General features: G+C 35.4%; 8 protein-coding genes and 1 long non-coding RNA gene across 9 annotated transcripts; 4 read left to right on the plus strand and 5 right to left on the minus strand.

Annotated features, from left to right (window-relative positions):
• Positions 1-8120: 8120 nt before the first annotated feature.
• Positions 8121-12657, minus strand: LOC120339824 (ADP-ribosylhydrolase ARH3-like). The gene is made up of 3 exons (XM_078116035.1): positions 12444-12657; positions 10637-11404; positions 8121-9979 (listed from the first exon to the last, which is right to left on the minus strand). Exons 1-3 carry the CDS (start codon positions 12495-12497, stop codon positions 9641-9643), a joined length of 1161 nt encoding a protein of 386 aa, XP_077972161.1. The 5' UTR covers positions 12498-12657; the 3' UTR covers positions 8121-9640.
• A 1241-nt stretch (positions 12658-13898) lies between these two features.
• On the minus strand, positions 13899-17801 carry LOC120339825 (ADP-ribosylhydrolase ARH3-like). The gene is made up of 2 exons (XM_039408028.2): positions 16877-17801; positions 13899-16507 (listed from the first exon to the last, which is right to left on the minus strand). Exons 1-2 carry the CDS (start codon positions 17603-17605, stop codon positions 16178-16180), a joined length of 1059 nt encoding a protein of 352 aa, XP_039263962.2. The 5' UTR covers positions 17606-17801; the 3' UTR covers positions 13899-16177.
• A 912-nt stretch (positions 17802-18713) lies between these two features.
• Positions 18714-22066, minus strand: LOC120339823 (uncharacterized). Its single transcript, XM_039408026.2, has one exon. It carries the CDS (start codon positions 22024-22026, stop codon positions 19777-19779), a length of 2250 nt encoding a protein of 749 aa, XP_039263960.2. The 5' UTR covers positions 22027-22066; the 3' UTR covers positions 18714-19776.
• Positions 22067-25572: 3506 nt separating this feature from the next.
• On the plus strand, positions 25573-26904 carry LOC120339828 (uncharacterized). Its single transcript, XM_039408030.2, has one exon. The coding sequence runs from the start codon at positions 25657-25659 to the stop codon at positions 26314-26316; it is 660 nt and encodes a 219-aa protein (XP_039263964.2). The 5' UTR covers positions 25573-25656; the 3' UTR covers positions 26317-26904.
• Positions 26905-30980: 4076 nt separating this feature from the next.
• On the plus strand, positions 30981-35010 carry LOC144427378 (uncharacterized). Its single transcript, XR_013477939.1, has 4 exons — positions 30981-31521; positions 32145-32266; positions 32724-32884; positions 33861-35010. It is a non-coding gene; the product is annotated as an uncharacterized LOC144427378 (long non-coding RNA).
• Positions 35011-36041: 1031 nt separating this feature from the next.
• Positions 36042-43891, plus strand: LOC120339953 (putative tubulin polyglutamylase ttll-15). The gene has a single exon (XM_078116433.1). It carries the CDS (start codon positions 36495-36497, stop codon positions 38004-38006), a length of 1512 nt encoding a protein of 503 aa, XP_077972559.1. The 5' UTR covers positions 36042-36494; the 3' UTR covers positions 38007-43891.
• Positions 43831-50542, plus strand: LOC120339952 (striatin-interacting protein 1 homolog). The gene is made up of 5 exons (XM_039408198.2): positions 43831-45919; positions 46295-46413; positions 46977-47141; positions 47934-48029; positions 48713-50542. The coding sequence occupies exons 1-5, from the start codon at positions 43930-43932 to the stop codon at positions 48932-48934; spliced, it is 2592 nt and encodes an 863-aa protein (XP_039264132.2). The 5' UTR covers positions 43831-43929; the 3' UTR covers positions 48935-50542.
• Positions 50543-52678: 2136 nt separating this feature from the next.
• On the minus strand, positions 52679-56420 carry LOC120338692 (coiled-coil domain-containing protein 74A-like). Its single transcript, XM_039406603.2, has one exon. The coding sequence runs from the start codon at positions 56288-56290 to the stop codon at positions 55253-55255; it is 1038 nt and encodes a 345-aa protein (XP_039262537.2). The 5' UTR covers positions 56291-56420; the 3' UTR covers positions 52679-55252.
• Positions 56421-58317: 1897 nt separating this feature from the next.
• Positions 58318-60091, minus strand: LOC120338693 (COMM domain-containing protein 2-like). Its single transcript, XM_078115928.1, has one exon. It carries the CDS (start codon positions 58915-58917, stop codon positions 58318-58320), a length of 600 nt encoding a protein of 199 aa, XP_077972054.1. The 5' UTR covers positions 58918-60091.
• Between the last annotated feature and the right edge of the window lie 3930 nt (positions 60092-64021).

Here is a 64021-nt window from a genome sequence, read left to right on the forward strand (position 1 = left end):
CTTACTGATTAAAACGCATATTGATCGCTTATAACAACGATGTCGCCGCCAGTCGCCTTCAAAAACTATTTATCCTTTTTGGTATACACTTGAACAACATAATATGTGTTAGCGCTATATTTTTGAGTCTTCGATTCGCGTAAAAATGAAACATGCTCTGAATCAACCCAGGTGGAATTTATTAATCTTTTAAATCGAGTTTATTATGTGCAATCTTTTTTCTAAAAAGGACGCATGGGAAACATGAAAAATTTTTACATGCACTACTAAATTGCAAGCAGATGTACCACATTATATTGACGAGTGGCATCTACCATTTGCGCACGCGACATAGTAAGAAGTATATGGAATTATGTAGAAGCATTGTAGTCAAAAGCTTTTTGTTTTTTTATATAGACATGTAAGAATTACGAAATAGCCGCCTAGAATAAACGGTAGGTGATGGGCTGAAAATGCAGTTCACAACCAAGGTGCACATTGACTTTGATCTTGGTGTCGCAGACTTATGCTGGCCATTTATGGTCCTTCGCGACTTCTAGTCAATTGCAATGAAATCCGTTACTGTAAAGCATAAATATTTTTTTCCTATTTTAATTTGTATTGTGATTTCTTGCACGACGAAATAAACTTATTGTCCATTGACCCACGTTTATATTTGTATTATGGACCCCCAAAAAGAGAAAAAATATATTTTTGAAATGATTCAACAGCTACCTGCGGAACCATTAGGCAAAAAATATGAGCTACGAGCCTACTGCGTATGTTTGTGAGCGCACGTTGCTGTATCATGGTCAAAATCGTGTTTTTTTTTTCATTTTTTTCATGACGTCACGGACTCAGCAGATTCGATTCGAGTCCTTGTTCCTTACCTATTACTCGTATTCGTCGAATCTCTGTGATGCCGGACTCGTCCCATACCTAGTAGTAAGTGAGTAAACAGGGTGGAGTACTGGAGTAGTAATTTAAATTGAAGACATTGAAAAAAACATGATGTGCCCAATCACCAACCAACGCTCACACTCAAAAAGCAAATTCACAAACAAAAAAAATACGGGATATTGAGATTTAGGTTACTTTTGAAAGGTATTTCTCACAATGAATAAAAATGAACTCATTCTTATCACCACAAGGGTGTTTGAACGCTTGAGTGGCTTTCAGTAAAATCATCATATTTTGGGACTCTCAAACAACGCTTTTCTTGTGTTTATGGTAAATTCATTTATACGGCCGTATTCATATACATAGAATGGCCAAGTCAAGATTATTTTATCCAACTAGTGAAAAACAATCACATACAATATTCAAAAAAGGGGTAATCGTACAATTTTTCTATGGACGGGGAATCAAGCGGAGATTCTCCGTCTCGAATGGGATTTACCGTATAGATAGATAGATAGTTTATTCGAAGACTCCATAATGAACACAAAATATAAAACGAGAATTCTGGAGATCGGTAGCCTATATGATGCATTCAGACAAATTTATAATTAGCCACAAGTGACATCATATATGACACTGAAGCAATTAAATTATTAAAACAAGTCATTTTAAACAGTCTCGTATTGGTCGTGAATATTTGGCGCAACTGAAAATTCTTTACGGTACCTAAAAAAGCTGGCTCTTTTAGTGAGCGGTCATGCACTGGCGGAGGCGCAGTTCTCACCACTTCATGGCAGCTCCTGCCACGAGCGTACCACGCCGTCTCCTGCCATGGTTTTATGGCGCTATTACCGGTATATTTACAAAGTCATGTACACTATTTTAGTTTATTTTCATGCGTGATTATATCTACCTAAACCTAACCCCAAATCCACCCAAACTGTATCCATCAGAAAAACGTTCCAACTTACCCAATATTTATCACCATCAGGGGCAGCCCTGCTGTTGCATTCGACATGCCGTGGTTACGGCAGCAAAATTGGTGATATTCGATTTGCTGCTTGCTGCCGTTACGACGGCAGCTCGCTGATGGTTTGTGGCAGCTAAAAAGTCAGTCGCCGTGGGTTTGGTCATAGTGGCCATGGTTTGAAAATCCCGCCATGGTCTTGCGGCAGTTCTTGACGCCACAAAATACTTGAAACTGCACTTGCACTGGTGAGTCGGCGTAAAGTTGTACGCCATATGGTTAAGCTACCGTAAAAGCGCCTAACTTCGGACAAAATTACTATATTTTCGTCAATAACTCGGCCATTTATTGTCCAAACGGTGCCAAAATTGCTCGGTGAAACATTCGTGCGGTAATTTACATTCCCTGCAAATTTCGGTTCAATTGGACTATTTTTACTATTGAAATAATCGATATTTCTTGCCATCTGACCGTTATCCTTTACTGCCCTAACTTCGGACAGTCATTTTCTTCACTGCGTAACCGCGACGCACAGAGAGAAAGAGGCTTCCGATGCGGATGACGTAACCACGTCGTTGCGTGAAGATAAGACGCTCGATCGTCGTCGTAACGTAACATTGACGTCACGACGAAAATGCATTATTTGAAACTTCCGTCGTCCTATGTTCACATCTTTCGTTCGTTATTTTCGATACTTCAGATGAGTATAATAACACGTTAGTCATTTTAATCAGGAAATGCATACGTAAATATATCTGATGCAAACCGTTTCAATCCACAATGAAGTATTTTAACGGGCTTCTATCGAAGTCTTTGAAGTATTAATATTCTCGACGGATAGTTTTTTTTTATTCTGCGCGGTTATCTTTATAAATGATAATTTATATCGAAACACACGACACGGTAAATCCGATTGTAAAGTTTAATTGAAAATTCAACTTAATCTTGTAAACATGTAGGTCCCGTTTATTTGTTGGAGATTAAATTTATTTTTAATTTCGAGTGAATAAAATTCACCCAGGCAAATAATGGTTAAGTCAGTGCACTGTGCCATATGGACGTTGGAATTATCATAGTTTTATTTATTCGATTTTTAACGTCATCGATTAAGTGTGACATGTATCTTCAGTGGTAGCGACGCTCTGCGCCGTTGAATGCCGGGCAGTCAATTTTCGGCAAAATTTCCGTTTTTTTACCAAAATAATATGCAACATTAAAAAAGATGGGAATAGATGTAGATATAACAGCGCAACCTATAATAAATAAAATTAGCAATATACGGCGCGTTTTAGCCAAGATATGACTGTTCAAAAATTTTGTCCGAAGTTAGGAACTGTCCGAAGTTAGGCGCTTTTACGGTATCGTACTGGTATCGTTTTCCTCTTTTCCGAATGTGTAGACTAACTGCTATGGTACACACATTTGAAAAATAGCATCAATCACATTTTTTTGCTCTGAATGCCTGCTGTACCAGTACCGGTACGAGCAGAACTGGTGAATCAAGTTGGGCATTTTGTTGGAGCGTGCTAAATGTTGTCTATTTTTCGTTTTATTATGAATACTATTAGTGCTTATGCTGATAACATTTTCCTGAAAATGCCTAGCAATGAGATTGTCAAGAATATTTCGTCAACGGTCTTACCTAAATCAAAGCTACACTGCCATCCTGAGAAATTTTACGAATGTGAAATATGTGGGGAACATTTTAATCGTGCATCAAGTCTTGGAATACATATGAAATCACATGAATGTCATATTTGTGGAATGTCATTTGGACTTTATCGCACTCTCAAAATTCATCTTACAGTTCACACAGCTAAAAAAACACATAAATGTGAAATATGTAGGAAGCGTTTTATAAGGAAGGTTGCTCTGAAAACTCACATGCAAAAGCATATAAAACGAAAGCAAAAGAGACAGAAGAAAGTTAGAGAAGTATCAGTGGAAATGAATACAGTATCCAGTGGAGTACTTCCTACAAACCAAAGTTCCCGGACACTTGAGACTCGCAATGATAACAAACCTTATCAATGCAACATTTGCAAGTTTTCTTTTGATTACTTTGTTGATCTTAAGACACATTGTGTAATAAACGGTCATTTACTTTGTAAAGAAATGTTTACTATGGCCAGTTCTTCAAGAAATGATGTTTCAAGCAGTAAACATGGAAATCCATCTGTTGGCATTCCACCAGTCAACGCAGCTGAAAACTCTAGTAAAATGCTTCCACAAAAAATTGTTAAAAAAGAGGACAAGTTAAATTTTGAAAATCCTTTTTTATTTATGACTCCTGAAGAAAACAATTTGGAAAATTTTATAAAACCGCTAATTGGTAAAGTGAGACGCTATGCCTGTCTGATTTGTGGAAAAACAGCGAAACGAATGTCAACTATGAAAATGCACATTATGGTACACTCGCATAAAAAACCACACAAATGTGATATTTGTGGAAAATCATTTGGACTTATTCAGAACCTTAATCGACATACGCTGACTCATTCAAATCAAGAGGAACTCAGATGTGATGTATGCAAAAAAGATTTCACACAAAGAAAAGACTTAACAGATCATATAAGGGAATATCATCGGTTTAGCGGCCATATTAATAAACCTGGCGATACACAGCAATTTGAAACAAAACAAGCTGATGAGTCATCGAATTTCAAAGTTGCACCGAAACAAAATCCTGTCATAATCAAAGAAGAAATACCTGAATTTACAGAACTAAACGAAGCCAGCGGTCTTGAGTTAACATGCAATGGAAAGCCATATGAATGTGATGTATGTGGGGAGACATTTACTTTGGCAGCATCACTGCATCTACACACTTTACTCCATAACAATAACCATATATACATTTGCCGTGTGTGTGGTAAAACATTTTTGCAAATGTGTGATCTCAAACAACATTCTATATTGCATCATTCCAATAGAAAATCATAGCAGGGCTCTGGAGTGGAAAGATTTACAACCGACTCAAGGTTGGAAAAAATTCTCTTGACCTCAGATAAAAAATGTCTCGACTTCAACTCCAGTATGAAAAAGTAGGGCTTTAAATGGTTGACCGATTTTAGATAGTTAACGGTTGTAGGGCTGGGAATGGTTGACGATTACGATTTATTTAACAGTTAACTGACATCTCAGATACAAATCATCTTTATAATGTACAATTTCTTCAAAAGTGATAGCAACATCGCAAAGTTATCTCCTGCGGCGTTTCATTCAAAAGAATATCACTAACCGCATTGGTAAGGAGCCAAAATATGTGAAAAATAATTGAAGTACCGAGATTGCTGATTATGGAAATTTGACAATGATAAATTCCCAACTAGTTTTTGGTCGAAATATACAGTTCACGATTTTATTGCAAAATCGCATATTCAATGTCATCCAACAAGTGCGCAGTTGATGCTGTTTTTTTTGTGATATCTTAGAGTAGAATTTGCACGTTGAACACTGAAAATTTGTCACATAAATGACATTTAAAAACGGATTCTGGTTTTACTAAGATACTTTCATATGTCCGAAGCACGCTGCATATCTCTTGCAGCAGAACGATGATGAAACTATCTCCATTCGTGAATAATTTTGAGCGATGCTGCGATGAGATCACTCGAAATTGCTTGTAACCATTGTGACGTAACAAGCTATAATCATTACGTCAAACGAACATCACGCTGCAGTTAACCGGTAAATTTTACCCGGATAACGGTTGAAGTGTTTTCCCTGAAATTCCCAGCACTATGAAAGAGTCATTGACCTTGACTAAAGCTGTGCATTCAGAGAAAAAAAAATTTAATCACAATGACTTTAAAATAGGTAAGCAGTAGGGCTGGGAATTACAGGGAAAACACTTTAACCGTTAACCGGGTAAAATTATCCGGTCAACCGCAGCATGACATTTCACATGATAATTTTACCTTGCTTCGCCACAAAGGTTACAAAGCAATTTCGCGTGACCTTATCTCGGTATTGCACAAACGATCGCTCTGCTGCTGCTGAGATATGCAGCGCGGTAGCCGGTAGGACATACGGGAGTATTTTAGTAAAACTCGATTCCGTTATTGAATGTCATTTATGTGACAAATTTTCAGTGTTTGATGTGCAAATTCTACTTTGAGATATATAAAGGAAAGCAGCATCAACTACGCACTTATATATTTCGACCGAAAACTGATTCATAATTAACTATCGTCAATTTTTTATATTCAGTTTTCTTGGTACTTCAATTGTTTTTCACGTTTATTAGGTACGTACAGTTAGTGATGTTCTTTTGAATTAAACGCCACAGAAGATAAATTTGCGATGATGTAATCATTTTTGAAAGAATTTTACATTATGAGGATGATTTGTACCTGAGATGTCAGGTAAAGGTTAAAATAAATCTTAACCGTTAACCATTCCCAGCCCTAGTAAGCAGTCTTTAATAGTCTGTTAAGAAAACTGCTTTTTTGACTTCCGATAATCACCAATGAATTGTTCTATTCAATCAAATCTAAGTGTAAAAATGTCAAGTCATTTAAAGTAACTGGTAACTATGATGTCCAAGGAATTTTGCTTTTATCCGCTTTACTTGAGAACATAGATAATCAAAAATACTGTTTTTTTATAGTAGTTTCCATTCAAATACGAAGTAAAATATTGTATGTTTTATAGACTTGGATATAAGATTTGAAATATTTCTTATGCGAGTATTGGACAACCGACTGGTTGTGACTTGTGGTTACATTAATTTTTATGAGGGGGTTTTGAAGTATTACTGTGAACTGTGCCCTAAATAAGCAGCCACTGATAGCCCGAAATTCGGGTTGGGTCGAGCTTTTCCATCGCTGAATTTTTTTTAAAATAAATATATGTTTATAAAAAATCAGGTTTGCTTCGAGCTCGGGCCTGCAAATCCAGTTAACTAGTCGGGCTCAAGTCAGGTTTAATACATATGGGCCCGGGTCGGGCCAGAATTTTTGGACCCGATCTTACCTCTAATTCTGGGTGAGGCAATACGCTTGGGGTTGGAATCAAGATTTTTACCCTGTGATGCCAACATGTATCGATTTTTTCTTAGAATGATTTACTGTTCAAATATTTTCTTTAACTTTATTCAATAGTGATATAGTGTAAGATGAGTTGACACATTTACAAGTGTAAGCGTTTACTGTATTGCTTCTAAGTTTGCCAAGTTTACTCAGAATTTTTTCCAACTACCGAGGGCACTCATACAATGTGATTTGATTAAAACTACTTCCAAGGCTTTTCTTACTCTGAAATGAGATTAAAATAAATCCAACTTTGTTTATCACGCATAGTCAAATGGCTAGATTGCTAACAAGGAAGTGCAGCACGCTGATATGCCACCAGCTGTACACTGATACAGAAACCTATAGCATTATAACAATTTGGCTATGCTTATGCGTGATATACGAGTTTGGATTTTTTAATCTCATTTCAGAGTAGGAAAAGCTTTTAGGAAGTTTTAATAACATGGTATGCATGGCCTTGGTAGTATGTCGTTTGGAACGTATCCTGGAGGACCTAGAGTGAACATAACTTTTGAATACAATCATAAACAACAGAAGTTGTCAAGTGTTAAATTTTTTTCGTGGCAAGTTCAGTTTCATTGGTCACGCGGTAAGTTTATTTTGTGATCGAGATGCCAGATGTTCAAAAAAGACTTGTAACACTACAAAATACTACCAGGGAAATCCCCAAATGTGTTCTTCCCATACGATGTCAGTAAAGGGGTTTTATTTTTTGTTACGCCTATTCACACCTTTGGCTTCAAATAGGGCCCTGTACAGGCATCCGCTGATGTCTAATGATATTTTAGTTTGTCATTGCTTATCCAAGTCTTTGCATTGTACCCCATGGTGCAATATGGGACTTATTTAGTGACTGAGGAGTCAAACTGTTTGACTGTTAACTCCACATGGCCAGAAGCATCTTCCAACAAATGAAACCTTTCATTCGCAGGTTCAATGAACGATTCAATGTAAATTTACTATCAATTCCGCTGAAACAGGTTTAGATTTCAACCACATGTTGATAGACCTGAGGAAGTGAAACTTTTTTCAATGGACTGCTATGAACATTTATTGCACTAAATTTTTGTCAAAGATATAACTTTAAAGAATTGAAGTAAACTCATTATTACATGGCTGTCCAACCAGGCTTGGTGTCGGAACAAGATGTTGTTGAGATCTACCATATACCTGTTTTACTATCAGTACAACCTACACAAGCCCACTGTACTGCATCGATTCTCAAATACATCAGCATGTCTGACAAAATCATACCAAATATTTATGCATAGAGTCAAAAAAAAAACTACATATATAAAAATATGACTGACCGATTCACAAAAAATTAGCATAGCTAAGAGATACACGACAATGAAAGACAACAATTTATATATACTCCGTGATTTATACTTGGTCAACATTGACAAATGAGCAGGTTGTTCCCAAAGTTAATTGACCAAGGGCCAAAATTAGAAGCGGAAGTATATTCGCGGGCTGGGAGAGGGATGCGTCCACAAGTGCACTCAGTCGCCCTGATAGAATTTAATTAAATAGGCACTAAAATGATGCAAGATTGATTTTAGATACACCCAGTGTCACACTTTGTTAAGTAATAAAATTAATAATCATAATATTTGGGTGATAGAATACCCAAGCATTCCTTTTAACATGGAATTTGCAACTGCCTTAATATATATGAATGAAATACCAAAACAATAAGATGTGATAATGACATAACAATAGGCGGTATAGAACACAAAAAGGTAGAAACATGAAGTGTTGAACTATTTCACTTAGGTTTGGCAACATGCGAGTCCGTGGAGAACCATTGGTCTTAAGTCATTGCTATATAACATATATATATTTTGCGTCTCAAATTGACAAAAATGGCTGTGCTTCACCAATAATATATAAGCTTATAAATTTCAATAAAAGCCCTTTACTTATATGCCAGAGATCAATTCACATTAAATTGAACATTTCACAATCTGATTTACCGCAAATTGTGGGTGGTATAGGTAAATGAGTTTGAAACATTCAATTTAAATTGTGTTTCCTGATATAAATAAAACAGAAAAAACCTCATGAAGTCCCAATTTAATTTGTCCCAAAGTAGGTCCTGATTATAGACCTCTTTACGAATCTAGGTCTCGGTGATAGAGTGAACTTTAAATGGCTTCCCCTCATAGGGCATGGCATGTTAAGGTTTATGTCTAAATCACTATTTGGAGGGCCACTTGGTCTGCCATATTTCACAGCACGTTTGATTTTCACCAATCGTATTATTTTGCGATAATGTGCCTCAAGTGGAAATGAAATGGTACATATTGAGACGCAAGCCATCAATTCTCTGCTCTCATATCATACATGACTTGGATAAAATAAATAGTTAAATTTCTTTGTAAAAAAGGGTTAAAACATAAAACTAAAAAACATAATATACTGCTTGGTATATAAACATAGGGCTCAGGGCAGGTCAAATTGAAAAATTAATATTCCGAATACATTAATACTACAATAATACTTTTTAAAATATTGAATGTATATTACAAATTAGGTCAACAGGGAATAAATTGAAGTCAATTTTTAATTAAAGACCTAATCTAAAATTGCAGGAAAGTCGATAATCAGTTTGATTGATTCGCTATTTTTACAGTATTCAGTAATAGAAGCATTTATGGTTATACTGTTGGACTTCAATTGCTGAAAACAATACTTTTGAGGAAATGTTGCATCTGCTCGTTAACAAAAATTTCTGTGATTGAACCTATAAAAAGTCTCACACAGCCTCTTTATTGTTTTTGTGTAACTTGTACAAGCCATCAGCTAATTTCAGAGCTCTGTCCGACCCTTCGCAGGCTTCAATCCACTCAGGTGGAATCATCTCAATTCCGTAATACGCTCCAGCGATCGCCCCGGCCATTGATGCAACAGTGTCAGAATCCAAACTTATTGCCGCAGCGTAGATAACAGCCCGTACAAGTCCGTTAAATTTTGATAATTCTGGAATGTTTTTTTCATTCAGGGTGTAAAGGAAACAAAAAATAGCAGCAGGTACGGCTTCATGTGCAGTGACATCTGTTTTGATACCCCCATTAATAACATCTTCCGCTTTCACCTTAATGAAAAAAAAAACTTCATTGCTACTTTCAGATATCATTATATATAGCTAAAAACTTGTGTTTGACAAAATGAGGCATGGTGTGGCTTAGTAGTCAAATTCTCAATTTATCATTATTATACACCTAATGACAACTCAATTATTGTGTGCATTTCAGATATTCTTTCTTTGATTTATTATTCATCTGACTCAAGATTTACCATAAACACAATACTATTAACTTGGCGCTCCAGAAGTGTGTGTACCAATATGGAGGTAACTAATTTCGTTTGCCTGCTTTACATCAAGTTGTGTGAAGGGACTGAAACCTATGGACAGGGGGCATATTCACTTGGCTAACACAAACAGTCTCCAAACTCGTAATAGAACTGAAATGAGAAAAAAAATAATAAAAAATTATGGCCTAAGGTACACATACTACGGGAGTACCGTTAACTCAGTATGCGCATAATTTCCAGGAACCTCTAAATACGTACACATGGTGTGGCTGGTCTCTCCCCTGCAAATCCTTTAATTTAGAATAATGCCAATTAACACAATGTGAAGAGAATTCCCCCTTTTAAATCGATAGCAATGATAGAACAGTAGAAGGCAAAACAACATAACTTAAGTTCAAGCATTTCATAATAATCAACAAAGATCTCTAGCAATTACCTCAGTTTTTTGTTCGATCAGCTTTATGACAATTTTCATTTTTTCATCGTAAACATCCAATTCTTCTTTCGTAGTTGTCACGTTTTCCAAATCAGTCATCAATTCTCTGGCGAACGCGACAGAATCACGAATACCTTCGGTTGTCATAGCTTTCTCGATAGCTAAAGCTTGCAAAATTGCTCCATTTATTCCCTTCGGGTTTGTGTGAGTCAACTTTGACTGATGTGAGGCTAATTCTGCAATTTTGACTTTGTCTTTATGATGAAACAATGGCACTGGTGATACTCTCATTGCCGAACCATTGCCATAGGAACCAGATCCGTTAAATTGTTCTTTTGCTGGATTAAAGGGGTTGCGATAATCATTTACTTTAGTCGACCGAAAAATAAAGCCAACATTAGCCCCATAATACCTTTGTGATGGCGCAGCAAAATAGGTTTCTCCGAAGTTTCTAGCGACATCGCGTGGAACGAATTCTTTACACTTGACGAGTGATTCACCAAGGTCGAAGGTCATGCAAGTGTCATCAGTATAGAAAACAAATCCCTTTTCTCCATCTTTTTGTGATCTTACTTCGTTTATTAAAGTTTCATAATATTTGACAACAGGTTTATTAGGCATTGGACCCCAAAAGTACTCAAATTTTGCACCAAGACAATCCCCAAACACAGCACCTACGATGGCTCCTTGAAATTTTGAGGCAAGTGACACTCCTTGAGAAGATGCCATTTCAGAATCGTTATTAGAATAGATGTCTAGGATTATAATCTGAAATTGGTCAAATAAATTATTTTAAAAATTATATCAGAAGGCAATTTGAGTTAATTAGTCTGAGAATGTATATATATGCACTAAAATGAAATGATTTGAAATAGATCAAAGATTGATGTTTGAAAATAAAATAAGTTCTTGTAATTGTAAACAGTTCCTCCATGAAAATCTAAACAGTGGTTTCAAACCGTTTGGAACACATTCCTTCCATGGCCTATTTTGGGCTCCCTAATTTCCCCTGTGAGAATAAAAAGTCTACTTGCATTTATTATTCAATCTTTAACCGAACATTTGCTTGCGATAAGAGTAACTCGCACTCTTAACTTTTGTAGCCTACAGGTATGTATTTTGATGTGATGTCACTTCTGCATAAACAAAAGCTTGGCATATCAAAATACTATAATGAAGCCGCCCAAGTACTAACAGCTTACAAGATTTATTTAGCCTGCTTCAAAAGTGCCACATGCAGAGTCCATAACTCAATAATCTTTATGGGTCTATACCTATTTACTAGACTTACAGGAAATTAATCATTAGCGTCTCATTAAGTAAACTTCATTCGTGGAAGAAAAGTAATTTCTGCACATTCTCATACAATGTATGGCGTAGTGATATACACGAATCATGTCAAGCAAGAGAGAAAAGTCTGTATTGCTCTATGTACAATGAATGTTTGCTGAAAACACTGTGAATCATGGTTCTGTAAACAACATTTTCTTAGTTCGCCATATGATAAGGCCAGTGGTTCTCAAACGGTGGGCCACGCCTGACAAGGGGGGCGTGGACAATTTTTTGTGAGATTTGATCTTGCCCACCTTTTTTGGATATTTACATTTCTTTACATTCCATCCACATAATTTCACCGTGTTTTTTCAAATTAAACACACTTTCGCCTGGTTCAGGCCATCTTATCAGCTTCCCTTTCCCACAGGATAAATGAAATATAAATATAACTTCAAATTCTATTGTCGCTTCAAGCAAACTTCAAGAGAAAAAATCCTACAGTGGATTATTCAGGACAGATTGCTGTTCGTACCTCAGATGGGTTCCTACATTGAAGATGGAAAATTGCCACCAGTAGAACAATCATCAGTTCAGTTTGTGTGTAATAACTCCCATCTCCAATGCTAATAGTAATTCATGCACAAATCCCAGCAATGTCTTGAAAATTATGATGCTGTCAGTTTCTTATGACCTTTTGCCGTCGGTTCGCCACCGACGCCTAATTTCACAAATCTATTAATTAAATTATATCTGTTAATAAAGAAAATAAGATGAATTTAAACAAAGTACCATGAATTCGAAAAGAACGACGCCTATTTTTACAACTGCAATTGCTAGAATGATTGTTCGCAAATGTAGATCTTAACTGCAAATATAAGTGTATGCATTCAAAATTGACAAAAATAGACATTTTTGCATTCCAGCTTTGAGTTTTTTTTATTAGATAGTAAATCCAATTAACTTTTTCAAAACTCACAAAATCCCATCATGTAATATATACTGTAAATGCATGCAGAGAATAAAAAAAATATAGTGCCGGTAGGTAAGTGATATAATGAGTGACACTGATATATAAAAAAATAACAGAGATTCAGAAAAAAGATTCGAACACCTAAGAGGTAAACAACAATAAAATAAAACATAAGTCATACAATTGGTATTTGTGCCTGGTTAACATTGACAAATGCGCTGGTTCAAACACAAGAGGTCTAAGCCAATCCCTGCACATATCCTCTGTTTTTACGATACTCTTATAGTGTGCGAGCCATCGGACACCGGAACGAAGTATGTTCACCAGGTTAGAGTTAGGCCATAATTTTATTCCAATTTTCTATATTTTTGTTCTATTACGAGTTCGGGGACTAGCCAAGTGACAACCATAGTATTTGTACCTGAAATTATGGCCTAACCTGGTACATATACTACGTTCCGGTGTCCGCCATCTTGGTTCACATACTACGGGAGCACTGTTTTTACAACTACAATTGCTAAAATGATTGTTTGCAAATGTAGATATAAACTGCAAATATAAAAGCATGCATTAAAAATTGACAAAAATAGCGGTGAATCCATCTTCCCCACTAATATAAACGTACAAATTTTATTAAAAATAATTCAATTTAAAACAGGAATTATAATTATAGGAAAATTTAGAAAAGTAGAGGTAAAAGTAGAGGTAAAAGTAAGTGCTTTTCTCAGGTAATTGCTTTGATGAAAACTATAGTTGAAGCATAGGACAGCAAATAAACAAACTTTCATAACATCTGGGATGAAAACCCAATCTTTTGAATCAAAGAGCTTCACATGCACTATGTTTTATTAATTGCAATTCATTCATTTATGTTGTATTCAAAACCTTGATGAAGGAAAGACAAAATGAGTAGTTCATGAATAAGGTCAAATATTGAAAACAAAGTCAAATTCAAAAGTAAGACACAAATATGGATAGCAAAGAAGCCGCAACTATAGACATTTTTTGAAATGTAGGTCTTGCAGAAATACAAATATTTTAAGAACAAATTTAATAATTGAACACCTTAGTGTGATTTATGATAAGTCAGGTGTAAGGGGAATGATTGTATTGTCTTCTCCTTAGGGGTCTATCTACAACAGGCTAAGAATTGGGATGGATATGCTCCCAATCATAGTTTGAATGGCCTCCTCTGTGGATGGCTATTGAGGCTGCCATACAAACAGTAAGTAAGGAATAGGAATGATTAGGGCTGGGAATTTCAGGGGAAACAAAATTGACCGGTTAACCGCAGCTTATGTTTGACGTAATAATCTATAATTTCAGCTTGTTACGTCACACAGGGTCAAAGCAATTTCGTGTGATTTTATCCCGGTATCGCTCAAAAATATTCACGAATGAAGATAGTTTCATGATCACTCAAGAGATATGCAACGCTGTTCGGACATATGGAAACATTTTACTAAAACCCGAATCCGTTATTAAATGTCATTCATCATTTATGTCATAAATTCCACATGCGAATTCTACTCTGAGATATCATAAAGGAAAACAGATTCTGAATTTATCATTGTCAAATGTTCATAATTAGCAATCTTGGTACTTCAATTATTTTTCACATTCATTGGGTCCTTACCAATACAATTAGGGATATTCTTTTGAATTAAACGCTACAGAATTTTAACTTGCGATGAGTCGATGACGTAATCATTTTTGAAAAAATTGTGTACCTGAGATGTCAGTTAACGGTTAAAATAAATCGTAACCGTTAACCATCTAAAATCAGTTGACCGATTAACCAGTTAACCATTCCCAGCCCTAGGAATGATATATGATTTCGATTGACATTTGAAGGGCCTCCCCATAGAGGACAAATTGGGTTGCAATATAAACAGCAGGTTAGGGGTAGGAATGGATATATGGTTTCAATCGTCATATTAATGGCCTCCTCTGAGGACAGTTATTGTGATGCTATATAAAAGGCAGGTCCGATTTAAAAAAATGATATTGTTTTCGATAAGGTGTCATGGTCAAGTTTATCTTTTCTAATCAGCAAAATAATAAGCGATACAATTGAAAAATATTGAAAACATAATTTTGCTGGGGAAGGGAAGCTGCGGAGAACAATAAGCTATAATTTGTACAGACTCATAATACTGCAATAAATTAAAAAATTCAATGAACGATGAAAAAGTTCAAGTGAGTAATAAACTTGGTCACTTGGAACATGACGAAATGCCACATATTGTCACATTTGGGACCCGGAAATGATAAGTCGATCTGACAGACTCGTTTTATTGAGAATATTCAACACGTGAAATAGAAAAATGCGACACATCAAATGCAAGAAAAACAACACAGTAATGATGACGACGACAAGATAGCGATAATCATCACGATGCCGATATACAATTGAACGAGCCCGAACTAAACTAAAACTTAGACCACGCGGACTGCCGACACATATATAATACAAAATTCATTAACTAGAACAATAGCCTGGAGCAATCTAGTTTTAATTTAGAGTAATAGGAATAAAATTCAACTGGTTAGGAATAGAAAATTGAGCAAGATTGGCATAAAATATGGTAAAAAGTTTTGTATAAAGAACACCAACACATGTTAAAAATATGACAAAAATATAGGTAACATCAGAATTACTATTATTTTGGTCTGGGTTATTAAAGTCCAAAAATAAAATATTAAGTTCAGATTGACACAAGTCATGGATTCCATGCTTTTGTAGCATATATGATTTGAATAGTACATAATAAAAAAGTACAAAGATAGTACAAAGTAAAAAGGATGAATTTAAAAGCTCCCAAATTACTTCTACTAAGTATACGAGTTTAAGACACAGGGATACTCAAAACGGTAAAATCTACTTTCAAATATATTCTAAAATAATACTGTTGAATGTCGAATATATATTATAGAATGGGCCATGCTTGAAAACTAACAAATTCAAGTTAATATATATTCAATTAAACAATTCAGGAGTCCTGCTGCAACAACGACCTTGTTGTAAACTGCTTGTCTGAGAAAGTCTGATTTTGGTCAGACAAACGTTACAGAAATACATTTGTGTTAGTGTGCAGCAGGACTCTTGAATTGCATATTATGGTATTTTTATTCCTGCTACAGCATCCTTGCATTATACACATACGATGCACTAGCGCAGAGGCATTGAGGAAGGATTGGGAGTCAGTCTCACTTAACCTCTACTGATAGTTATATTCAATTATTCTGAAATGCAGGAAAGATAAGATAAAAAGTGATTTGATTGGTTTCATGACCTATTTTTTGTCTTTGTGTATCTTGTTCAAGCCATCAGCTAATTTCAGAGCTCTTTCAGACCCTTCACAGGCTTCAACCCACTCAGACGGAATCATCTCAATTCCGTAATATGCTCCAGCGATCGCCCCAGTCATTGACCCTATGGTGTCAGAATCCTCACTTATTGCCACAGCGTAGATAACAGCCCGTACAAATCCGTTAAATTTGGATAATTCTGGAATGTTTTTTTCATTGAGGGTGTAAAGGAAACAAAAAATTGCAGCAGGTACAGCTTCATGTGCAGTGACGTCTGTCAATATATCTGCATCCATAACGTCTTCTGCTTTCACCTAAATGAAGAAAAAATAGGTTTGGACTTTGGAGCTAATTCCAGATAATAGTATAAATACTTAACTTAACAAAACGAGTCATGACGTGGCATTATTGAAATGCTCAAATGCATATTAGTAGTAGGGCCAAGAATAGTTTTTGTAAATAAATATCTACTATATATCACGGCAAATCATTTTAGCTAAGTCACATTTTTTGGGTGTTGAGTAAATCATATTTTTTGGGTGTTGAGTAAATCATATTTTTTGTCCGTAAAATATGGTACATGCCAGGCTAACAAATCTAAAAACAAACAGGTCGGTAATGCGGGGAGATGAAAAAAAGTCAAACTGTGAAAAACATGACATGATGTACTTTGATTGCAATACCTCAGTTTTCTGTTTTAGCAGTTTCACAACAATTTTAATTTTTTCATCGTAAACATCCAATTCCTTTTTCGTTTTTGTCAATTTTTTTAAATCTGTCATCAATTTTTTGGCAAACGCGACAGGATCATGAATATTTTCCGATTTCATCGCTTTCTCGATCGCTAACGCTTGCAAAATCGCTCCGTTTATTCCCTTTGGGTTTGTGTGAGTCAACTTCGACTGACTTGAGGCTAATTCTGCAATTTTAACTTTGTCTTTATGATGAAACAATGGAACTGGTGATACTCTCATCGCCGATCCATTTCCATAAGAGCCCTCTCCGTCAAATTGTTCTTTTGCTGGATCGAAGGGGTTGCGGTAATCATTTTCTTTTGTCGACTTGAAAATAGAGACGACATTTCCGCCATAAAATCTTTGTGGTGACGAAGCAAAGTAGGTTTCTCCAAAGTTTTTAGCGACATTTTGTGGAACAAATTCTTTACACTCGACAAGTGATTCACCAAGGTCAAAGGTCATACAGGTGTCATCAGTATACAAAACAAACCCCTTTTTCTCATCCTTCTGTGAGTTTACTCTGTCTATTACGCTTTCGTAATATCTAACGACCCGTTCAGTTGGCGTTATACACCAACTTTCCTCAAATCTTGCACCAAGGCAATCCCCAAACAGAGCACCAAGTATGGTTCCCTGAAATTTTGAAACGAGTGACACTCCTTGAGATGACGCCATTTTTAGATGGATATTAAAATAAATGTCTGTGATTAAACACTGAAATCATGTAAAGAAATAATATAAAATATACCAGGAAAAGCGGAATGAAGATTAGTTTAGTTTAAAAAGAACGCAGTGTATGAATTAACGTTGATGCAGTTGTATAGAACAATTTAAAAAGCATCGAAAATTAATTGCACTGATGCGAATCATATTGCCATTAAGCTGTGTTATCGGCTTTCGTCTCCCCCGGGATGAATAAGGGTACCTGCTATGGGTACCTTTTAAATTCGTTTCTTATCTGTTTCATGGAGAGAAAGTAAAATACGCCTTACTGAATTGCAATCAACAATTACGGATACTTATTTAGCATTATCAGTGCCAATTAAAAAAATGATTGTCCCGAAAGCAATAGTGTTTATGTGCAACGTTCTAAATTACCGGTGCATAGTCTTATCTTACAAAATGTTTAGTTTACGGCCAATATACGCGAACAACAGCATCACTTTAGGTATTTATTTAGGAGCTATGTTAAAGTATTGAACTCAGGAATTGGACCTGAGTCCTGCCCAAATACTCGGATTCGGCCGAGCCGAACCTTTTTGGATTAGTCGCATCACTAATGAGACATCTTTGCTGGCAGGCACAAATATAACAGCAACATGAATAATGCATACTGACAAAAGATAACATACTCAAATTACTGTGCGCTGGAAGAGGCAGAAGTGAGCGTTTAGTTCAAACCCAAGTTTTAATAAGCAATACCCACATTATTACATCCAATGCACAAACCAATAAGCCATTGAACCTGCCCTCCATATGTAACATTCCTTAGAAAATAATTTTAACTTTTCGTAAAGATCTTTGAATCACAAAACAATGTCCTAATGAGAGATTCAAGCAAACAGACGAGATCTAAGATGAACACAAACATTTTGGGATAGATTGATGTTCGTGCTTCTGACAGGTCGCTTTGAATGTGAAAATCCATCTGTTCAGTTGGTGTGTAATATTTCCCAATGCTGATCCTAACCAGTGTTATGCTATAATTATCAAACTGCTTTCTCTTGTGTCATTTTACTGGCAGCTCACAAGCAACACCTATTCTTCTAGATCTAATAATAAATCTGAAAGGAAAATAGATGAATTTAAACAGAGGATCACAAATTTGATAAATTAAACTTGTTACTGTTGGTTTGGCAATGATAAAATGGCAGTTTTATCAAGCACATAAAAATGTAAATACAGAATGTTGGAAAAATAGAAAATACAAAAAAAATTGAGCCGATTTTGGAGTTTATATTATGACATATAGCAGGAGTGTTTCACAATAAACAACAAAATTTTGATGTTTTTCCCCAAGAAGTTGAAATTTACTTTTATTTCAATTTTCCTATAGGAATAGATGAATATGAACAGATTCATATAGACTTGCACTGTATTAGGCAAGTGCAGTTTCAAGTATTTTGTGGCGTCTAGAGCTGCCGCAAAACCATGGCGGGATTTCCAAACCATGGCCGCTATGACCAAACTCACGGCTATTGACCAATAGCAGGCTGCCCCTCGTGACGGCAGCAAATCGAATACCACCAATTTTGCTGCCGTAACCAAGGCATGTTGGCTGTAATAGCAGGGCTGCCCCTGATGGTGATAAATATTGGGTAAGTTGAAACGCTTTTCCTATGAAAACAGTTTTGATGTGTTTGGGGTTAGGTCTAGGTTTAAGTAGATATAATTCCGCATGATAAACCGGAATATTGTACATGACTTTGTAAATATACCGGTAATAGCACAATAAACCCATGGCAAGAGACACCGCGGTACTTTCGTGGCAGGAGCTGCCATGAAGTGGTAAAAACTGCGCCTCGTATTAGGTCCCACATCAACTGGCATGTAATACAATAGCATAATATCTCCTGAACTCTTTATATTTCAGTGATTGCCAATAAATTTGCTCATACACGAGTCTTTTACTTCTGAGTACGAGTGACTTTGCTCTGAACTTAAATTTTAATAAGAAACAGTTCTATTTTCCATCGCACATCGGTTTGGCGCCAAGCAGAGATAACACAGTAGTAATGCAAAAGTTCTTCATTTTTGAGTGAGTGCACATGAGTTTGCTATATAAATTCTCATAAAATAAACGAACCCCTTTGTCCAACTCGCTTTACTAGAACCGTGATAAATAGTTAAAGCTCAATGCTTGTGATAAAACTTTCAGTAGAAGAAGTCGCAGTCTTAAAAATTTTGATGTTCATAAAATGACACATAGAAATTATAGTCGCTCTGCAATTTTGCATTCCAGCTTTGAGTTTTTCTCGTTGTTGAGTGTTTTGTGACGCTTTCACAGCCTCTGCCTCTGGGACAGTAAATCCTATTAACTTTCTCAAAACTTCGTTTGAAAATTCTGCATCTAATGTGTCCGTCCCATCACAGATTCTTGCTTTTAATCCCCAGCCTATAAAAGCATCAGATCTTAGCTTTGATAATAGAGTTACGACGATGCATTTTGAACGAACATTGATTTCTTTTCGGCCTTGATATTTTGATAAAAACACTTTCGCTTGACACAGATAATCCATTTGATTAGTTTCTGGACACTCTGGATCCTTTTTTACGACGGAATTTAATGTATACGATGGCTTCACTTGTGGTATAGTTGAAGCTTGAATATGGTGAGACTTTGGTTTTAACTTTGTCTCATTTCTGGAGTTTAAAACAGGAATATCATCATCAAATATTTCCATATTATCATCTGACATTAATAATGTTGAGGCCTCATCTCTATTTGTATGTGTTGATAACTTTTTTGGCGAGATGAATTCTGTGTGCTGTGATGGCCTATATTCTTGCTTATATGAGATATTTGTTTTACTAGGCTGAGGAAAGTTTCCTGAGGCACCACGCTGCATTGAATTTGGATCAGATTTAGTTGGTTTCTGAAACAAACTAGGACCTGGCATTGCTTGTTTCTGATGGAGTGTTTCAGACTCTTTTTTTATTATGACAGAATTTGATAACTTACTTACTTCAGTATTTTTGCTGCCAAAATTGGATGAATTTATTGCTTGTTTTTCAAGTGAACTGCAACCCGGCATCGCTTGTTTCTGATATAGCATTTTTGACTCTTTCTTTATTATGGCAGAATTTGATAGCTTAGGTACTTTAGGATTGTTGATGCCAATGTTGGTTGAATTTGTAGCTTGTTGTTCATTTGTATTATTAACCAAATGCTTATCCAAGTCTGCATCTGCCAGTAAGTCATCAATACCCTCCTCATCGTCAGAAATTGTGATAATATCAAATTTTTTACCACCAGTATTCTTGATAGTAGAAGTTGATGACGTCGCGCAATCTTTTTGATTGCATGATCCAGTATCTTCAAAATGGGTTGAAACTAAGCTTGAAAGTACGGCATCGTCCATAGAATCATCAAAATCTGCATCGGCCATGATTTGATCCAACTCAGCATCATCGAAATCTACATCAACATTTCTTGAACTAGATTGGGCTTGATTCTCGAAACTACTAAGAACTCTTCGCTGATTGGTTTTTGTATTTATTGTTCTGTTTTGAATATAATTTCCATGACCACTTTGGTTGGAATTTGCAACATTTGTTCGATTTCGAGCGTTTTCATTTCTTGAATTCGGCTGATTTCGGCTTTGATTTTCAGAGCCTACAAGGCTTCTTTGTCCCGGATTCGCAACATTAATTGTCCGATTCTGTGGTGATTCATTTCTTGTGTTTGCCTGACTATTTTGACTTACAGTATCCGATATGTTAGTTTGAGCAGTAGGGTTTGTTGGAATAGGCCTGTTCAATCCTCTACAAAGCATAGCTTCATAGTTACACGATTGAAACATATCCTCCACTTCTCCTCCTAATATATCAATATTACTTTGTTTCAGCATCATAACTCCACGTCTACAAATAACAGGTCCTCGTATAGTAATTTTCGTACCAGGGGTTATTTTTTCATTTATTTTTGGTATTTGGGTATATTCCATACCAGATATTTCCTGTACGCCATCAGTAATGCTCATCATTAGCATTCGTGATGGCTTTGCTTCCCATGGCTTTTGTGTCGCTTGTGTTTCCGCACACACAAACATATTAGAGTTCTCTTTATTTTGTCTTTGTAATAACTGTGAGTATTTTGGCTGTGAAACATCTAATACATTGTCAATTTGGACACAATAAATCCCTTTTAAAGTATAAGCATCATTTGTGATTTCGGAAGGAAGGCATCCTTCTCCAAAGTCTCTCAAATCAGTCAAAAGCCATTGCTCGTAAACTAAATTTCTGATTGTCGTAGGATCAGTAGGGTTCGGATTCTCAGATCTCAACCATTCCAAACATGCTGAAACCCAGTCATTGGGAACTGAAATATGCTTTGACTTCAACCAGGCAGAAATAGCGTTTGTTGAAGTTGACATGACGCAGGTAAATGCAGTCTATATATATTTTAGTTTTATTGATACTGCAAATATTGAATATGTTTTGAGATTTCAAACATGAATTGTAATTCAGCTATCAAAAGAGTGAATCGCATTCAAAAAATCAAATGTTTTAGGGAAAAAAATTTCATTTTTCATTTAAATCTGTAAATGCAGCATTACTAATGCTATTTACTAATTTCGGTATTTAACATTACTTTAATGCTTACGAATTTGTCAAAAAGTATCTAAAATGTACAAAAGTCAGATTACGAAATGTAGGCTACTTATATTATGTTTCAAAACACAGAAATATGGAGTACACAACACAACAACTCATACAATATATAGTATTGTAAAGTATATATGGGCCTAGTAATCTTTATGTGCCATCTCTTAAAACAATGTTATTTTGAAGATATTGAACAATATTTAGTGTTCATATGACAGTATGAAGCATCTGTTATTTCGGTATTTAGTATTTATATAGCTAAATGGACTACGGTATTTTTCTTTAAAACATCTAGTTGTCCCCAAAACCAAAGGAAATTAGGTAAAATTAGCAGATACTTTTTGCATATCAACAAGACTCTATATTTCTTTATTGGGGCCTCGTGTAGTTTCGTACCTAATGTACTTCTAGTGTGCGTTTTTTGATAAGTCAATCCTAACCCCCATCTGACTACGCCATCCAAAAATTACGTCACTACAACATCACAATCACGTCATAGAGCTTGCCAAATATACATACAATCGCCCGAAATGGCATTGGCGCCGACGATAAAGAACTGACTAACATTATCGATCTCTCTCCTATTGGAATCATTGCGACGAGAAAGCGAGAGATATAACTGTTCGATTTCGGGTGCTAGTTTGCGCGTCTTGGATGGCAGTTCGTATAGTTTGAAGGGCTCTATTACGACACTGCGAGTCTGTGACGTCGTGTTGACATAATTTTTGGATGGTGTAGTCAGGTGGGGGTTAGGAATAAATTGTCATGCTACGCCCACTAGAAGTATGTTACAAAACTACATGAGACCCCTTTATTGCTCTGATATTTTTATTTCACATTCAGTCTGTCTAGTGATTTTCCTACACCACCCCTCCACCTAATTTTTAAGTGTGACAGCACATTTCAGTTTCTTCTAACATAAATATAATTAGAGGGTCTACCTTTAATAAATTTTCTTTAATAAAAAGAAAGTGACCCGCTATGACTCACCGTACGAGTGCTGGAGTGCGAACAGGAGAATGGGTCAGCCAAACACATTTTATCCCTAAATTGGGCATACAAAACATGACAATTGCCTTAAGTTAAAACTTTGACAGCTATACGAAAAATTACCGGTAAGGGCAGATGTAGAAATTCCTGACGTAACCTAAATTTACCGGTGACCGTACATTTGAACCCACGTACATTTGAACCCATGTGTATATCCACGGGTTCAATCTATATGCAGGTGCTAAAACCCATGGGTTAGGGTTAGTATGGGTTTAACTATCCGTGAAACAAAAAAAATTCCATAGGTGCAATAGCATACAGGTGCAATTGTCATGGGTTCAAATGTACGTGGGTTCAAATGTAATGGAACCAAATTTACCTGAAAAGAGTCGTAATTTTCTTGCAGTCATCGTTTTATAAACATTTCAAGACTGGGAGAACAACAATCAAAAATACATGGTAGAGTAGCGCCACCTAGCGAATGTTAGTTAGGTACATTGGACTTTTCTTTTATTTGAGCACATGTCCTTGGTTGCTAAATCTTATATAAGAGTAATAAACATTTGAATATGAACTAAAATTTATTTAGAACAACACGAATACTATATGAACAGGTATCGTTACTAGCGTGTAATCGACAATAGAATTTTTAATTCATGCCGCGGGAAAATAAAAATGGCATGTACAAAATACAAATGCAGCTATGTGAAATACAAAGAGTCAGCGGACGGCTCATCTTACGGGTATGCTGTTTTGGTCGAGAGACTTCTTTAAAAGACTGAAAGCTCGGCTCGTTTAGGTGTGTTTCTTACTTTCCATGACATAAATGAAAGTATTTAGGAGAAGAGTTTTAAAGGCTGCAGGAATAGGAAATTCCGCACAGATGCTTGATCTTTTATTCTAATTCCAATAGCCTACCGGTACCGTACGCTGGGGACTGCTCAATTACCGGTACCGGTAAGTGATTTCACGTTTTCCACTCAATTACCCGTAGTGTTGAACCAAATATATTACCGCCAATTCCATTTAATGGTATAGACTACCGGTACCGGTATAACTGTATAAGGAACAAGACTCTGAATTCGGTACGGTCAGGTACGGTACCGGTACCAAGTTCTGAAGTTAGGTTACGCGCTGACGAGAATGTCATGTCATTCTTGAAGCAATCACGGGCGCAATCTCACTCACTTTTCTCTCGTTCGCGGTTTCATGTTTTTTTCTGAGGCGATCGACGACGGTGATCTGCTCTTTGGTCGGTGATCACTGGATTACCGCGCAGCTCTGGAGCGTCAGAAATAGGCAGTTACTGGGCTAACTGGAAAGTTCCTCCATTCTCAACTTTCCTGTTTCTCAGCTTAAGCAAATTGTACTAGGATAGACTAAACCCTAGATTTTTGATTCAATCCAGAAAAGCTAATATTTCAGTTAAAACTGTTTTGGACTGTCTTTCTCGATTGCTGCAAATATCCCATGGTTTAAGGACTTGCATCCACTTACTTTGCAGCTTTTATTATTTGTTTTATTATCTGAACAGCTGAATTTCACCTTTTTTGTGTCTTTGCCTTAATAATTTATGACTAATTAGGATAGGTTTTACATGTTTATCCCAGGGGAGAGCAAAGTCAATAAGATGGCTTAATCATATGGCGAACCACAGCCTTTCGTCCTCTTACCATTCCATGTCGGGTATGGGATTAGTCAGCCAGTTTATTGCTTTTCGAATGCATGGACTTGATCTCTGACTGACTTAATCTCTGTATTTGCATTGTTCAAAATTGCTGTTTTATTTAACATTGAAATTAGCTTCAAGTTTGTTTGAATCATTCTTGGCATTCTTTTTATATCCAATAATTTGACTTGTTATGAAAAGCCTCGTATACTGGTAGATGTGTAAATTTTTATAGTGAAGCGAGTTCTTTGTTTCAAGCAGTACTACTGCTCATTGTATAAATATCATTTATTGCCATAAACTTATTGTAACTGTATTACCATGGGTAAAAATTGTATGCATTTATTTGTTATTTATATGAAATTAAATGACCTTACCAGGTATTGTATTATCAATTGATTTATGTAGTATCCAATTTTCCTCTTAGCTGGAAGTTTATGATTATTGAAAATTTACTTTACTGATTTTTGGTCTGTGTTGTTCGGGGAAAAACATATTGGCCATTTTCAACTTGACTTCTGTATAGTTTCACATTTCTATATTTGTTTAGTAATTCAGGTTTATAAGTCCCATGCATGATAAAATGTCATTCATGCAAAGAGTTACAGCTGATGACATAAAGCGAATACTTCTTTCTTATATTTATACCTTTAGCACTAAATAGTTGATTAGTTCGATAGATTAGTTGAATAGTTGATTAGTCTATTTCAGATTTTAATCTGCTCAAAAATCTGTAACAATGGGCGCTGTTGAAATCAACATGCAAACTACGATGAGCTCTGATAAGGATGAACTTTTTATTTGTCCTTATGACCCTGTTCATAGAGTTGCAGCTAGGAGATACATTCGTCATATTATAAAATGTCGAAGAAATTTCCCATTAGTTGAGAAAGCTGTTTGTCCTTTTAATGCAAGACATGTTGTTCCTAAACCAGAATTGCGACATCACCTGAGCTGCTGCCCTGATGCTCGTATGATTGAATCTGAGATAAATTTTGATCGCTGTGGTTATGATGGGGATGAGGTTAAAGGTGATACATCAATGCCACCTATGCAGTCTCAACCATTAGATTTTGGGTCGGAAGAAAACTGGGACGACGAAATTGCTGATAATGCTTCGACGCAGGAATATGTTTACGGATTATCGGGACCTAAAAAGACAGTGAATCGTAGAAGAGAAGAAATCAAAAGAATAAAAGAAGAAATGAGACGTAAAGCTCAAGAAGAAAGCAATTTTATTGAGGCTCATTTTGAAATTCATCAACGAAGGCCAATGCGACATCCTGGTGTTGCAGACAGACAGAATCTCATGCAGTATGGCCTGTTTTTTGCTGATGACCCAAATCCAGCCAAACCACTTCTCGCAGCCAATTTTCAAAAACCAGTGCTCTCTGATTAGTTTAGCAAATGAGAGATCTTCGCGACATGAAATTACCTAACTTTAAGTGTAACACTACCGATCACAATATGTAGAAAATGAATCTAGCAAAGATCGATCATGATTAGATCTATTTTTTCTATTTGTTTGATATTTTTGAACATTTCTTTTTTTGACATTACACTTTACAGCTGTGGTAAGTCAGTGTCATTACATGTGTTCCAAATAGTCTTAGTCAATTTTTTTGCAAAACATGCAAAATTATCAGAAAAATAAGCGAACACACATTTAGCCCAAATAGTAGTTCGCTAAAGTAATATCAAAATTAAAAACAAACCTTTAACTCTACAGGATTTTCTGAATTCAACCTTGCTTGTTCTGGCATTTTGTTAGAACATTCACATAGGTTGAGTAATTTAATATTATTTAATGTCAATGAATGGGTGTGCTGCTAATTGAAATTTGTTTATTAAATTGGGGTGTGCTATTATTTGAATTCCCTTTTTCTTTACCTACATTGTCACATGTGCTTGCTTTCTCTCAATAGCACCAATTTCATTCTTTTTGCACCTGTTTTTTTTATTAATAAATAGTTACCAAATTTTACAATTGTGGAAAGTTATTCCGGTTGACTGACTGATGGAAAGAAAATATAATAGAAACTTAATTGTGGGGCAATGGCAGAACAGTGCCTTAATTATGTTATAAAGTTAAGTGGGGTGACAGCTACCAATATCATAAATGAATGATGTGTGTGAGTGTGCCTGACCTTGATTTGCAAAAATAGTTTTGGGGTCTGGCAGAGATGTCCAATTTGAATTCAGCATTATATCGTTTTAATGTTTATAACTTAAATTATAAGAATAGCGAATATCGCAAACAATCGACATAACATGTCGAACACGTTTTTGATTGGAAATATTTTACAATAACTCGTATTTTTTCGTAATAAAAGAAGTCGTGTGTGGCGCAGCAATAAATCACAGCCGACATAAAAAGATTTAAAGTACTTGTAACACGTTGAGGACGTTTTTGATTGAAATTATTTTATAATTATCACCGTACATTTATTCCATAATAGTCGAGATCGTCTGTGCGCTGCAACAACAAATTTTCTGAATTTTTATCTTGTAATTTTAACTGTTTTCATTCTCCGTTCCGAACATGACGGGGAAATTTTGCATTCTTGCGATTGATGGCGTCTAAAATAGCGTTTAAATATTATTCGGTGGCCGCACTACAGCTGCAGGGAATAGTGTTGTCCAAATAACTAATTTTCCCTACATATTAAATGAACAATCTTTTAGCTACCGACTTCGGGATGTGTTGTTTTTCCTATCGTGCTTATGTGATTTTGCGTTATATAAAACTCATGAAATGTCGTTACTGCTTATCGATTGAAAATTCTGATAAAATTGAACTAATGGCATTTCAACATATTCACATTAATATATCCGTACGGAAATCGTAGAAATGTTACTTTGTTATGAACTTGAATGGATGTTTACAAAACGGCCCACTGAAAAGTTGTTGAAATTCACGCGATATTGGCGCACATGATGCTTATTTATAAATTAAATCAATATCATAGCCACTGGAAATAAATAAATAACAAACATCATAACGCAAATATAACACTCAATTTTGAGGACCTTGTCTGTTACCGAAAAGTGTGTGCAGATTCTCACGTGTTCGTCAGAAATAGTTTAATTCGCCAGAGGTGCGTTGTGCCGAGCAAGCGTTTAATTCGGTGAGGTAACGTCTCCAGGTCACGTGTTACCAAACATTGGAATAAGTATGAGTTTATTTCGACTCCATAATCAGCAGTAGACGATAAAATAATAGATAAAGACAAAAAAAATAGTAAACTGCTACTGCAATATTCGCTATTCGAATATTTTGCCCAGCTCTTCCCTAAATTTTCTTTTTATGTATTTTGTAAATTCTGACTTAACTTAGAACTTGTCTGGTCTTCCAGTTTGGTAAAATAATTTGCATATATATATAAATAAATAAATATATATAAAACACAAGAGAGCTACGCACAAATATATGGACACGTTAGACCAGAGCGAATCAGTCTTTACCGGTACCTTTGACGCTACCGGTACCCTCATATTTAATATTATGTGTTTTCTGGTTGACTAAATAATAAATTCTCTCTCTCCTCAAAAAAGTTCTGAATTTCCAGTAGCAAGAATTTTGCAGAATAAAAACGTACAGCCAGTCATGACACTGACTAAAATCCGTGTTCCCTTGGATAAAAAATAATACAGCAAAATTTTAGACGAAATATCAAATTTCATAGAATTCACGCAAAATAAATAAATTTTGAAATAAATAAAAGTAATAGCCTTCTAGCGAAGAAATTAATCTTTAACCACTGAAAATTTCAAAGCAATTGGTCCAGTATTCGAAGAGAAAAGCGATTTTTTAAAAACGTGTCAAAGAACAAGAACAACAACAACAACATAATATTGAAACGATCGTTATGGCCACTAAACGTGTCCAATAAATAATTTGATGAAAAACCGTAGTACAGTAGTATATATTTACGGGAAAACCGATGTCCATCTTATTTTTAGCAATACGTCATAATTTTGCTGATTCACGATGATCGTTTACAGTTGCATTCGCCAGAGGCAGGGGCCGATGTTTATCTTCATATACACACCGGTACCGGTAGCATAGGGCAGCTTACCGGTATTTGTTTTCGAAATTATTTAATTTTTCGAATCGAAATGGCACTGGGGAGTTTTTAAATTAAAGTGGCGCTGGACAGACTGTGCCGCCATCACGTCCCAGAATTTTAAAAGTTTTGAACTGCACTTAGCTGTAAACAGAATACGGTACCGTACCGGTACCCGTACGTCGTAGGTACCGGTTAGGTCTGTAGGTGTTTAGTTCGGTAAAACCTCAAATGTTTTAATTAATTTAATTAATTAATTAAATTAAATTAATTAAATTTAAAAAAATTAAATGTTTTAAATGTGTTGTTGACTGTGATTTGTGGCAAGTCAGCAATCTGGCAATATAGAAACTCCATAAAATATGATGGTATTTATGGGAGAGGGAGTGATCACTTTTTTGTGGCTTTGGGGCCAGGCCACTGAAATGGGGCCAGGCCACGGAGAAATTGGGGCCAGGCCACGGAGAAATTGGGGCCGGGCCACAGAGAAATTGAGGCCGGGCCACGGAGAAATCGGGGCCAGGCCAGGCCAGGCCATGGTGCTATGCAGTAATACGGAGCCACACTCATATTCTGGTATGAAAAGTGGATTAGTCCTATTTTTTGTGTGTTCAACGGGTTAGTAATGATCTTGAAGGTACAGACAAACCTTATTAGTGAAAATAATACGCTTGAATCACATTTAACCGAGAATTTATTGCCTGGAAATACTGGATAGAAAATGGAGCCACAGACTTGAGCAGTTCAGTATTATGGAGCCACACTCAAATTCGTTTTGAGAAGTGGATTAGGCTTATTCTTTGTGTGTTTAACAGGTTAGTGATGATCTTGAAGGTACAGGCAAACCTAATTAGTGAAAAGAATACGCTTGAATCACATTTAACCGAGAATTTACTGCCTGGAAATACAGGATAGAAAATGGAGCCACAGACTAGAGCAGTTCAGTAATATAGAGCCACACTCAAATTCGTTTTGAGAAGTGGATTAGTCTTATTTTTTGTGTGTTTAACAGGTTAGTGATGATCTTGAAGGTACAGACAAACCTTATTAGTGAAAAGAATATGCTTGAATCGCATTTTACCGAGAATTTATTGCCTTGAAATACAGGATAGAAAATGGAGCCACAGACTAGAGCAGTTCAGTAATATAGAGCCACACTCAAATTCGTTTTGAGAAGTGGATTAGTCTTATTTTTTGTGTGTTTAACAGGTTAGTAATGATCTTGAAGGTACAGGCAAACCTTATTAGTGAAAAGAATACGCTTGAATCACATTTAACCGAGAATTTATTGCCTGGAAATACAGGATAGAAAATGGAGCCACAGACTTGAGCAGTTCAGTAATATGGAGCCACACTCAAATTCTGTTTTGAGAAGTGGATTAGTCTTATTCTTTGTGTGTTTAACAGGTTAGTGATGATCTTGAAGGTACAGGCAAACCTAATTAGTGAAAAGAATACGCTTGAATCACATTTAACCGAGAATTTACTGCCTGGAAATACAGGATAGAAAATGGAGCCACAGACTAGAGCAGTTCAGTAATATAGAGCCACACTCAAATTCGTTTTGAGAAGTGGATTAGTCTTATTTTTTGTGTGTTTAACAGGTTAGTGATGATCTTGAAGGTACAGACAAACCTTATTAGTGAAAAGAATATGCTTGAATCGCATTTTACCGAGAATTTATTGCCTTGAAATACAGGATAGAAAATGGAGCCACAGACTAGAGCAGTTCAGTAATATAGAGCCACACTCAAATTCGTTTTGAGAAGTGGATTAGTCTTATTTTTTGTGTGTTTAACAGGTTAGTAATGATCTTGAAGGTACAGGCAAACCTTATTAGTGAAAAGAATACGCTTGAATCACATTTAACCGAGAATTTATTGCCTGGAAATACCGGTACAGGATAGAAAATGGAGCCACAGACTAGAGCAGTTCAGTAATATGGAGCCACACTCAAATTCGTTTTTAGAAGTGGATTAGTCTTATTTTTTGTGTGTTTAACAGGTTAGTGATGATCTTGAAGGTACAGGCAAACCTTATTAGTGAAAAGAATTCGCTTGAATCACATTTAACCGAGGTTCATATATAGGTTATAATATATATAGGTTCATAGTTTGTATATTTGAAAATCTCGTAATTCTCTACTTTTTAAGTTTGTTTTTAATAAATAAAAATATAAGATATCCCCCGAAAATAAGCCCTAGTGTTATTTTTCGGAAGAAAATTGAAATGAGACCCAGTCTTATTCTTGGGGAAACATGGTATATCTGTATATGGAGCCATGCTTGATTTCTGTTATGGAGATGATTTTGTATTTTTTTTTTTCATGGTTTTCAACAGGTTAGTAAAGATCTTCAAGTTACAGGTAACCATAATAGTATGAAATCATGTTTGACTGTCTGAAAAGTAAATACTTTGAAATTTGTTGCCGGGAAGTGCAGTTTAAAAAGTGGATTCATACAGCGAGGTGATTCGGGGACGCAATGTCTGAATGTTGTCGGAAGTGGAATAGTCATAGTTTTTATTTCATATAACAGGTTTGTAATAATGGTTAAGTTACTTTACAACAATAGTACCATAAGATTTGTTTCACTTTTTGGGGAATTAATGTTTTTTGTTCAGTATATATGCTGATATGAGTAATGATCGCAGTGAAACAGATACTATACGATAACTGAGGAATGTATACAAGAATTAGGCTGTGAGAAGCTGGTATCATATCAATTTGATCATAGATTATGAATATGAAAGCTAATTTGTAGTTTACATTTACCAGGTTGGGAAAAATATTTCAAGCTTATCTTACTCAAACTATTTATAAGTAATACTCATATCAGACTATACATTTTAGCCTAATATTACAATGTATATTATTTATTAGATAACATTAGCTGGCGCACTGGATTTTTCATTTGAGACTGGTTTTGGGGGAAGCTTTGATTCACACTTTTATATTCGTTAGTCATTCAAATGGTTTGAGTGGAGATTTAAGTATATATTTGTTTTTGAGATTGTTCTGCAATGTTTTACGGTTGTGACAAAGCTAGAAATACTTATTAATATTCCTTATATTTTTATATCCAACTGAAGCATGCATAACATATTTGTATTATATTCTTGTGATGATTACTACTACATACATAATTGGATCTGCTTTCAGGGATTGTTTAAATTGATAATGAAAACAGGAATCAAGCGAAAAAGTTTTTCCGAGAAGAACTATATTCCGAACGAGATTCCACTACAAAGATTAAATACTAAAATAGATGGAATAGTATGATGGTAAGATTTGGTATTATTTTCCTTGATCACATCATTGTAACAATAACTGTACAGATGAGACCTGAATACAATCTCCATGGTTATATTTTTTTGTTCCAGTCAAGATTGTGTCTAATAGTCAAGTCTGAATTTTGTACATTTGTTTTCCTAAAATAACATTCGCAAGTTCTTTCACAATTTTTCTTGACTATTTGCTATTTTTATGCTGTATTTGGAAAAATTTCATTGTCAAGAGATGTTCTCGCAAGATGTTTATTGCAAATGGTGTTCCCTATTAAGCACTCTTTTTTTTATAAAAGTGTAAGATGTGAATTTTTTGCCACTATTGGTTTCATTTTTAAATATTGCCTCAATCACTAAGCATTGTAAAGAAATACATGTAATGCCTAATATGTATTAATTGTATCACATGATAAAAAATTGTTCAGTATGGCTTTAACAAATAACATAATCTCAGGTGCTCACGTCGTAACGACATGCAAACAGTTGTCGCAGTTTCCATGTTATTGATTTTGCTTCTCCAAAACATCGCGTACATAAAACAATAGAATGATGTGGAATTGGCAAGTGTGGTATTATGATTGCTCGAAGATTTATTCAGATTCTACGTACCTCAATGTGAGTTTGACGTATTGTTTGTACTGAGCTTTATAGCAGGACATGCAACAATGGGTAAAAACAGAATAGAATATAAAAATTGGCCCATTCCATTTGTTTCCTAACTTAATGAGTTTTTGATAATGAAGTGATCTGCGATGTATACAAATCAGGGATGGACCAAGCAGTCTTTAGTCCAGGGGTTCTCAACCTGGGGTTCGCGAAAAGATTTCAGGGGGTACTTGGATGGCAGTCGAGTTTTTGCGTGTTGCTGTTTTTAATATCCTTTATTACTACCAGAGGAAAATGCGTGCCGATTGTAACTGGATGCCAATTGAAACATAGATTTTCCCTGATCTTGCGTTGTTGTGATTGTGACGTAAACAATGTGAAATTCACAGAAAATACAGCGTGCTGCGAGCACTGGAGAAAGTGATATCCTTATTGAAACTTGAAAGGGATTTCAAGAATTTATTAGTTAGGGCAATATTAGTAACAGGGAAATTAAATTTAGTTTTATCTGGTCAATAAATTGTTGTTTCAACAAATTGTTAATCGATATATCACAACTTTGTTCGGTGTCACATTACTGGGGGTTCACGTTGATTGTTTCGTGCCTGGGGGGGGGGGGGTATTTTGCAGAAAAAAGGTTGAGAACCCCTGGTCTAGTCGAATAAACACCATGTTTTATTGAATCTTCGTTAGATTTGGATTGAATAGTTGACAATGATAAAAATGATGTAATAATTCTATATGAAACCTACATACTTCCTTCTGTTAGATAAATTTCATCCCATATTGTTGCTAACAACCGTGCCATAAAACCCCACTCCCTAATATCACTACCATTTAATTTTACGTTTTACCTGTATTCTCAAAATGGTGTGCAGGATTAAAAAGTATTTATTGGTGAAATAGGTATTTTGATTCCCAGTACTGTAAAATAATAAACCACTCAAGTCATCAAGAATTTTAGCATAATTTTTTTGTTTTATAGCTTGGAGAGAAGAAATTATATCATGGTGTCTGCTATGATGACAACAATACGGACTCTATATAATTTTGGTTTTATATTGTGTAGGAGATACTCAACCTTACCAGTGTGGTTGCTAAAAACAAATTTGAAAAAATACCAAATTGAATTTTGCGAATTTTCCCTTGAATCTCTAAACCAGTTCCAGTCAAAAGAGTCTTACAATTTCCTTGCTTATGATTATCTAATATGCGTTTGTACTACTGTTACTTTTCCGATATATCTATGATGACTTATATTGAAAAAACAGTCTTATGATTGAACATTTATCCCTGATATTCATTACGCTGAATATAATTGAAGTAATTATCGGTAATAGGAAAGTCTTAAGATGCTAACAAAAAGGACTCCCTCGGAGATGAATCTTATTTTAAAAAAGAGTATGTTGGAATCCTGCCAATCTGGTGTTTGCAATTTTTTTTTGCATATTTTTCAATAAATGAAACAGTTTATCAACTGGTATGCATGGATCTTGTTTTCTGTTAGGGATAATGTATAACTGAGAAGAGTAGTCTTTTTTGCATGTTGAGTATTGGGATACTAGTGGTTGTGATAGCGTATACCAGCTACCGATATGTTGTGCCTGCAATTTGTATTACAAATCTAAAACATCTTAGCGTGTAAACCCCTGTCAATTGCCTATGCAATACAGGTAGAACTACACAATTTATCAGTACGGACTTCATTTAATAATAGCATTTGAGTCACTGGTGGAATTATTCCATGATCTATTAACCATGTATTGTATGAAAATAATTAAATAACAACACATATTCGCTAAAAAAAATTAACAATCACAAAAAGGTATGCAACAAGCAATAAATATAACTTATTTCACTGAGTTTTTTTTAACATATAGGCACCAGTTCACGCTACAGTAAAAAGACAATGAATGCGGGGAGGAATATAAATGTATATGTACGGTGACCAGTAGAAACACTACAATAATGTATCGCTCGCAATATACCCCCTCACATAAGTAATACATTGGGTGAGCGAACACGTACTACTTCTTTTATCAATACCTTTCCATCTGAAATATGTAGGCTTCAAACTTTACTTGAGGTTTTGTTTGCTTTCCCGATTCTATAATCAGTTACTTTATCATTTGTTTTTATCTATTATTTTCTATTCTATTGCTGATTATGGAGTCGGTACATTTGTAATGAGTAAGTGTTCGAATACAGCATTTTCCCTGGTTGTAACATACGATACGGTTCAATTGTACAAGTACCGGTACGGTACCGTACATGTCTTAACATTACCAGTTTCCACATCACTTATAAACAAAAATATAACTAAACAAATACGGATGTCTTAACATTACCATTGCGCTGGCCTGGCCCCGAATATTCTGAGGCCTGGCCCCATTTTCTCCGTGGCCTGGCCCCATTTTCTCTGTGGCCTGGCCCCATTTTCTCTGTGGCCTGGCCCCATTTTCTCCGTGGCCTGGCCCCTTTTGTGTGGCCTGGCTCCAAAGCCACAAAAAAGTTATCACCCCTGTTGATTTATGGGATGCAATGCAGTTTGAGAGCAATTTTTAAATGTAAAGTATTGGGGTGCATGGGTTTGATGGACAGTGGATGCAGAAATAATATTATGCAAGATCAACACATTGATGAGATTTTAAATAAATCCATCATGCTATAATATCAAGTTTCCAATGCAACCACTGGCCATCTCATGACAATATGTAACAGATTTCATTGTAACAGATTACCGTATTTACTAATTTGTGTAAAATGATAACATAGATGGAAAATGTAGGAATTTAATGGTAAATGTATCTGGTCTGAATTATTCAATATTTGTCTTATCTTTTCATTGTATACTTATTCATTGTATAAAATCACCTAAATTACATCACAAAAATAAAAATAAAATTTGGACCTCATGCAATAATATTGAAATATATATTTGGATACACCAAAACTATCATTTGTATAAATCCGATTTGGCAATGGAATTAAATTTGGCAAAAAAAAAAAAAAGTTTTAATCTTTTTAATGTATGGTACATCTGAGCATCACATAGATACAGCCAGTACAGCTGTGCTTTTATGTTCTGCATATTCCAGTATTCAGATACCGGTATTGGATTTAAGCAGAAGACAGAAAAAGGTGAATAATCTATAACAGTTGATGCTGATAGTTTTTAGACTTTGGGTCATTTGTCAGTATTTACATGTTTTTTGATGGGCTACGGTACCTTAGGTATATAAGTTATTTATTTTCTGTTTAATATGCTGATCTTTTTATTGCACTATCCCAATGTAAATAATTTAATCAATACCTTGATTACATACTGTCAAAATGGAAAACAGACTTTTGTCTTAAAATTCAGGGGAATACAAATTGTCTGAACATTGGATTTACTTCAACTGTTGCTCTGTTTATCTGCAATTTATTATGACTGATTTATGTCATCTTTGAAGTCAAGTTCCCTTCATATTCATTTGCTTGAAAATTGGTAAAAATCTACAGTGGTCTAATTCGAATTTCATGGAATTTGTAAAAATAATGATTCCTATGCTGCGGCAGTAGCATTTCTTAAGACAAAACTCTCAACTAGAAATAATTTTGCATATCATCATTTCCCATGATACTCAGAAAAGCAATGTTGCTGAAACGATTTTGCACAACCACCAAATTCCAGACATTTTGTCTGATATTTTCTGTGTTTGGAATGCTGCATATCATGTCAAGTATATCAGAGTTGAAAATTTTACAACTCAAATCATCATCACCAGTGACAACAGTTGTGAAAAGTGGAAATAACCCTGTTTACTGGCTTTCAGCAAATAATGCCGACTCTGGATACATGAACCATGTCAAAGAAACTTTTAAAGCTGTAGGATTTGACAGATGGAATGAAAAATCTGGAGATTGGGATGTAATGTGGTCGTATGAATACCCATTCGGAAAAGCAATAACAAGTACTACGTTGAAGCCGCATCAAAAAGTGAACCATTTTCCTGGATCTGGGTATTTGACAAGTAAAGGGTATCTCGCTATGTCCAAATCAAGGTATATTCCACTTGCGTTTTCTTTACCACAAAATTTAACTGATTTTAAGAAATATATTGAAAAGCATCCGGAAAAAATGTGGGTTCAAAAAAATAATAAACACAGGGGAATTAAAATAAAGACAAAAAAAGAACTTGATTTTAGTGCACCTGACTCGTTTATACAGGAATTTGTAAGGAAGCCTTTTCTTGTGGATGGACGAAAATTTGACGTTGGGATTTATACTGTGATTACTTCCATTAATCCACTAACTGTGTACGTCCTTGATAATGAATGGTTGATAAGGTTTTGCCCTGAAGATTATGAACCTTTCGATTCTGGGAATGTTAGAAAATATGTGGTTGAAGATGACTATACTCCAACTTGGGAAATGCCATCTTTAAAGACGGGTTATAAGAATATGAAGCTTTCACACAAAGAGAGCTTGCTACAACATTTAAAAACAATTGGCCTTAACGAGAAAAAAGTTGTTGATGATTTATATGCGGCCGTGTCAGAGTTGATTTGGGAAAAGCAGCCAGATATTATTAGATCAGTTGGGTATTATCCCTATGGTACAAGATCGTTTTTTGAACTTGTTCGTTTCGATTTTGTTCTTGATGAGGATTTAAATGTTTATGCAATGGAAGTGAACATGTCACCTAATTTATCTAGCGGACATTTTGCCGATAACGCAAGAATGTACCGACAAGTTATATTCAATACTCTATCACTAGTTGGAATCGCAATGCAAAGGGAACACTCCGCAACGAAAAATATATTTGAAGAGGAGATGTCTGTTAGTAATCGCGATATCGTAGCTTACCCAGAAGAATGCTTGAAATGTAAATATTGCTTAGATCATATTTGCAAACTATGTAGTCAATGTATGGTAATTCCTGTTGAAAGTAGTTTGAAAATTGCGTATAAACATCATGTTAACAGAAGAAATTTCAAGAGAGTTTATCCCAAACCACTAGGCGATAAAGATTTGGCTTCATTGTACAACCCAGTAAAAGATAAAAGATTAAGAACTGATTTAGATAAGATGCTTGCTCTTTGGTATAAAGGGAAATGCTTGCAAGACCTTTCTTGGTGTATTTGAGTCTCAAGTCCACATTTGATGAATCAGATGAAAACTTATTTCATCTGATTCGAAAAATTGCCTGACATTTGGTTAATTGAACATTAGAGGAAGAATAGTGAAATGGAATTTGGGGCCAAATAAATAGTTTTCATTTCTTGTTTGGATTTGAAGAACTACTTTTGAGTAACTTATAACCAATTTTTAAATCTGCGGAATCCATACGTTCCATAAATTGTAAATACTACCAAGCTGTCGTACAGCTCTCCCTACAAGGAGGTTACTACTCAGCGAATACCATAATTGCACTTTGATTTTAATCGAACATTTCCCGCTTCGTCTCACTTTTACTATATGTACTTGTTAATAGCCTGATACATTGTTTTGGGTTACCAGTAATTATTCTGAAATCCCTTTTTAGTTCCAAGTCTAGGACTAACTAGAGACATGCCTACAACCTCATATATAAATAGTTAAGTTTTATTCAAATAATTCACACGTTCTACCATATATACTGTATTTGTCGATGCCTCAATACATTGTTTTAAGAGACCATTAATCAAAGTAAAATTGCAGACTTTTGAGTCCAGGACTGTCGGAGGCATGCTCCCTACCTCAAACATAAATAGAAGGTTGGTTTTATTCAAATAATCCATGCCATTCATCACATGCATTTGATACCGTCTCAGTTTTGTGATTTTGGTGGTATATTCAGGAATACTTGGTTGGAGTATTTGAGTTCAAGCACTGTCCAGAGATGGCCACATCTCTTCACCTTATACAGGCAGTAATATATTGATTATGTGGGCTATGCTAACCTGGAAAACAGTCATTATGAACTTAGGTAATTACTTTGTACGCCTTAGTTGCTGTATTGAATGTCTTTCAGTATGATATTATTATTCTAAAAAAATTGTTATTCTAATCATGACATAATCCTTTATTGCATTTGTTCATCTTTTTGTTACCCTGCTGTGCAATGATATTTAAAACTCGTTTAAAAGGGGATAATAATTGTGTTTTTTTTTCTATGTTTGCATTGCATATTTACTTCCAATAATGAACTGTGCATTTTTTTAAATCAAATTACCTAAGGGTACATATCAAATTTATTTGTTCATTAGATTCTTGTTCATAATATTTAGTGCTACTTTAGCTTGCTATCACACTAATGCATGATATTAACCATCCCATATGGTAGGATCTACTTCAAGCTAGAAAACAGATAGTGAGGCGAAAGTATGTTTATTCATAAAAAACATGTTGAAAATACGTGGATGGAACGTGAATAATGAAATAAATGATAAGTTTTAAAATGTAAATATCCAAAATAAATCAGGCAAAATCAAATCTAATTAATACTTTTTTTTCCACACCCTTTCAAAAAAATTGCCATGCCTTTGTGGGACACACCCCATCGTTCGAGAACCACTGCGCTATAGCATGAGTAATACCTCAAGCCAGTACTATAGTGTGGGGTCTACCTGAAGCTAGGAAGTTGCGGTAAAACTTCTGCAACATTTTGAATCGTTTTTAATCGATGTTAACTGGTTCGAGGCTGCACTGGGTAGATGACATATGGTGATAGGCGGTAGCACTCGCGCTATAGTAGCACCAGGTATTTCTGAGAGACCATGTTGTCCAGGGAAATTCGCTTTTGATGAAAACTTTATGTTGGTAAATATTTTGGGTTCGCCAGTTCACCCTGTTGCTTTGGCCTATCTAAGATAAGTAGAATAGGCTACTAGACCAGTTTTAAATTGGACTACTTTGAGTATTTTTTGTTTTTCTTCTTTACACTATAATATGGAACATATAATTTATTTCTATAACACATACTTGAATGACATTTTTTTTTAGCAAAATTATTAGAAATAAATATTTTTCAAATACATACTTTTGTTCTCATTTCGTCTGTGAACTGTCACCTCGTAGCAAAATTAAAAAATATGGTCGCAATTTTAACTCAAAATCATGCATTTGATGTTCTGAAATTTGATCCATTATCATCTTATTCTAACTGTGTAGTTTATAAGCCTATTGAAAATATATAGAGCACAATTGGCATAGGTAAAATGATCTAATTTGCCGAAGTTTCAAGTTGACTATTCGAAAAACTTGTCATGGCATGATATGGTAAACCTTAGCTTATAATAATGTGTTTCGCTCCTTTCTATAGCAATAACTAAAAATTTCGTTTTTTTGTTTATTCATAGTTTTTATTCATAGTGTTTGTATTTCTCATTTATCAATACATTAAAATTTAATTAACTAACAATTGTTATAGCCATAAAACTATTTTGGCTAAGCATAATTCTACTTCTTTATATTTTCGGAATTTTTTCCCACTCAGAGATTACGGTAGTCTCTTTTATTTCAGGGTGAGCGCACGAAATCTTCCTCTGATTTATTTTATCCACATCATCTTGCGTACTCACTGATACTCTCTATGACAAACAAGATATTTTCCTGCAACAAATTACATTTTGTTGCCTACACGCTGATACTCAACAACGATAACCCTTGCTCTGATATTTTATTTTATATGAAATAAATCATTTGATTGACATATTCACTTCTTTTCTTTATTTTTAACTCTATCTCTCCTACCTTATATCATGAATGCATTGATTTTTGTTGAAAATTGAATATTGCAAAGTAACTTGTAACAAACAAGGATCATCTTGTAAATAATATACTACTGGTATCTACATTTTTATTAATATTATTTTGTATTTTATGTAAGTTATATCTGTTCTGTATATTTGGAATTCAAATGTATATAATTATAGAAATTTTGGGAATTTTAGCGAAGTAAACGTGTAACTCTTAAAATAACGTCAAACAGGAATATGATGTTAAAATACTGTCAAAACTGCTTGAATAGCGCCAAACAGAAATGTGATGAAAAAATTTTTATGTTTTTTTTTAAAAAGTCTGACGCGGAATGAAATTCTTGAGAGACGTGATTAGTAAAATTGAAATCCACTCAATTTTCAACTGAGCAGCTATACCATGTCTAATAGGGTATAGTGGTTTGTGCCAAACAGACTTGATTGAAAAAAATAATGAAAATTTGGGCTGTATTTTTGCAGCGCTTTTTTGTTTGGCATTATTTAATCAGCTTTGGCCATTATTCTTCATCACCTTTTTGTTTGACGGTATTTGAGCACTTGCGGTGTGTACTTCGTTAGACCCAAATTTTGTCATAAATGTGAGGTTTTTCTTACATCTCGATTGGCAACAAATGTTATTGCTGCCTAAAAGTGCTGTTGGTTCAGAAAAGTGATCCGACTTGCCTATATTTTGAGCCATTCAAAATACTCATTTCAGGTTGCTAAAAATTTAACTTTGACTCTATACTGCTCGATTATAAAAATGGCACTGCTGCCTAATTACACAATTTATTGTGCTGATGTGCTCTATTATCAAAGTCACAATGGTCATTTAAAAAAAAAAGAGTCATGAGTAGGGGTGGGCAAAATCGAATATTTTTTTCGAATCGAACAGTTCGAATATTTTTCACGAATACCGAATAGTCGAATAACGAATATTTTTTTTCAAATACAATGGGGTCCGTCGAAGGTCGATACTCCCTTCGAAAATAAGAAGAAACTTTGAAAAATCGGCAACAAAGCGTTTTTTATTTACTGGTTAAATTCATCAAAATCGCTAATTGTTTTTGTCGCCGCGATCCTAAAGTTCGTAATCTGTATTTCCGCCTGATTCATTTTTTTGAAAGTATTAATTCTTGCGGGTCGGCGGACATCGAAGTTTTATGTATTAGGTATACCCGTGCATTGCCTTTGAAATTTTTTTAAAACTGTAAAAGTCGCCAATAACGCGTGCACTAGCATTTTGCTATAATCGCCGATTGTTATTATCAGCGTGACGTGTTATTTAGGTCGTAAACAATATGAGTTGGTTTATCTTCAAATCAAATAAATTCAACAACGTTGTGCGACGTTAACGATGATAATTATTTTATTTTTGTACACACAGGGAATCGCGAATCCGGCGAAAGTTTAATTAATATACGTTCATCGGCGGCGAGTTTCTCCAGGACAACGCAAATTTTTTGATTGAAAAGCGGCAATATAAAATACTGAAAATAAAACTTTAAACAATATGAGTTTTATTGAGGTTGCGACAGTTTGAAAACGCCTTTTTAGACATTGAAAATCGCAAAATTTCGTGTGCCTCTCGCACACATTATGTTTGGCCGGCGTTTAGAAAACATATCATCACTAAAATCGAAGAACTGTTAATTGTGGGCGGGATTGGCCATATTATCCATTACTTTAAATTGCCCTCGAAAATTTTCATTTCAACATTATACAAGGTTTGAAACGGACAATTTTCTCCGGGTTGTGATGATATATATAAGATAATCAATCTAATGTATATTCAATCAATTTTTATTGTGCTAAAATAAATTTTAACCTGAGATATTACAGCAAATTTATGGATTTTTTGATGTTATAAGTCCTGAAAATAAAGCTTTATATATTCGATCAGTTTACCACACTTTATGTCCGCAGATTGCCGTGGTATTTTAAAATTGTGAAGATTTTATTTTGTAGACTCAACCGCTGGTTAAATTGAAGACAATAATAAAACAAGACATTTTAAATATGCTCTTATCGGTCACAAATTGATTACTTTGCACAACAGAAAACTCATTATTCATTGCAAAAGTCGGCTCTTATAACAAGTGGCCTAATCGCGGCGATGAATATGTATTTTTGATTAAACGATATACTTTATATGTATTTTCATTGTTCGAAATGAAATTGTACTCTAGATACAGGATTTTATATCAGTTATTGAGATTTTTCTAACGGCGAGAACGAGTTCGCAAGATTCCAAAAATACTTATTAAAATTAAATACACCCGGCAGTTTATCTCATACTTTTATGTCCACAGATCGCCGTGGCATTTCAGAGATGTAATGTTTCAATTTTGACTTAAGAAGAAGCAACCGCGAGTTACGTTTGACATAATTAAATTAATATATGAAGACATTTTGGAATCCCATAGTTGTCATGATTTGATCATTTTACGCAACAGAAAAATCATTATACGCTGAAAAAACTTCTCTTTAGCGCGCACGTAATCCCGGTGACTGTTACAGATGGCAATGAGAATTTCCGATTTTTTAAATACATCGTCATACGTTTATAATTTACAGAACAATCATAAATTAAAGCAATGGTGGGGACCTATTTTGCAAAAGAGGGAAATGAAACGATACGTTAGGCGTGAAAAGAAAACAAATAACATCATAACGCAAAGAAAATTTGTCGCTTTTGTATGTTAGCGAGCGCCGTTTGTGAATTCTCGGGCAATTCACGATTCCGAATTCCGTGTTGAAGCAAAGCGGCGCAGGTCACGTGGTACCGGGTATTCGAATAGTAAAATGTCATTCGAATATTTTGCCCAGCCCTAGTCATGAGTCATGACAAATTTGAGTGTTTGTCCTCTGATTTAATTTTCAAAACCGGATCAAGTTTTGAGCGATTATCTCCCCAATTACTGATTTAGCTCGGCTACACAATTGGGCGCTCCAATGGTTCATGAAGACAGTCCCTGAACTCGTAATAGAACTAAAATAAGGAGAATCGAATAAAATTATGGCCTAACCCTAACCTGGTACACACATTACAGGGGTACCCACAATTGTAATCTGCTGATAAATATGGCGGCCCAATATACCTCTACGACAAGGACCATCTAAATCTCAATTGGAACCTTATAACTATACCTATTTATATCTTGAGTCTAACAGCCCTTTACATATTAGAGTTTTTAAATAAGAATTAAAGCCATATATCCATACTTATCCATGATCTTGTGTTTTCATTCTTTTCATAATTCATGTTCTTTTTCACTTTATAATAGGAAATATTATGTCTTAGGTTATGCTATTAATTAATCTGAAAAATGACGGGAAGATCTGAAAATGGTGACGGTGATGAAGATTTAGATTTCGTTTATGGCGATTGTGACTCGTTTATAAGTGAGTTAGGAGAATTGTACAGTTATACAGAGGAGAATGAGTTTGCTTTAAACCAAGAATGCTTCAAAGAAATCCTCGGTGACGAGAGAAAATGGATTGAAATGACTTTGGAAGAAAAGAAGGTTGTGATTATGAAGGCAATGGATGGAACAGACGTCGTAAATTCTGAAAAAAAGTTTCGAGCTGTGAGAAGTTTATTATACATTGCACAGGGTAATTTTACTGAATTTGCCACCATTGAAGAACTTTTGAAAAGTTCCAGGAAAAATTGCTTTTTATTGTATGAAATGGGAGTATTTGGATTGGCAGAAGAATTACTTCTAATGGAAATACATAAGAATGAGAAAGAAATTCCTGATTCGAAAAATCCAACAGTGTGTTCTATCGTAAACAGTTCGGAATTAAGAATCGTGATTAGTCTACTTTATACAATGCTCGAGACTATTCGACAGTTTGAAGAGAGCGATTCTGAAAAATTCAAAAAAGCAAGAGATGCGTTCATTACATTGTTAAATCAATCAAATAATGGAAATGAATCGCTTTTCGTCGTTTTGTTCAATATGGTTACCAAGTTCTGTAACCACAACATAACAGCTTATCCAATTAAAAAGGTTCTTTTATTATTATGGAAAGTTGTCTTGGCGATGGTGGGCGGGCTTGATGATTTACACCAGTTAAAATGTAAGAAAAGAGAGGAGGCGGGGCTTCCACGTTTAGCAGAAAATCCTATTGAAGTTGCTAGAAAAATGAAAGCGTCTGCTCCACCAATGAACGCAGCGGATTTGTTCGACCAAGGTCAACCGGGGAGGAGAAAAAATCGCAGAGGAATCATACGTGGACCAGAAGTGGTTGAAGTTTCAGGTTCGGAAAATAAATCTGAATCTTCTGGTGATATTGACGTCGATATACACATTCCTGGAGCGGATGACGAAGATTCTGAAAAAGAAGAAATGATAGAAAATGGAGCTGATCTACTCCCAGCCCCTTCAGATCAAAATGAGGTGGAAAAAACTGATGAAGACATCATATTTGACTCTGAAATCGATGCCCCTGTTCCCGGAGGAGGAATTGATACTCCAGCAGTGGGTATCGGAACGCCAGCACCATTTAAGAGGGATCCAACACCGGGTGACACTGCCGCAATCGCTTTAAAATTAATGAAAATTAAAGCAGAACGTGAGGAAGAGCATGCTCTAAAAGATCTTCATGTTATCAAAGTACCTTCTGGGCTTCACTGGACTCCTAAAACTCGGGAACGAGATGTTGAGATCTTCTTATCTCAAGTCCGTCAAAAGTTTGTCGGTTTTCAACTTGAAGGTGATGTAACTACTATGGCTGGTCTTCCTACGCCAACTAAGGAGAGTGTTAAAATTCTTCGAAAGCATTTATATGTTTCACTTGCGGAAAAGCAAATTGAAATTGAATCACAGATAGGAAAATACCCCCTAACAAAAGCAAAATTGGATGTCATTCCTGATAACTCGGCGGAAAAACTTTACCAATCAATTCTACCAAATTTACCACAATATATGATTTCACTTTTGAAGATCTTACTTGCCGCAGCTCCGACATCGAAAGCAAAAAGTGACGCAATCAATATCTTAGCTGATGTTTTGCCCCCTGAGATTCCATACTCTGCAGTTCAATCAGTAAGATTAGGAATCGATGTCAATCGTCATCGTGAAATAATCGTTAAATCAATTTCAGCAATTTTGCTTTTATTATTGAAACATTTTAAGCTGAATCATGTATATCAGTATGAATACATGAGTCAGCATCTTGTGTTTGCGAATTGTATTCCTCTTGTTTTAAAATTCTTCAATCAGAATATTGTCGCTTACGTTACAACGAAGAACGTCATTCCTTCATTGGAATATCCTGCTTGTGTTGTTGGAGAGAAAGTGGAAATCACAGGTATGGAGAAATTATAGCGAGGTCCCCCACTATATTGTTTATTATTCGAAGATTGTTCTCTCGTATTTTGCATTCGAATTTTTGGGACAAACTCCCTCAGAATTTCAAGATTATGTTTGAGAGATAATTGTGAACTGTGGTTGCTTTCAAAATTCATTAGTTAAAGGTTGAAGTATTTCTTAGAATTCTATTTTTTTGTTTTGTATTATCAGTCCTTACCATTGTTCTGTAGAATTTTTTAAACTCATATTTGCAAATTATTTTTAAGACAAAATTCTGCTTGTCTAGTCGCCTTCATATTTTTGGTAGTTAGAGATAGATGTTTGACTAAGGAATAATTGCACCAGTATTGTTAAGTATTTAATATTTTTTCAGCTGAATCTCTGGAACCAGTTGACACCCAATCTGCAGCCTGTTGGAGAAATCTATTCTCGAGCATCAATCTGCTCAGAATTTTGAATAAACTTGTAAAATGGAAACATTCAAGAACCATGGTAAGTGTAGTAGTGAGGTGTCTCTCTCTTACGAATCCTTGAACAAGGCTCTGTAAAAGAAGCCACTGTGGCAGGAAATGCGTGATATTAAAGAACTGAACTCTTAAACTGTTTTTTATTCAAGTCTTGGCATCTGGAATAGTTAGCTGATCAACTATCACCATAACTTGAAATTTGGGCCGCTTTGCCTGGGATTCTCCCAATTCAGAGTCTCAATTCAAAGGATTTAGTCAACAATCTTTTCAATTTCCCAATAAAACTAGAGAAATAACAGAATGAAAATAATTTTTCATGACTCTCGTTCATGTCATTCTCTCTGAATCCCATTGTGTTACATGCCCAACAAAGTGACACCCTGTGAAATAACCTTTCAAGCAATGAAACTAATAAGAACAGGTTATTTTCTTGTAAAGGGAAAAGTGAAATCAGTTTTGCACCTGGTATTGTAGTCCCCCCTCATACTGCTCTGTTGCCCCATTAGAGGGCCAAGTGCCGCGATTGGGAACCTCTGCACTAGGCTATCACGTCCACAAAATAGAATCGAACATGCAACATTTTTTCAGATGCTTGTGGTCTTTAAATCATCACCAATATTGAAACGAGCATTAAAAGTCAGGCAGGCAATGTTGCAACTTTATGTTCTCAAACTTTTGAAATCTCAAACAAAGTATCTTGGCCGAGCATGGAGGAAGAGTAATATGAAGATTATGTCGGCCATTTATCAGAAGGTACTGTTTCAGTATTTGGTGGCGACTTGTGCCTTAAAATCCAGCAACGTATCTACTTTCTATACAATCATAATTCACAACATCAGACCCCGCTGATGTATAAGCCATCTCTAGGGTTGCGCTGCTTTAACACACTTACTTAATGTTTGAGCTGATGAGAGCTGTTCTCATTGCCTATGCATGAACCTCTTTGTACAAAGCTATACAAGTTTTGGCGGCGCAATATGGAGGTAACTAATTTTGTTTGCCTACTTTACATCAAGTTGTATAAAGGGATTCATTACTATGGGCAGGGGGGATATTCACTTGGTTAACACAGACAGTCCCCAAACTCGTAATAGAACTAAAATAAGGAAAATCGGAATAAAATTAAGGCCTAACCCTAACCTGGTACACACACTACGGGAGTATCCATGTTTCTATGATTTTTTTATATAATTAAATTGGATTTCGAGTTATTTTAGTATTTGAACCTGGGTAAACATTCACTCTTATCCAGAATTTTGTTTAGCAGTGTTATAAGAATTCAGGTACTTGACTCTACTCGAGTCACTCTTTATTTATCAAAAACTGAAAGTATTGCTCGAGTAAACTGAATGGAATGAAGTTGGACTCAAGTAACCACAAGTGAGACATAACCCAGTGATTGACCCGACCTCAAATGACTTGACTCCCGAGTTTATGGACATCTAACCAGCACTGCTTGCTCTTCATTTAGTCTGCTCCCATGGCTTCGTTTTTTTGTGATATTATTTTTCTATTTTCTGTTAATGACCTGCTTTTTTATCGTAGGTCAGACATCGCTTGAGTGATGATTGGGCTTATGGAAATGATGTTGATGCCAGACCTTGGGATTTCCAACAAGAGGAGTGCACGCTTCGAGCTGAGGTAGGAAAATCCATTCTTTTTCTTACATTGGTTCGCTTCCTTAGTATCCATAATGGTAAAAACCTGAGTATTGTTATAGATGAACGGGGGGTACTGCAGTAGTGTATGTGCCAGGTTAGGATTGTATATAATACATACGAGGAATATTGTTACTGATCTAACATTGAATTTTACCCAGTTAGGGTATGTACTGAGATTTATAGGGGGAAAAGTACAAACATAGGCGCAAATTAATAAAAACAGAATTGATTATAGACTCGATAAAAATTACTCGAGTCCAAAAAATGCGTGGATTTTACTCCAATCCGAGACCGGATCCGAATCTCGGCCCATCCCTACCCTCTACCCATAGGTTTCAGTCCCCTTACATACCTTGATGTAAAGTAGGCGAACAAAATTAGTTCCCTCCATTCTGGTACGTATACTTCTGGAGCGCCGAGCAGGGAACCACAGGTGTTGAGAGTGCGAAGGGATCAATGGATCGTAAAAGTTTGAGACTGGACTGGACTAGAATATTTTCAATTTGACATACTTATTTGATACATCCCGCATGGTTGCATTTCATTTCCAGAGAATCACTGTGCAGTGCCTACTCTATGGTCTTATGGCATAGTTTGAGAAACGCTGTACTTCTGATTTGACTCTAATTCAACACAACCTACATGATTGCATTTCATTTCCAGGTGGAAAGATTCAACTTCAGAAGATACAAGACGGACAGTCCGACTATTATTCCTCCAAATCAAGACCATGAACCGGTTGACAATGACCTTCACAGTGTCCTTGGAGAGAAATTTGACCTTCCAAATGAGTTTGTGAAAAACTATGATATCTGGTTGGAACGAGAAGTGTACTCTACAACTACAGATTGGGACCAGTTGCTTTCAATATCATGTGTGCAGTAGTGAAGATAACCTCACTATTCTGGAAACATTAATCTTGGGTTTAAATCCCCTTCACCCAGTATGCTCCCCTGCTTTTCATTTTATAGAAGGGGGGTAATGTATTTGACAGGCCATCTACATCTACACTGAAGAATATGCCATATTCTATATATTTGAATGAAACTATACTTAAGTTGGGAATTAAAGTTTGGTATCACACCTCAAAGTTAGGGGGGATGTTAGAAATTTTATAGGAGGGAGGGGTGTAGGGAAGCCACTGCCTTCACCTTAACCGGGGTAAAACAAATTGAATTGTAAATCTTGAAAAGGGAAAGTTTCCAGTCCTTTCAAACTACAGCAGCTTCTTACCTAACAGTGGTTGCTTGTTAAGAGCAAAGTGTTCAAAGTGAAGGGCATAAAAAAAAGTTTAAAACGTGTCTGGATGTTGAAAGGCTTGTTTTCATCATTTGATATTTTCGATTATTAATGAATGTGTTGATCTGTAGCGAACCCTGTATGTATTCTCTTTCCTCTATGCGTGGTTTAAAGTGAAAGACATAAATGCGCATTCCGAAGAAAAGTTAAAAAAGACACGTTTTCTATCAGTTTATATATTTTATGATGAAAGTGTTATGAATTATGATACATAGAGGTTATTCTACATGTTATCTTTTCATATTTCCCAAGGCTTGAAATTCATTATTAGGGTTATAGATAAATTCTACATGACCGTCAGCTCTGAGCCGTCAAAAAGTTCAGTTTTTTCCGAACAGTTTTGAGTTTTTTGCTTTCAACACTGATGAAATTTGAAAGTATACCTCAAATATTAGATTTTTTTTTGAAAAGTAAAAAGTAATAATGGACCTGAATTAATCAGTGCTTTTGAGTGATTTCAGCATTTTCATAAATTCAAATTTTATTTTAAAATTTATTCAGTTTATTAGGTTGATTTTGATTCATGGTGAATGTAACCGTTCGATCATGTCTGTCTATTTCAGTGGTTCTAAAACTTTTTTAGTCGTGCCCATCTCAAAAATAACTAACTGATACAAATAACAGATAGTAAGGCGAAATATGTTTTATTCAAAAAACACGTTGAAAGTATGTGAATGGAACGTAAACATCCAAACTAAGTAGGGCGAGTTCAAATCTAACAAATATTTTTATTCAGCTTCACGGCCCCTCAAGAACCCACTTATGAGAACCACTGACCTATTTGCTTGGCATTTGTAGTACTTGGCGTAATTGATATAAACAATATGTTATATCTTCAACTCAACCAAGTAACTTACATGATGTGCAAAAATGATATTTTTGTAAAAATTTTAGAAATAATTCAGAATATTTATTTGAAATGATTTTGAGCAGTTGAAGTCTCATAGTATAAATGAAATGCATACAATTAATATCTGAAAACCAATAATTTCACTATTTATCGGAACTTTCCTGCATTCGGATCCAAAATTAGTCTTGTTTTTTTATTCACTGTCAAATCTGAAAGTTCAGAAAAGAGCCTTAACAATTTTTAGAAGTGAAAACTGTTGACTTACTCAAGAAAATATAATCTTTATTTGCATGTGCTTCAATCGATTGATCATTTTTTTAACATAAAATATTGTGCAGTTGGAACTTGTCTGATCGTCGTTTTGACTTAACTATTTTGAGATAATTGGCGGCAGCAGCAGTCGGTCTTTAATGTAATCTCGAGTAGTAAGCAGCATTAATTTGATTAGTACGCTTCTCACCATCGAAAACAGAAGTTAAGATTTAAAATTTAAACCTTGGGTGTCGCTTTGGTTTCCTGCGGCTTCCCTTCTGCAGTAAAACTGTTTAATTATCAACATCATCTTTTTACTGGTTGAAAAAAATTAACTTGACTTGATGAGACCACAGAATTAAAGTCATTCGAAAGTAATATGGACCTCCAAGTCGGGAAGTTCTGTGTTTGTTTTGATTGACCCAAGAGTTTGAAACATAGGATAGGATAGGATTTACATATTTATCCCGGGGGAGAGGAAAGCCGATAAGACGGCTTATCCATATGGCGAACCACGGCCTCTCGTCCGGTTACCATTCCAAGTCGGGTTTGGGATTAGATTTACTGTATTGTTTGTTTTCGGAAGCATGGACTTGGTGGTGGAGGAAGCCGTAACCGACCAGCGGTTACGTGAACCACCCAACGACGGCGAGGAGTCCAGCAATCCTCTCGCACATAACCATCCCTGTATGGGATTCGAACCTGCGAACCCACGCAGAGTAGTTAGAGGTGCGGTGGCGAGCGTATTCCTAACGCTTAGCCCGTTGAGCCACATGCTTGCAATTAGATATTTTTAAGAGGTTTGGGGAACTCAAAATCGCTGAGTTGTGGTTCATTCAGTGTGAGGAGACTCATCCGAAGGAAGACTTTCAAATAACAGTTTGATGGACTTGACTTACGGAAGATCATTTTCAGGGAGTCTTTGAAATAGCAAAACACCCGGGTAAAATACAATTTGCCACTTATAGGTATATTGATCAAATCGGAATTTTACAAGGTTGCAGTAATAAATATAAATTAAACGTTGTTGATACACAGTGTGTTTTACCTTCAAATTCAAGCTGGTTTAACGAAAGTATGCAGTATCAATGCAAAATTGTATCATATTCTGATATTCACCCACCCCCAGTGTTGTGAAATTTACAATGACACGAGATTCTGAGTTTACCACTCAAGTGGGTTCGTCATGTAATTCCTTTCATCCCCCAGGATAAATACAAAGATCCTTCTGAATACCCGGGAACAATTGCAGTGTTATAAGCAACAAAGGTTTCACTTTCTCTTGAATTCAACTCATTAATTATTCAACAAGAACGTTACGACACAGACTCTCCAATAAGCTATTTGTGGAATTAATTTTCAAGGACAAGAGGGCTTAGCGAGTTCCGATACTAATTTTAATTCCGCCACACCAGTATTTTGAAAGCATTATGGTGATTATGCACTTTGAGGGGGTGCCAGGTATTCTTATAATGAAAATGTGACACTAAAAACCAGACCAATTCTCAGCAATTCGTTCGCAATATTATTTTTCGACTCATTGCAAATAGATTATGGTTTGAAAGTAATTATCAGTTTATATAAATAGTCAAATGTTTAAAATACACGAAATTCGCAAGAATTAATAGTAAATAGTTTTCGAAAACAAATCTGAATCTTTGGAATTTGTTTGGCTGTACGCAGCCATATAAATGAAAAATAACGATCTTTTATCAGTTGAGAAGGAAACAATAATATAAGAACACAGTGACCCCCCAGAAACGGAACACATGTAATATGTTCCAGCACATTTATAGGGTTGAGTTTGGTGATTTGAATAATTATAATACAAACATTTCTCTCCTACTTGACCTAAATTCATTTATTCTTGTGTATAACAACATCTATAATTTGTTTATCCTCAAATTAATTTTGAAGTTACGTATAATGGTCATCATTGTCAGAAACTCACATTGGGTAGCAGAAAAATTGACACCCCACTGTTTGCATGAGCTTCACTATAAAAATTTACACATCTACCAGTATACGAAGCTTTTCATAACAAGTCAAATTATTCGATTTAATAAAAGTGCCGAAAACGGGCATCATCGTCAGAAACTCGCCAGAGCAGCAGAAAAGTTTGAAATGTCCCTGTATGCATGGATGGCTAATTAGCCCCACATCTTACTGGACATGGTCAGATGTCTCGTCAACTTTCTTCCACTGAAAGAGCAGTCACAACAATCAAATATTCAAAACATAAACGCCATTTATTATTGAAATAAGTTAAAACTACACAAAGTCACTGATGTGTTCTATAAAGCACCTATGAATATCTAAAAGCACAAAGTATTTAAAAACCTAGAGACGACAACAACTAAAAAGGTAAAGTCGGTATTTTCTAAAATCAGGGATGTCCATATTTTTTAGTACTTGCTTGAAAACCAAGTAATATTAGGTTTGTGCATCATTAAGACTTGTCAGATTTTAAATTTTACAGATTAAATACAGCTAATGCTAATTTGAATTGATTTCTATCCATGTATTTGGTTTATGGTAGAGGACACTAATGGGTCAATGGCCCTTTCATTAATGAATAAACAATTTGTTGAGAGTGCTGTAATATAGTCCAGTTCGAATTCAGAATACGAACTTCTTTTCCAATATCCTAAGAATTATACATTTGATTACACACATTGTATTTTACATTTTATGACCAAAATTGGCAATTTGTGCTAATGAAATGTTTTATTGAATGACAGGGTTGATTTTATTAAGAAAATGACCAATCGCCACATTTCTTCAGGGTACAGTATAGCCAGCAGTCTGAGCATCTGCTTGAAATGGGAATTGTGCTGTCAGTATATGTACATACGCAAAAAGTGGAAAAAACGGCATATTTTTTTTTCATGGAATTCTCCCTACACAGCTCCAAATTTATAAAAAAGTTCATAGAGTATAGTTCATAGAGTCTAAGAAAATATAGTCGAATATACTGGGAATGATTTAGTGTTAAAGTTTGGGTTTAGTCAACCATTTGAGCACCAAATCTAGGAAATTAAGAAAAACACGAATAAAAAAGGCTTCGAAAATCACCAGGTAAAACAGTGAGACATAAAACTTTGGTCAGAAATTGAAAAACTGGCCGTCTAAAATCACAGAATGAACCAATAACATTCACGTAGTTCCAGGTGCTATCGCAAACTGTCAATTCGCTTTGATTTGTTCTCAGAATTTGACCAGAGTTATTATACCAGCGATATTAGCGAGGGTTGAACACAGAAATACAGCCTCGGGTATTCATGCTACTGTAAGAAGGTTCATGTAATGATAATAATTACACACAGTTCAACTCGCCAATTGAATAGCCTCTATAACTATATGGAGGAAATGTCTCCAGCCATGAAAAAAGGAAGTGCAATTTTTGATAGGATTTCTCCCGTACTTGTCCTACAATATTTTTACAATACATCCATGAGACCAAATTTGGTTCAAAACTATGCCAGACAGTTTAATTACCCAAATGATGGTCCGCAGCTTATCAGCTATAGTTATAAGGTCCGATTTCGTTTGAAAATGATGCAAGATTGCTCAATCCTATTGGAGTGTTTCATTTAGTCAGACCATTTTGGTGTGAGAACATCTAATTATTCAGATGCATGTCTTACAATGAATTGAAATAATGGTAAACTACGATTTTGAACAGTGAGATATTTTTCAATTTCTGATCAAATATAACATCTATTTTTCTTTAAAAAATCAACTTTTAAGAAACTTAAAATCACAAAAATAAATGCAGCTTTTTATCAGAGGCAAAGCAAATATAAATCTACTAAAACACAACATCACAGTGAAAAAAAAATAAAACTTCAATAATGAAGCAAACAGGAGAAAATACAAAAATACAGACTCAATTTCAAGAATCAAAGAGCGTGTCAAATTCTCCATTAGAAATATTCAATATTATAGAATTTTGCAAGTTTTGAATTACATGAATGGAAAACTTTGCAAAAAACTGAATTATTATGTGTGACAATTTTTTATTCAGTGAAACTTCATACAAATCTTAGTTTAACAGCAAAAAATGTGGTTTATAGAAAATAAATAAATCAATAGGCTATATAGGCCTACTCGTATCAAGAATTGAGACTTGGTCAAGTCAAGACTGTGAGGGGAATAACTAGGAGTTTGTCCAAAAGTTAGACTAACATATCATATCTAATACTGTGAAATATAATGCTATTTATTTAGCAGATAGTTTCTTGAGAAAAAGCTTGTATTGATAATATTAAGAGGGTGTTCTGAAAGTGTGAACCAAGGCTTCTCAAACTTGGTCCTTCGATCTCCAAGTGGTACACAGAGCAAAGAGCAAAGACATTCTCAATTTACTATTTGAGATGGGTACTGTACATTAATTCAAAGTAGATTAACTTCAATTTGTCTAGTTCTTTGACTGTAAATTGTTTTACTTTTGTTTACTGGCTGTTTAATATTGAATGTGCCAAATAAAAAAAAGGATAAAAACTAGACATTAGGTATTTTTATGAAAAATCAGGGCGCCACAGAGTGTCGAGAGTCTCTTGCTAGGGGCCACAATCATGAAAGTTTGAGGACCATTGGCATGAACCAAATCCCACTTTAGCTTGCTTAAATATATTACCGGTAGTCAATTCTACCTAAATGGGTACAACAGTTTAGTACCAAATTTGAAATCAATGTTCATTACACAATTAATCGAACACAGTATTGAAAATTTAATTTGGCTTGATTTTTTCTTTCCTAAATATTTTTAACAGTCATTGTACAAAATTGATCATGTTATGTTACTTATAGGTTTTATTATTCTTTTGTTTTTGAAGAGCGTGCTGTCGTTTTTGACGGTCGGCTATATTAGAGGAAATGGTGTTAGTTAGTGCAGGGAGAGATATTTTGACTTCCAAAGCAGAGCTTGCACTTTTGATTGACTTTTTACCAATCGGCTTCACTGGTATACGAGGTAATCTTGTATCAGAAAACGACTCGTTATCAGCGAGTCCGACGGTTTTTGAAATATATGGCTCAGGTGTTGAATTTCTTGATGAAATACGCATGTCGTTACGGAGGCGAGACAATTCCGCTAATTGCTGACAATTGACCTCATGAAGACGTTGAATTATCGTTTCACATTCGGACATCGATGGCACACGGGAAGTTTCATTTACTCCCTCACGAATTTGTAGAGGGTTAAGCGTTGCGTTTAAGGGCAATGGTGTAGAAAGACTACTTACAGAATACTTTCTTCTGTGTGCTTTGGTGCGTTCCCCGTCGCCAGAGCTGTGACGTTCACCTGTATTTTTACCTTGAGATTGTAACATGAAAATTGCATGCTGCATTTCTTTATTTTTCAAAGTAGATTCCTGTAGAGCTTGTTGTAAATCTTTAACTTCTTCCTGGAGAAGAAGAGTCTTGATGTCAGATTCTTGTGCTTGCTTTGAAGATGGAGGTAGAGGAGTGTTTCCTCTATGTGCAAGTAGCATTTTGAATTGTAATTCCTTGTTCTCCCGCTTTAGGAAGTCTAATTCTTCGTGTAGCTTTTTCAATGTGTTCGCATGTTGATCTTGTAGAAATTGAATACTTTTATCGTAACGAAATGCGTGCTGTTGATTGCCTGTCGGCATTTTATCCAGAAATTTTACACCAACATTCCCAAGACTTGCATTGAAATCCATCATCGCTGCGGAATCCGTCGTAATTGTGGTGCCACCTGGTGGTAAAGGAATACGATCCCGCAAAAATGGTTTCGGATATCTCGACCGGTCAAGCGTAGAGACTCGAGACCACGAAGGTAGGTTGCCAGGTGGCGGTAAAGCTGATGACGACATTGCGTCTTTGGTTCGTACACTTTTTTTGTATACAAATGTTTTTTTAATTCTACATCTTCTAGAGATGAACAAATGGAAATAAATTTTATAAAGAATGAATCAAGTGACAAATAATATTATAAATAGTTGAAATCAGAAAAATGGAGAATGGTACTTCAATATTCAATAGATATATTGTTTGAAAATACAAATGATTGAAGTGATAATCGCCATTTCTGAAAGTCAAACATTTTTTTCCTTTTTGAAAATAAAATCCTAATTTTGTTACAAAATCGATCCATTAATTGTAATATGTAGGGTGTCCATAAAATCTTAAATTTTTTTCAAATTACAAAGGGAATTTATCGATACCATGTATTGTCTTGTCCCTCACATATGCATTGAATGAAGTAAAAATACTTAAACAATTACTGATTTAAATACAACAAACCTGGTTAAGATATATTGAGAACTGACTTCATAACAATACTGAAATCGGAAGGGACTTTATGGACACCGTGTACGTTATCCAATAACTGGTACATAAATACTGTAAGCATTTCATATATATTCACAAATGTTGATACAAAATATTACATTGTAATGGAAATTAGTAAGGCACTGTAAATTGTGTTTTTCACGGAATTATTCTTCTCAATTAGGGAACAAGCACTACAATTTCAGTCTTATACAGACACCCTGGTGACAAGATGCTTACTTGTAAGTGATTAGCAATCATTGATCATGCTTGAAGCCACATCATGAAAAAATGAGAGTAATATATGTACGGGTGTAAGAGTATATTTTAGTAATGCCAATCATTTCGATAATATTCATTAAAGTTCTACAAAATGGAAAAATATTGAGTGGCACAAGGATTTATTGAAACAAAAATCATCCCAGAAATCTCAACTAAGTTCAGTTCTAGATATCAGGAATAGCTTCAATGAAAAAAACCAGGATACAGATCATACTCATCTTGATAAACAACACTCAACATAAGACTGAGAAGTCAATGTTATTAAGTTAAAAGAAACTACAAAATGATTGTTTAACAGTGGGAATAGAAAATCCGGTGATATTCAACTTTTAATAAAGGAGGGCCAGATACAAATAACTGGGTGGACCGCACCTCATTTAATAAAGGCTTTCTAGTAGTCGGTTATTGATCTTATGACATGAGTCTTTGCAACGCGAAGGGATTGGGATAACTTGCACATACCAGATTAAACTAAATTAAAAACTTACGTCGCGAGCCGCACTTCATCCAAAATTGGCACGCCTACGCGAGCCACATTTGGCCTGCGGGCCCGCAGGTTGCACACCCCTGTTCTAAGACATTCTACAAGTTTCTGAATGTTATTTTGCATGCTCTTATATAATGATGCCAAAGCCCTTTAACATATACAATACATACTTTATTGTCAAATGGTGATGGCAGGTAAACAATGCCCACTTGGCAGTTGTAACCTGTATAAGCCTTATCACAAGATCTCAAAAATTGGAAGGTGATGAAAGGCTTACATGAAGTTATCTTGGCGTCTAGTAATTACGGTGACTACTGGGTAAATTTTTTCCAAATAAAATTGATTGTTCTTATTTGATTTTGATTCTCAAATAAATCAATTTTTATCATAAAGAAATCTATCATGAATGGAAATTTCGATATTCAACCTTTCAAATGTAGGTTTTAGAAAATAGTATAATATTGCACACCGTTTATGATTTATCAATCCTTCGAAGTACAAAACATGATAAAATATTCAAGTTCAAGTTGACAATTACTGAAAAGGGTGTAAATGGTAAACAATGATAATTCTGAAACGGGTAATATGATTTTACAAGGGGGATAAACAGCCCAATGTCCCTAACAAACCCTTATTTTCTGAAGTTTAGACACCTTTTTTAAACCAACTTTACATTTTCGCACTTTTCAGTACCCATCAAGAACCCCAAATATTTCTAATCAATATTTGCATTTCAGAAATAATTACCATAGACATTAATTAAAGATGATATAATTTAACATTAATCCAAAATATTTTTAATCATTTAATGTTTCTTAGGATCCTACGACAATGATTTGACTTCATTTCATTAAGAGCTTCTTCCAGTGTTTTAGTCATATGGACAAGATTAACCACGTCAGTCTGGAGCATATAATCTTTTTGTTCTTTACCATCGAAAGTTGAGATCTTTAGGTAGATGATAGGCGTAATCTGGTTATGCAAAGCGCGGCTTGCAATTTTTATATCAAACCTCCAACTCAGGTTTCTATATACTGGAAGAGACGGCATCGTTTTAGATAAAATACCTTTAGTATACTTGTAATGATTCAAGTATAATTCTGTCAGGATTTTACAAATATTTTCAGAAAACCCAATCAGTAATAACGAATCATGAAAATCTGTTTCATCCAAGTTGAATTTTGTTCCCTCTGTGAATAACTGCATCAAACCTTGTACAGCATTCTCAATAGTATCCACACTTTCGTTTAGTTTTTGTGCGGCAGTGCTAAATGTCTTTCTATTGATTCCATTCTTTAAAAACTCTACTGAAATTAAAGCAAAATTTTCAACAATATCATCTTCGCTGTTAATCAGATATTCCAAATGATTTCGGTGATCTTGGGAGATTGTCAATAACATGATTCTCACTAGTTACATTTAAAGGTTACTGTTAGTAAGTAATAACAATTTCTAAATTAAATTAAAAAATAGTATGGTTGATTAAAAATGGGGGCGAATATATTTCTCACATTCAGCTATCTGTTCAGTTCAGGATGAAAAATGATAATATAAGAGGTCTTGAATTGTACTAATAGAATTTTTTTTTATCCACATAATAATAAGCGTGACCTGATGAAGAGATCGCAGAGACTCGAAATTGCTTCACAGTGCTAAGTGTTAGAAGCACGCATTTACCTGCGTTCGTTAGAGTCCTAGGCACAGTTCTCTAAACCTGACAGCGCATTTGTTAAAAGGGTTTTCAACTGGGTGGTATAAGTGGTAATAAAATCACTATTTTCAAATATTAAATCATAGAATATTACTGTATTATCAATATTTTCATTAATTCAAAATAATTTTATCCCTTTCTCACTTGATTTTATGAATTAGATTCAATTGGTATGGATCCAAATCCCCCAAAATATAGAAACCAATCCATTTTATTTTAGCCACTTTGGTATAAAAGAAAACAACACTATACGGACAAAAAAAATGCAAAGATCCTGGAAGACGAGCATAACTCAAGAAAGAGTTAAAAGCGTACGAGTACGCGCCCGTCCACCAAAACAGTTGAAGCACACAACAAAATAAACCTACACAATACTGCAATACAAAATCGGGCAATAACTTTGAAATCAATTTAACACGTGAAAACACTGATCAAAAGAAGAACATGGCAGATAATGTCAATAAAACAATATAAAACATGCAATCACAAAATCATGTGAGGTTCGGTATCAAAATTACAGATTGTCAGTTTTTGTTACCAGGCGATGGTTTCCTCCGCCATTCAATTCCATGCATACCTGCACACTGCATATAGATGATAATTTAGAAAACTATTCTCATACCCGATATAGACTAATATAGTAACCGGCAAGGGGTGCAGACTTGTTATATCTTTGTAATGAAGACGTCTTAATCTTTGTACAGTCTTTTCTTACGCTTGGATAAATATAAAAATATGCGATTAGCCAAACAACAGTAGATGCTTCCTAACTTACGGACAACCATTTACGACCACCTGACCTTGCTCATTTTCAAAAACTCCTATGACCTAGCCTAATTTATTACTTCCATTCCTCAGCAAAAAGTAACAGCAAATTAAAATTTTCCATCTTTACGACAGAAAGAGAATGACTCTCGTACGCCACTGGTGCTTCCGCGGAAGCTACGCAGAGCGTTGCCCTGCCTACGGCTGCAATTATTGTAGATGCCAGATTGTTGGCACAAGTATTGTGGCCTTTTCTCTATGGATATTTCGCTGTCAAATTGAAACTTTTTTTTTATATTGTACAATTTACCAAAAAATGTATTACTGTAATTTTTTTACTAGGTCTAAATCAGTTTGATTTTGTATTTGCCTCAATGTACACAAAAGCTAGCTATCGCCCGCCTTCACTTTACTTCAAATAATAATGGAAATGGCGATTACGTGACATTAAAACTATGTCTTTCCAGATATATTTTTGACTTTTGGAAGTAATTTACGAATGAAAATTTGCAAAAAAATTTTGCAATACAAGACGCATTTGAAGACGCTGCTTTGCAACGCCGATTCATTCAAATATGTAGCTAGAATGGTACAAAAGTATGGTATACCTCACCCATAGTATGCCATAATTGTGTGTACCAAGTGTTTGTGAAAGCATTCGGCACTCCCTTTAAAATTGTGATTCACATGAATAAATTTAAATAGCTGTTCTTAAGTAACTGTCATGAAATTATGAATGGATTTTAGTCATTGATCGGAAAATGAATTTTTCTTAGTCATATCGAATTAACCACTCGTCAATCGTTCCGTTCTTCTATCCTGTTCATTGTAGTACAATACAACACTGTTCAATGTTTTTATAAGGACACAACGAATAACACATTGTATATATTTGCACTTAAAAATGGGTTTGGGACAACTTTTTCAATAGCAATTAACCCGTTTTAGCGGCTATGGTCTTTTCGCAGTTCGATGCGATGCAATTTTCACCATGTAGGCCCATGGGAATTGAAATAATTGGGGACTTCCTCTACCAAGTTTTTTATCTGTAAATAAACAAGAGAGCTGTGCTTAAATATATGAATACGTCATAAGGTGTCGCTATTTTTTATTCTGACACATAAAAAACGAATCTCTTGAAGTCCACAGAAATTTTTGAAATAAGTAAAAGTAATAGCCTTCTGGCAAAAAAAATCAATCTTTATCACTGAAAATTTCAAAGCACTTGGTACAGTATTCGAAGAGAAAGGCGAAGAAAAACAACAACAACATAATATTGAAACGATCGTTATGTACACTGACGTGTCCGAAAATATCACACATAATAATACAATTTAATTGTTTGAGACTTTGTGATTTGTTTGTTATAAAACTGGCTGCTGGAGTAATACACGCTCCACCTAAAAAGGAGGGGTTCATGTTGCTGGAGCAGCCTGTCAATAGATAGGATTTACATATTTATTCCAGGGGAGTGGGAAAGCCAATACGACGGTTTAACCATATGGCAAACAATGGCTTCTCGTACGGTTACCAACCCATGTCGGATATGGGATTAGTTATTTGTTTTCGGAAATATGGACTTGATGGTAGAGGAAGCCGTAACCGACCAGTGGTTAGGTGATCCACCCTACGGCGGCGAGGAGTCAAGCCACCCTTTCGCACATAACCATCCCGCATGGGATTCGAACCTCCGAACTCACGCAGAGTAATCAGAGGTGCGGTGGCGAGCGTATTCCTAACACTTAGCACGATGAGCCACACAGCCGCGCCAAAGAGGGAATAAGATATAAGACTAAGAGGGTAGTTCGTGTACTCAGCAAAGTAGTGTTTAGGCTTGCCTCAAGATACCAGGTGATATATATATATATATATATATATATATATATATATAACTTTTTACCATCAATATCGTAGAACATTTCTGCCTTGAGCATGACAGTGGCGATAGTTGTAAATAAAAAATGGAATAAAAAATGGAATAATTCGCCATCGAGTATCAGACATCCTTAGGCATTCCAGAATCAAATAAAACGAATATCCCTAGTTGGAACAGATTCGAATTGCGGCGGTGTGGCTCATCGTGCTAAGCGTTAGAAATACGCTCGCCACCGCAGTCCTTATTACTCTGCGTGGGTTCGCAGGTTTGAATCCCATGCAAGGATTGGTATATGCGAGAGGATTACTGAACTCCTCGCCGCCGTAGGATGGTTCACGTAACCGTTCGTCGGTTACGGCTTCCTCCGACATCAAGCTCATGCTTCCGAAAACAAAATAACCAACTAATCGCATATCCGACATGGAATGATAACCGGTCAAGAGGCCGTGGTTCGTCCTATGGTTAAGCCGTCTTATCGACTTTTCTCTCCCCCCGGAATTAATATGTAAATCCTATCCTAAAACAACATCTCTACACCACTAGGCTTTGCTGCGGAGCACAAAACATCACCATCATGCACTTTCAATCGAGCAATGTTTCGTCACTGTATAACAAATCCCTGTAGAATTGTTTATGGCAACAGGCCGAACACCAGACTTTTCTATTTGATCTTTTATAAGCGTTTCGTTGAATGACTGCAGAGAGATGTCGAATGTCGAGACAAGTTATACGCTTTATGTATACATTTAAATATGCAACTTCTAAATATCTTTTTGATATTACTTTTTATGAAATGCCGACTAAACTTAGCAGTAACAGGCTGTGGAGATCAGGTTGTAGTCACAACATTAGGATTATTTTTTTAGCCGCCTATTCGCATTAGCCACCACGTAAATTCAGACATCTTATTGGTTTGTATGCGGCTGTAAATTAGAGAAAAGGCCGCTAAAAAGTTTAGTGATAGTGGGCTAGGGCAGCGTTTCCAAAACTCAATGTTCATAAGTAGTAGGCCTTTGACAGTTCATAGGTCTCTAGTGCACCCTCAAATCGCCTTGTATGCTGTAATTGGACGAAATAAGTCATGTGAACTGCCAGTAGTTACTCTAGTTGTAGTTAAGCTACTACTGTACCTTGAAAATTTGACTTTCAAAAGAGTTGCAAAACTAAGGTCAGTGCTAAAACGGGCGCCCCCGTAGTATGTGCAACAAGATGTCGGACACCTGAACATACTATGTTAGGGTTAGGCCATAATTTTATTCCAATTTTCCTTATTTTAGTTCTATTACGAGTTCGGGGACTAGCCAAGTGACTGCCGTAGTATTTGTACCTGAAATTATGGCCTAACACTAACTCATACACCTACTACGTTCTGTTGTCCGCCATCTTGTTGCACATACTACATACTTGTCATCGGATAAATGCACGATTTCTGATGAATCAGGAGATGCCAAACGTCGAAGGTTCGCGGGTTATAGACAGTGGTGGGATTCAGCCGGTTCGCACCGGTTTCATAGAACCGCCTCACGTAATTTTATGAGATCAGCGAACCGGTTAGCATTACTGGTTACTGCTGAAAAATATAACTTTTGTGGAGGAACCGGCTGACAAAAAATTTGTATCCCACTACTGGTTATAGAATATAGACCATATGAAATTCCCAGTTAGTTAGAGTTTAAGAAACAACAAATGAAGATATAAGGGCAGCGATCAGGTTACCGTGCTCTGTGACAACAAAATGAGTCTTTTGTACAAAGCCCCTGCCGTTATGCAAAAATGTGAGATTTGAGAAAACATCTCCGCCACGTTTTAAAATTAAAAATTAGCAATTATCAAGTAGGGGTTTTGGTTACGAATGATTTAAAAATTTGAACTACCAGCGCAATCTGCATTTTTAATCTCGACTGGATAATTTCATTATTTTAAGAGTTGGCGGGGGTGTTTTTTGGGCGGGGCTTTGTACAAAAGTTGTCAGTAAGCGTGTTGTTACAAATTGAAGAGTTGATATTTTGCCTCATAGAAGCGTCATAGAAGTTTGAGTTTATCAGACAACTAAAAAGATGGAATTTAACAAACGATTCATGCTCAACAAGGTGGAAACACCGTGTGAAATAACCATATCAAGCAATGGAACTAGGTAGAACAGGGAAATATAA

Source organism: Styela clava, chromosome 9 (assembly GCF_964204865.1).
Source record: "Styela clava chromosome 9, kaStyClav1.hap1.2, whole genome shotgun sequence".
In the NCBI taxonomy this organism is placed as follows: Eukaryota; Metazoa; Chordata; class Ascidiacea; order Stolidobranchia; family Styelidae; genus Styela; species Styela clava.

What these genes read in the sequence shown, in the direction of transcription:
- LOC120339824 (XM_078116035.1), bottom strand. Translation starts at nt 12,497, where the DNA reads ATGATTGTTCTACTGGTGGCAATTTTCCATCTTCAATGTAGGAACCCA. An exon ending in AATGTAGGAACCCATCTGAG is followed by an intron (nt 11,405 to 12,443) that starts GTACGAACAGCA and finishes GACCAATTTCAG; the next exon opens with ATTATAATCCTAGACATCTA. An exon ending in TGATCGAACAAAAAACTGAG is followed by an intron (nt 9,980 to 10,636) that starts GTAATTGCTAGA and finishes TTTTTCATTAAG; the next exon opens with GTGAAAGCGGAAGATGTTAT.
- LOC120339825 (XM_039408028.2), bottom strand. Translation starts at nt 17,605, where the DNA reads ATGGCGTCATCTCAAGGAGTGTCACTCGTTTCAAAATTTCAGGGAACC. An exon ending in TGCTAAAACAGAAAACTGAG is followed by an intron (nt 16,508 to 16,876) that starts GTATTGCAATCA and finishes TTCTTCATTTAG; the next exon opens with GTGAAAGCAGAAGACGTTAT.
- LOC120339823 (XM_039408026.2), bottom strand. Translation starts at nt 22,026, where the DNA reads ATGTCAACTTCAACAAACGCTATTTCTGCCTGGTTGAAGTCAAAGCAT.
- LOC120339828 (XM_039408030.2), top strand. Translation starts at nt 25,657, where the DNA reads ATGGGCGCTGTTGAAATCAACATGCAAACTACGATGAGCTCTGATAAG.
- LOC120339953 (XM_078116433.1), top strand. Translation starts at nt 36,495, where the DNA reads ATGATACTCAGAAAAGCAATGTTGCTGAAACGATTTTGCACAACCACC.
- LOC120339952 (XM_039408198.2), top strand. Translation starts at nt 43,930, where the DNA reads ATGACGGGAAGATCTGAAAATGGTGACGGTGATGAAGATTTAGATTTC. An exon ending in GGAAACATTCAAGAACCATG is followed by an intron (nt 46,414 to 46,976) that starts GTAAGTGTAGTA and finishes ACATTTTTTCAG; the next exon opens with ATGCTTGTGGTCTTTAAATC. An exon ending in TGTCGGCCATTTATCAGAAG is followed by an intron (nt 47,142 to 47,933) that starts GTACTGTTTCAG and finishes TTTTTATCGTAG; the next exon opens with GTCAGACATCGCTTGAGTGA.
- LOC120338692 (XM_039406603.2), bottom strand. Translation starts at nt 56,290, where the DNA reads ATGTCGTCATCAGCTTTACCGCCACCTGGCAACCTACCTTCGTGGTCT.
- LOC120338693 (XM_078115928.1), bottom strand. Translation starts at nt 58,917, where the DNA reads ATGTTATTGACAATCTCCCAAGATCACCGAAATCATTTGGAATATCTG.